Source organism: Chelonoidis abingdonii, chromosome 8 (genome assembly GCF_003597395.2).
Source record: "Chelonoidis abingdonii isolate Lonesome George chromosome 8, CheloAbing_2.0, whole genome shotgun sequence".
Taxonomy (NCBI): Eukaryota; Metazoa; Chordata; order Testudines; family Testudinidae; genus Chelonoidis; species Chelonoidis abingdonii.
Genome location: NC_133776.1, coordinates 26,107,128 through 26,170,346, shown reverse-complemented (window position 1 = coordinate 26,170,346; position 63,219 = coordinate 26,107,128). Strand labels below are relative to the sequence as shown.

At 42.2% G+C, this 63,219-nt stretch overlaps 1 protein-coding gene across 1 annotated transcript; it reads right to left on the bottom strand.

Annotated features, from left to right (window-relative positions):
- Window positions 1-5,780: 5,780 nt before the first annotated feature.
- On the bottom strand, window positions 5,781-42,378 carry GPR149 (G protein-coupled receptor 149). The gene is made up of 4 exons (XM_032787370.2): window positions 41,413-42,378; window positions 40,166-40,358; window positions 35,896-36,368; window positions 5,781-6,410 (listed from the first exon to the last, which is right to left on the bottom strand). Exons 1-4 carry the CDS (start codon window positions 42,376-42,378, stop codon window positions 5,838-5,840), a joined length of 2,205 nt encoding a protein of 734 aa, XP_032643261.1. The 3' UTR covers window positions 5,781-5,837.
- Window positions 42,379-63,219: the final 20,841 nt, after the last annotated feature.

Below are 63,219 nucleotides of genomic sequence, written 5' to 3'. Positions count from 1 at the left end.
GTTTTGGATGGCCTCCAACTTGTTCACTTGGGGTTTTAGCAGACCTTTTCCCACAATGTAGCCAAGATATTTGGCCTCTGTAAACTCTACAGCACACTTGGCAGGGTTTGCTGTAAGACCAGCTCGCCTGAAGGTATCAAGGACTGCCTCCACCTTCTCTAGGTGAGTTTCCCAGTCTGGGGTATGAATGACCACATCGTCCAAGTAGGCAGCAGCATAACTGTTATGCGGGCATAATAGCTTGTCCATGAGACGCTGGAAAGTAGCTGGGGCTCCATATAGTCCAAAAGGGAGAACAGTATATTGAAAAAGACCATTTGGTGTAGAGAATGTAGTCTTTTCCGTTGCGTCTTCCGCAAGGGGAATCTGCCAGTACCCCTTTGTCAAGTCTAGAGTAGTCAAGTACCGTGCATTACCCAGACGGTCCACTAGCTCATCTATGCAAGGTATGGGGTACGCGTCGAACTGGGATACTTCGTTAAGTTGCTGGAAGTCATTGCAAAACCTTGTGGTGCCATCAGGTTTGGGCACCAGCACGATTGGGCTGGACCACTGACTGTGAGATTCTTCAATAATCCCCAAGTCCAGCATTTTTTTTACTTCTGCTTTTATTTCCTCCCTTTTGACTGCTGGCACCCGATAGGGCCTCATTGTTATTCTGGCCCCAGGGTTCGTGACGATGTGGTGATGTATCTCGATTATTAGACCCGGTTTTGTCGAGCACACAGCTTGGTTCCGGAAGATCATCTCAGACACCTCATTCTTCTGATCTGGTGTTAAATCAGGAGACACTCTCACCTGTTAGGAGGGCTTGTTTTCCTGGGTTAGGTCTTTTTGGACAGTTATGCATGCTTCTTGTGCATGCCAGGGTTTCAGAAGGTTGATGTAATAAATCTGTTCTTGTTTTCGGCGTCCTGGCTGCCGCACCTTGTAGGTTCAACCACCTCATAGGGCCCCTGCCATTGGGCCAGAAGCTTGCTTTCTGCCGTGAGTACCAACACCATCACCCGATCCCCTGGTTGGAACTGTAGGACTTTTGCCTGGCTATTGTAATAGGTTCTCTGGGCCTCCTGTGCCTTTTCCAAATGTTCCCGTACAACAGGGGTGACACGGGCTATCCGGTCTCGCATCTGTACTACATGTTCTATTATATTTCTCCCCTCACTGGGTTCCTCTTCCCAGATCTCTTTGGCGAAGTCTAGTATGCCATGGGGGTGACGCCCGTGTAATAACTCGAAGGGGGAAAACCCAGTTGAGGCTTGAGGTACCTCCCGGATAGCGAACATAAGGTAGGGTAGTAGGATATCCCAATCCTTCCCGTCCCAACTTACCACCTTCCTTATCACAGCCTTGAGGGTTCGGTTAAACCTTTCTACCAACCCATCAGTCTGTGGATGGTAGACTGAAGTTCTCAGGGTATGTATATGGAGCAGCGTACAGAGGTCCTTCATTAGCTTTGACATAAATGGGGTTCCTTGGTCTGTTAATATCTCCTTTGGTAGGCTCACTCGGGCAAAGATCCCCACCAGCTTTTGGCTATTGTTTTAGAGGCTGTGTCCCGCAGGAGACAGCTTCTGGGTAGCGAGTAGCATAGTCCAAAACAACAAGTATATATTGGTGGCCCGAGCCGTCTTCTCCAGGGGTCCCACTAGGTCCATGGCTATTCGCTCAAAGGGGACCTTTATGATGGGAAGGGGTACTAAAGGTGCCTTCAGGTGGGGACGGGGACTGTGCAGCTGACACTCCGGCAGGATGCACAGTACCTTCGCACTTCTTCATGTTCTCCGGGCCAGAAGAACCGTTGTAGGACTCATGCCAGGGTCTTCTCTACCCCCAAGTGCCCCCCAAAAAGATGACTATGCAAGACTTAATACAGCGTTCTGGTTTTTTGAGGTACTAAGATCTGCTGTACCTTCTGCCCCTGTACTAATGCAACTCGGTATATAAGAGATTCTTTTCATTATGAAGTAGGGTCCTGGTCCCTGTGTTCTCCCTTCCATGGGGACCCCATCTATTTCAGTCACCTCCTTTCTAATGTTGTTCCTTGGGTCTTCAGCCTGGTCCTGTCCAAAATTTCCTCTTCCGGGGCGTTATGGCCCCGACCCTGAACCTTAGCATCCAAAAGATGGGGTACCAGCATGAATTCTCTAAACTCATTACCAGCTTTCTAGAACCTGTAGCGCTGCCACCAACCAGGATTCCAGTGCCTGGTACACTCTGGTCCCCCCCAAACCTTGCCCGGGGCCCCCAAGACCCAGACCCTCTGGATCTTACACAAGGGAAAGTAAACCCTTTCCCCACCGTTGCCTCTCCCAGGCTTCCCTCCCTGGGTTACCCTGGAAGATCACTGTGATTCAAACTCCTTGAATCTTAAACAGAGAGGAAAATGCACCTTCCCCCTCCTTCTCTCTCCCCTCTCCCAGACTCTCCCTGAGAGAGAACAGTAATCCTAACACAGAGAGAAATTAGCCTTTCTTCTCCCTCTTTCCTCCTTTCTCCCCACCAATTCCCTGGTGAATCCAGACCCCGTCCCCTGGGGTCTCACACCAGAATAAAAAAACAATCAGGTTCTTAAACAAGAAACTTTTAATTAAAGAGAGAAAAACAGTAAAAATTATCTTTGTAAATTTAAGATGAATATGTACAGGGTTTTTCAGCTATAGACACTGGAATACCCTCCCAGCCTAAGTATTCAAGTACAAATTAAAATCCTTTCAGCAAAAATACAAATTTGAACTCCTTCCAAATACAAATTACACATTTGCAAATTTGCAAAGAAAACAAACATAAGCCTAACTCGCCTTATCTACCTAGTACTTACTATTTTGAATCTATAAGAGCCTGTATCAGGGAGATTGGAGAGAAACCTGGTTGCACGTCTGGTCACCTCTCAGAACCCAGAGAGAACAACACCAAAAACTAACAGCACACACAAAGCCTTGCCCTCCCTCAAGATTTGAAAGTATCCTGTCCCTGAATGGTCCTCTGGTCAGGTGACAGCCAGGCTCACTGATTCGTTAACCTTTACAGTCAAAAGAGATATGAAGTACTTCTGTTTCTGTTAACTCTTACTTATCTGTTTTATGACACGGGGCTAATCTGCCCAAGATCTAGGAGCCCAGTCTCTGTTGCCTCCACTGGTTCAGAAGCATTAAGGGTGGGGGTCAGACTCAGGAGCTTCTCCTCCTGGGTGGCCTCCTTTTCAGCTGCTTGCTGTCGCCTACCTACGAGAGCGACCCTCTGGCTTTGGGCCAGTATTCAAGTTCCCAAGGCCTTAGCTGCCTTTCCCTTTTCGACTTTCTACCGTGTCTGGGAATGGAATGGAAAATCTGGGGATATTTCAGAGAAAGACTGGGGGTTGACAGTCTACTGTGGATGCCTCACTAACTTCAGGATTCCCCTCTTTCTCCAATCCTCCTACTGGGATAAAGTCTCCAAACCGTGGGAAATCCCTCCCTATGAGCACGGGTATGGGAGTTTAGGAACTACACCTGCTGCTACCTCAGTAGTGTTCCCCTGAATCTCAATTTTTACTGGATGGTGGGGTAATAACCAACTGTCCCATGGACGCATGTTATCCCCGTATGCTTAGCCTGCAGCAGCTAACTACACTTCACAAGCTTCCCCCGAGACAAGCATGATACACTCCCCAAATCAACCAGTGCTGTGGTCTCTACCTCATTTAGCTTTACTGGTCTGGTGTACATATGTGGGGTTAGTGAGACCCCCACAAGGTGGATTAGGAGCATGGTCTGCCCAGTTCCCCAGGTTACACTGCATAGGTCCTCAGCATTGGGACACTGTGCAGCTATATGTCCCCACTCCCCGTTAGGCATAAACATTTGTATGGGCCTTAGGCATTCCCCGGTCTCTTGGTTTGGGCAGTCTAACATCAAATCCTCTTCTCTCTCAGTGCTCTGACTCTTTGTGGCTTCTGTGAGCCTTCAGCCCCTCTCTTTTTCCACCTGGGCTCTCCTGGTGGCCCGTCACTCAAGCTCTAGGGCTTGGTGCTGCTAGTTTAACCCGGGGTGCCTCTTTCTTAACGGTCGGGTCAGCTCCCTCGCTGTCCTTCGCCTTTCTACCAGTGCAACAACCTCATCATAGGTGGAGGGTTCGTTCTGGCTTACCCAAGCACGAAGTTCTGGCGGTAGTCCCCTCCTGTATCGGTCGTGATGACCAGAACCTCTAGTATCTCTTCTGGACTCCGGGACTCCGTTTCGCAACCACTTTCGTGCGAGATGGATGATGAGGTCATACAATTGGGACCGTGGGTTTTTATTTTCCTCATGGTACCTCCACTCGTGATACCGCTGGGCCCGCACTGCAGTCGTTACCCCAGATCTGGCCAGGATCTCTGCTTTCAACGGGGGGTAGTCTGCTGCAGCCTCTTCAGGCAGATCATAGTAAGCCTTCTGGGCCTCCCCACACAGGAATGGGGCAAGGATGCCAGACCACTGATTTCGAGGCCAGGCCTCCCGTAGGGCTGTCCTCTCAAAGGCCAGAAGGTATGCCTCTACATCATCCTCCCGTCATTTTCTGCAGCCAATGGCTGGCCCGTATGATCTGCGTCCTCATCATGGCCGCGGTTCAGCTCTGTAAGGGTCTTTACCTGGTTCACCAGTTCTCCGCAACATAGCTTGGTCTTGAGAAGCCTGGTCCATCAGCAGGCAATTAGTCTCTTGCTGCAGCCGCACTGCCTCCTGTTGGGCAGCTGCCTGGACACGGTAGCCTCCTGCTGGGCTGCTGTAGCTTGTATCAATGCCTGTACTAAGTCATCCATTGTGGTGGCAAAAAAAAAAAACCCTCTACTTTTTTTTTTCACCCTCCTTCTTCTGCCGCGCTGTGCACACCAGATCCCACTCCTGACACCAGTTGTGACAAAGTTCCTCCTCTACCTTGGTGGGTCCTGCGCTTATTGGCAGATTTGCTCACCTCAGTGATCTTCCCACAGTCTGGATCAACTCCTCCTGTGTCTGATCAGGAGTTGGGAGGTTTGGGGGGAACCCGGGCCCGCCCTCTACTCCGGGTTCCAGCCCAGGGCCCTGTGGATTTCAGCTGTCTATAGTCCTCTTGTAACAGCTGCATGACAGCTACAACTCCCTGGGCTACTTCCCCATGGCCTCCTCCAAACACCTTCTTTATCCTCACCACAGGACCTTCCTCCTGGTGTCTGATAACGTTTGTACTCCTTAGTTCTCCAGCAGCACAGCCTCTCACTCTCAGCTCCTTGTGCCTCCTTGTGCCTCCCAGCTCCTCACACGCACTTCCTCTCCTCTGGCTCCCCTCGCCTGACTGGAGTGAGCTCCTTTTTAAATCCAGGTGCCCTGATTATCCTGCCTTGATTGGCTGCAGGTGTTCTGATTACTCTAGTGCAGCCCCTGCTCTGGTCACTCAAGGAACAGAAAACTACTCATCCCGTGACTGGTATATTTGCCCTCTACCAGACTCCTGTACCCCACTGGTTTGGGTCTGTCACACAATATTATAAAAAACTATTAACTATTTGATGTTTTCCTATCCATACATTTTTAAAAAAACTACTTATTGGTATAGTCCAGTGGTTCTCAACCTTTTAGCTATTATGGGCCATGCATGCAGCTCCTTGTTATGTGGGACAAAACCACACAATGTACCTTTATGGCCCTGAGGATGTCACATGTGCCGCAGCTGTGTGTTGATAGAGCTGCAAGTGGCCCATGGTCGCATGTTGAGAACCATTGATATAGCCAAACAAAACAAAATTACTTGTTACAGAAGAGAAAAGCCATGTGTTTGATAGATCAACTGAAGCAGAAGAGGAGTGTCAGTCAAATCAGATTTACTACTCTAAGTGTCTTTTAATTGCTTTTGCCATCTTCTTCCCTTTTTCTGTATGCTTTATTTAACAATTGTATTTCTTCCTGATAACCATCTCTCTCCATATGCTGCTTTTTACTATTTCGCCTATGAGCTTCAACAGTATCTGGAATTGATATGTTAATATCGCTGTCAGGATTGTTTGATGGTATAAAGAGAGAGTAGGAAGCAGTTTCTCCTAAATCGCATGAAACAAACCTGTTTTCTTTCCGTGAATAACGCAAAGATGGGGATCTGACCTGGGTAGACGACTGGCTGATATTACTGATGATTGATACAGTATCCATGGCCTCTTCATTGTCGCAAATTTCAAGAACTTCTAAATGAATTTTAACATTTGTGTCTGCAAATGTAGTAGGAGAATCCTCAGGGTTTGGCTCATGACCAACACTCTTTGATCGATATACTTCAATTTTCTTTGATGTGGGTGTTATTTTTTGACCTTCAGTGCTTACCTCGTAGGTAGATAAAGAGAGAGTTTTTCCCGTGGGTGCATGGAGAGATACAGTCCCTTGAAATGCACATAAAGGAATAGCTAAGGCCCCACCTGAGCGCTGGAAAGAAACAGAATTGCCATTATTTAATGTTCATTTCTGAAGTCAGAATCCATTATAAACAAGCCAATTATGCCTAGTTTATGAGCGTGCTTTCACTACTGTACATTTTCTCTAGGAACATTAGAAGCCCGGTATTTAAATCAACAGTATGATTTTTTAAAAGGGTTTAAAGCACCTATTGTTTTCAGTGAGCAAGGCTCTTTATGATGCATTTTAATATAAAACGCAAGGTTATTACCACAAGAGTGACTATGACTCAGTTATATGCATGGACACAAAGTGACTTCATTATAAGAATTCACAGGATTTAAATGTAATAAAAGCCTGGTCCACATGGGGATCAGGACTGTGCTAGCTATGAACATATTTAACCACAGTTGGTAATGGGAGATTCTGTCAGTTTCCCAAGCCAGTATGGGACAGGGGGTGGGATGGGAAGAAGAGGGAATGGTGAAAAGGGTGCTAGATAAACTATGCCAACTGGCACTCTATAGGACAGATTTATCACAGAACTAACTTGGTTACACAGAAATGGTGTTAGAACCCTGCTAGCAACTACCATGCTTCAACGTGGTTGTACGGTAGCAAGCACTGTTCTGCTCCCAGAGCAAGTCAGGATTTTAAAGGGTTGCAGTCCCCCCTGCAACAGAGGAACAGTACTATGTTAAAACCATTGGAGAGTGAACTCCATTGCAGTCCTGAACTACCTTGTGTAATGCTGCAGCCGGGAATTCTTAGCATTCGCATTTGAGTTTATAAAGAGAAAAGTTTTTCCAAAAGTTACATTCCTCCCCAAAAACCTGTTGGTAAAGGTACAGACATTACAAAGAGAGTCATTAAAAGGATCTGCGTGAGAAGCACTAGAAGAAATTGAACACTTCTATATGGACTGCAGTAGCATAACCCCCTGGGGTTAGTCTGTATATTTTGTGTCTCCCCTCGGTGCCTGATCCACAGAGGAGGATTATCGATTACAGCCCCTTGCTACAGAGCTTGGGTCTCTAGCTCAAACTGTGAAGACTCAGTCTTTGAACTCTAGAGGTCTCCAGTTCAATCGCTGGCATTGGCTATGCTGGCAGCTGTTACAATAGTAACTGCAGTCCTTGCAAAACTACAAATGGCTGAGCTACCTGGCACACAGGGATTGGAGAGTTGCCCCTGCAGGGCTTCTCTAGCTCCTGCTCCCCAGCAGATCTGCTACAGTTTGGGCCTTGAGTGTCCCCAGAGGGGCACTGGTCAGCATCTCTAATTAGCCTTATTCCAAGGCAGGAGGAGCCTTGTCTAAGGCAGACGAATACTTGCCACCTTTGCAGTGGGCCACCCTGGGAGGAGGTGCCAGAATAGTTAAGAGGAGGGATGCAGGGCAGAGGAGAAAATCACTGTGACTCTGGAAAGCTGCAGAGCCCAAATCCACACCCCTAGACACCTAGTACACCTACACTGGAGCTGGAAGATATAATTTCAAGCCCAAGCAGATGTACCTGCATCAGCTTTGATGGAGCAAGCACCCTAAAAATAGAAGTATAACCCTGGTGCCGTGAGCAGTGGGAGGAACTGAATATGTACCTAGGGTCCAGGATGGGATCGTACTTGGGGTGGCTAGTCCCTCTCGCTACAATGGCTACCCCTTCTATTTTTAGCATGCTAGCTCAGTCAGAACCAGTACAGGTATTTTACACCTTCCAGTTGCAGTGCAGACAGACCTTAAGTTTCTGCCACCTCTGCAGGCAAGGCCTCAGGTAGCAATTTGAGAGTGACCCAGATTTCCTCCCTGCTCATGTTATGGATCCAACATAGCTGGCTACGGGAGCAGCTGCTGTTAAGGTACCAGATAGCAAGTGTGAAAACTTGGGACAGTGGGTTGGTGGTAATAGAAGTCTATATAAGAAGAAGCCCCAAATATTGGGACTGTCCCTATAAAATCAGGACATCTGGTCACCCTAGCTGCTATATACAGGGCTGAAGGTTCAGGAAGCAACCCCCAGCCCCAGTTACTCTTCTCTGGACCCCTCCCCCATCTGCTGCTCCAACACAGTAGTCTTAGCTTTCTGGTAAACTGGGGAATGAAGTAACCAGAAGAGGAAGGGAGAGGAGAAGAATCAGCCAAAAGAGGGCTGGGAATAAATAGAAAGAAAAAGGATGACAAGGAGAGAAAAACCCACAGAAAATCAGGATTGGAGAGAAAAAATGGACAGAAAAAAATAGACAGAAAAAGAGAGACATCAGCAAATTTGTAAAGACACGGTATAAGTTTGTAAGGCCAGCAGAGTGGGAGCAGCACCTATTTGCCCTCTAACCCTTCCTAAGGGAGGGCTTTAAAAAGGGGCAGGATAGTAAGTATCTAAGGTCAGCAAAATTTCCCCGATTTGTGATACAATTGTGATGAAGCCACATACAGCTGACAGACATGAATATTGGATAAATCCTACACTGCGGAGAGCTCAGAGTAGAACCTTAGGTCCTCAGTTCCAAAAACTACAGGCCTTCACTGCTTGAGTCAAAGGGACACTCTCTCAGCTAATGCTAGCAGAGGGGCCATATTCTCTCCAATGGCTAACTACTAGAAGGGAACCAGGTAAAATAACTGGAAGCAGGGATGTGTATTGGGATTACTTGGGAACTGAAAGATGGTTCCTCCATTTTGACTGGCCCTGATTTTCATCTCCTTTCACAGTCAAGCTGAGCAAATCTTTAGTATCAAAGCAGTTTAGCCCACTGACGTGAAAGGTAAATTTGCTCTTTAGAGGGCAAGGAAGCCAATTATTTGAGGATTATTAAGGAAAAGATCTTGTGATAGAACCTGGTAGAATAAGTCAGGAGTTTTACAGGGTTGCCATGCTGCTAATCAAGTTGTATGAATCCTTAACACAGATACTTGCAAAGAAAAATGGGATCTTATTGTGCAAGAGAATCTTATTAGACTCAGGCCTATTCAAGCTTGGACAAAGCAACTAGCCTGAAAAGAAGTTGATTAGCCCTGCCAGAAATTGGCCTGTTTTGCTGGAAGGAAATAAAAACAAAATCTGCCTTCTTTATAGATTTGTCAGAGAAAGAATTTGTCAAGAATTCCCCCAGTTTACATTAAGTAACAGAGGCAGCTGATGTTCTGTGTCTGGATCCAACTTTTAGTTCTGTCTATAAGAGTGTGAAAGCCCGATTTAATTCACAGTGTAGCACTGAATTCATACGGAGGGCAGGAATGGTGTGGCTTGCAGCAGTGGAGGATAGTGGGCCAGAGAGTGAAGTAGTTCAGAAATTCATTTCCAGGTAAGTGATAAGACCTAGGACTCAATTCTCAGCCCTGGCTCTAGCTGCTTTCTTTGTGCTGTGCAGGCTCCTAGTCTACACTGTTTGAAGTTCTCTGTTCAAGGGTCCATTAGTGTCCGCATTTTTGGCAGCTAATCTGGTTCAGAGTCTGGAGTACTTTCTAAAAAACACACGTAGGATCTGAAGGACATCTGGAATGTATGAAAAAACAAGATCAATATGGACTGAACATACTAGCACCTATTAAGCGCAAGGTTAGATTCTTGTTTAAGATATTACAGATTTGTAAAATTGGATGTCTAAAAGACAGAGTGTATCCGAGGCCATCAGAGTGAATTCTTTCTTGAACAGTAATTGCCACTGCCATAAGTAATTGCCACTGCCATAGTTCTCACTGCTCTTTCTGCATAGTTTATTTTTGAGTAAGAGATCAACATCCATCTTAAGGAGCCAAATGTTCATGCCAAATTTATACTTTTTCCAGTGTTCAGTGAACTATATAATTTCAATAGTTACATTATAATTTAGCTGTGTATTAATGGAAAATAAATATTATTTATCTTCATAGCCATTATAGCTGTAGCAGACACAGAATTTAAAGCATACACTCACAAATTGCCACTTAAATGTCCAGTAATTTATCCCCTACATGCCTTACAGAGCAAATGTTAATTAAACAAACATGTTAAACAATGCAAAATATTATGACAAAAATCCAAATCAATCTAATACTAAATAAAGATAATGGGCCTTATATTGTTCCACGGTGTTTACTAATAGAGCTGGGGAGAAAATGATTCTCTCGTCCCAGGAACATTTTTGAGATTTCAAACTTTTTTCCCTTTCCCAAATTGGGAAGAAATATTGAAATCTCAAAAATTTTGTAAAGTGAAAAAACTTTAAAATAAATTGGGTTTTGTTCAGTTGAAAATATTTCATTTTGATAATTTTGAAACATTTAATTTTGATGTTGACTTTAATTCACTCTATAATTCACTCAAATTTCAAAGTGAAAAGCCATTGTGAACCAAAATCCAGAATTTATTTTGAAATGTTGAAGTGGGATGTTTTGACAGTTTCAAAACTTTTTTCACAATTTTTTCAAAACCGACTCTTTCTCATGAAGTTTCAGTTTTGACAAATAGTCATTTTTTTCCAACAGAACGTAGAAAAATTCTCAATCAGCTCTGGTTACTAACTGCATCCCAAAGCATTCTGGGCTCTCTCTCCCCCTCTATAATAACACCTGTTACTGCACTAGGAGATGAAGCAAGAGCCAGGACAGAGATTTGAGTATTGATATTTCATGTTCATACTGGCTGACCACATTAAAGAGTCGTGCTTCTGCACTCTACACTAGTGAAACTCGGTCAGCAAGTGTAGCTCTAATCAGAATATATTACTATAGTCTTGCCTGGAAGGTACAGGGCCATGAAGGAGAACTGAGTGGTCCCCTGGAGTGGTTGATGCCTCCTCCTGACTAGCCAGAGATGATGAAAGCTCTCTAAGCAGTTGACCTTCTTTGAACACTTGCAGAATCTAGTACCGTTTTAACCTACTGAGTTAGCACAAGGGTGGAGAAAAATCAATGATTTAATTTTTTTTTTAAGATTGGATTTTTTTAATTTAAATTAGACTTTGATAAAATGCTTTTTGAGGAAAAAAACCTATCTAAAGACAGTTTTAATTAAGATACATTATAGCTCAAAGATATCTCATCATGGAATAAGGATTCTAATTCTATAGTATGAGACAATATATTCATGTAATGGTTAAGAAAAGTTTTCTAAATGAGTTCAGTAGTTCATGGATTAGGGACCTGATCTTATGGGGTTCCAGGGGTTTCTGTATTGATTATTTAGGTTAATCTTTCTATCTACCCAATGAGACTCAGTGCTCAGTGTAGAAGATACCATCAGAGATGCTTAGTTTTGTGGTTCTCAAACTGTGGATTTGTGTCTCCAGAGATAACATGCTTGTTAACAGCAAAAATGTTTTTCAAATAAATAATAGAGATAGAGAAAATAACAGACCTCAATCCTATTGTCCATCTGCAAATTTGTGTACACAGAGTCAATCCCTTACCTCTTCTCTAAAAGTGCAAAGTTTCAAAAGTAATGAATAGAAGATTGTTGGGGGCAAGAATAGATCTGGACAAGGAGAAGAAGTCTGGAGATAAATGTGAGAAAGGAGAGGACAGGCAGTAGAAACAAAAGTGAAACTGTATCTGAAGTATTCACAACTGTATTCACAGACTGCCAAAAGTGAAACTTGAGCAGTTCCAGAAGATCTTCTGAGTGTAGCGTTCATTGATTTGAGATCTACCATACCATTCTCTCACTAGAAACAAAACCATAATGGCAGGCTATAAAAGAGATCCAGTTTGGGAATATTTTAATTAAAGTTCCTCTACTCTGGGTAAGACAGGAATGCGTGCAAATGCAAACAGTGCAACCAAAGAAATGCAAGGCCTGGTTGCCCGAATGAAACAACATCATGAGAAGTGTTCCTTCTCAGGAGGAAGCTGCTTGAAGATGATGAAAGGAACATGTCTGAACATGCAGGATCTTCAGGTTGGTAAACTTTTTTAATTCATACTACTTCTTAGGGACTGCCTGTCTTCCTTCTGGACTATTCTTGAATTCTCAGTTTGAGCAAAATATATAGTTGTTACTCTATGGGGCACTATCATTAGATGCAGTTGTGATAAAAAATAAATAGCTGAAATAGGTAGATTTTCCTTTTACAATTTCACCTTGAAAGTAGTACTGAGTGTCAGTGAATGCAATGAGTAATACTAAATGAGCAGTATGGTAATAATAGTTAAATAACTGCATTGACTTATTTTGTTTAGGAGAATCCATCTTCAACATACAGGATTCTGAAGATTATCCACCTTCAAAATCACCATCATTTTCTATAGTTTCAGAGTTATCTGCCAATGATAGTGTTTCAGTCACATCATGTATGTCACACAGTCACAGTATATCTATCACCTCTTGCAAAAAGAAAAAAAAATCTCCACCATCCAGAAACAACCATTGTTAAGTTTTTGATAAGAACTAGCAGATTACAAAAGAGGTAATTAATGAAAAAAATTGCCCAGTTTGTTTATGCAACAAGCTCTCCTTTCCATATGATTGAGAACCCACACTTTATTAACATGGTTCAATTATTAAGACCAGGATACAGTCCACTCAACAGAGCAGATATCACAGGCAATTTGCTGGATAAAGTGTATGAAAAAGAAATTAAGCAGTGTGCAAAAGATCTAGAGGGTGAAATTGTTAACCTGAGTCTTGATGGGTGGAGCAGTGTCCACAATGATCCTGTTGCATGTGCTTGTGTGACAACAGAAGAAGGGAATGTCTTCCTTTCAGAAACAATTGATACATAAGGAAATGCACACATAGCAGAATACTTACAAGAAGTAGCAGTAAAAGCTATAACAAACTGGGAAAAAAATTTCAAATGTCTACTATGCAGCTTGGTCACACTGCAAATATATCCAGGATGAGAAGAAATTTAGGAGAGAGTGAAGAGCATCCCAAGCTAATAACATACGGTTGCAGTGCTCATTTGATGCACCTCCTAGCCAAAGACTTCAGTGTTCCAGAAATAAAGGCTAATGTTGTTGAAATTGCAAAATACTTCTGTAACAACCACTTTGCAGCAGCTGCTCTGAAAAAAGTGGGAGGAACCAAGCTAACTCTCACACAAGATGTGCGATGGAACTCAGCAGTGGACTGTTTTGAGCACTATATCAAGAACTGACGAAATTTGATGACAGTTGGTGAGCAAAATCATGAAAAAATAGATGGCACTGTCACAGCCAAAGTTCTCAACATTGGACTTAAGAGAAATGTTGGACACATGCTGAGTACCCTGAAGCCTATGTCTGTAGCCTTGAACAAAATGCAGAGAAATAGCTGTTTTATTGCTGACGCTGTTGAAATTTGGAAGGAACTGAGTGAGATCTTAAAAAGAGAAATATACAATGAGAGTTAAATTACAAGCATTAAAAAAATGAATGGGAGAAGCACCATTTCCAGCTCATTTTCTTGCAAATATTTTCAATACTCGGTACCACGGTCAAACTTTAACGCCTGAAGAAGAGGCGCTGACTATGACATGGACATCTAAAATCATAGAATATTAGGGTTGGAAGGGACCTCAGGAGGTCATCTAGTCCAACCCCCTGTTCAAACCAGGACCAATCCCTAACTAAATCATCCCAGCCAGGGCTTTGTCAAGCTTGACCTTAAAAACCTCCAACGAAGGAGATTCCACCACCTCCCTAGGTAACCTATTCCAGTGCTTCACCACCCTCCTAGTAAAAAAGTTTTTCCTAATATCCAACCTAAACCTCCCCCACTGCAACTTGAGACTATTACTTCTTGTTCTGTCATCTGCTACCACTGAGGACAGTGGCAGCAGATCTAGCAATCATCTCTCCATAATGCCAACTATAATAAACTTCAGAGCTAAGGGTGAACTATTCAAGAAATATATGTTTGCTGATGATGTTTTAAAGAAAGTCACACCAGTTAACTGGGCTGACAGTCAATTAATTAATTTTTTTTAAATATTTCATTTAACTATTTTAGTTAAAAACAATTTTACACAAAAACAAACCTGATTTTAAAAAACTTGAATGTTTAACTAAATTCAAAAATTCATATGCTTGTTTTTGTTAAAAATATTATGTTTGCTGTTGAAGAAAAAAAAATCCAGAATACATAATTAATTGTTGTTTTAGTTAAATAAAACAATTTAATAAATGTCTGTCTAGTGATGTTCTCCTCCTAATACAAAATGGCAAGAAAATCCTCCAAGTATAAATGATTAACCTATTGCATTAGAGATAGTTCACCTCCCAGTGACTTCATAAATATCTGCTTCAATTACCTTTGGTAAATGAAATAACCAAACAATCATTCATCTTCTGATATAGCTGTAAAACTAATCTGAAAAGTTTTCATAATAAATCACTTAAAAAATGTATAGTGTGTACTTTCTAAAAATGAAACCTACATCTATCTTTGAGTTGTGAAGAACATGTATTAAGGTTATACCAAACAACAAGAATGCACTTTTATGTATAAATCCATGATTAATTTGAGTCTTTCTGACTAGTGATTTAAATCAAATCCTCCATGATTAGTCCTCAATTTAGGTAATGGAATAAGATCTGACACTCATTCATGTAGACTTGTTAGTAACTGAAAATGAACAGAACAATGTGAGCCAAAGGTTAAAGTCTATTGTGGATTCACATCTCTTACCTAGGCTGGTTTGCTTGTGTTGCAAATCTCATGCATGAATGAAATAGCTTAAGTAGGAACTGTATCTCATATATCATATTTAATATAAGGGAGAATAGATTTGGAACAGGAAGAACTTGGTTAATTCTGCAAGAGAGAAGACTGGATACAGGTCTTGTCTACACCCATGTAAACTTGGAGTAACTCCACTGACTTCTGTAGAGTTACTTTGGATGTAAACTGGTATGAATAAGAGCAAAGTGTGACCTTAGAGTCTATTAAGCTTGATTATCTTTATAAAATAAGGTATTGTTTGCCTACAAGTATGTAACATTAAATAGTGTGTCTCGTCATTGTATGTCTACAAGGTGGTGGTGTTTCAGAGCTGGCTGTTCATTTTATTTATTTAAAGATGTCCATTATGGGTCTACTATTTCTACTTCAGCACCTCTAACTAATCCAATATTAAGTACCGCATTTGGAGTACGACTTCTGTCCCAAAACATTCTGTGAGGCAGAATTTTGCCTTCTATTTCTTTGTAAACCTAATTTTATGTTTTGATTATAAATCTTTTAATGCAATTTTAATTTAAGAACATTAAAAACAGGAAGCTGTCTGAGTAATTCAGTGATGGACTCCCATTTATTTTAGTCAGGTTCATTTACCACTCTCATTGTGTTCTCTAAGTGAAACAATGGTATCTGCAATTGTAGCAGGGATATGATTCTTTTTTAATACAATTAAATTAGAAAGCGATCCACTGTTCTCTTTTTGAATAACCTACAATGGCACTCTTCACAAGCCCAAACTGTTTTTGGAGGAAGACTCCATCTCTTTGTCTCTTTCAACATTTCTTCCCTCCTGCCCCTTACGTTACAATAGTACACTTAAAAATATGATTTCTAAAATAAATTTAAAATTCAGACTCCTCCCACACAGTATATACTACATCTCCTCTTTTAAAAGCATAATTATAAAGGTTCTTTAACTAAGGAACAGGAAGCCTACTGATAGTCTGATTCTCTAGATCATCTTCAGAGAGTCAGAATTTTGAAGATGTCTTGAATTAATGCATCATCCATTTGAATGCAGCAGGGAATTATGCATTTGCATAGGGGCGAACAGCTATTAGAAATAAAAAAAAGCTCCCTCTTTCGAGTGAAAATGCTTTTTAGTATCCATGATATACAGGCAGTCCAGCTACATATTAGATTCACATATTAAAGAGCATAATCTGCTAGAGTAAGATTTAGAATATTGCTTACAAATTCTTTAAGTCTAACATTGTGTTGGTTCTACCATGAGTTGTTATAGTTTCAAGGAGGCAGGCCACAGAAGTCTGATCTGCATGTGTTATTAACAAAATGCTGCCACTACCAGTCTTTTTTTATTGTAACTCTTCAGGCCAAATGGACACTTGAATTCACTTTAGAAAACCTAGTCCTGTGTGATAACGAGTAGCTCTTTCAAGAGCTTCTCATCACCTTCAGCTCCCACTGTAACTGATGGGAGCAAAGGATGCTCAGGCCTTTGAGGATCAGACACGTACAGCGTAGCGTCTCATGAGAGCTGTAGAATGGGGCCTAGGATCTGGTCCTTGCTTCACAAAGAAGAATTTAACTAGCAGTATGTACAGTGCACCTTACATAGGTCAATTTTGTTTTCCACTAAAATGTAAGTGCTTCAATCTGAAAAAAATAAAAAATTGTTAATATTTTAAAAGCTGTTTAAATGTATTATTTCTGGATCTGTGATGCCATGCCAGAAAAATGCAATTTAGTAAAAAGTAAAGATTCGGGGCCCAATTCCATGTGCACAAGTTGCACTAACTTCCCTAAGAGTTCCTTGCACACAGTGTGTATGCAGAATCAAGCCCTTTATTTTCTATTTTTTACTGTGTGAACAGTGTGCATTTCCATCATGTCTCACCACAGAGCTTTTCATCTGCATGAATTCCTGTCTGGATAGCTGTAGGTAATCCTGTCTGTTGGAATCTAGGACATCGTTTTCACTGGAGGACTACATATATCAGTACATTCATTTTTTAACAAGGAGAAACGAAAAGGTACAGTGGAATAAATAACACATGTATTCATACCTCACATACATCATTCATACCTCAGTGGCAGTCATTCTGAGCAAAGGAATCTCTGCAGAATCACTGCAGCAAATCCTTTTTTGTTACTGTAAGTCTCACACTGTAGCCTATCATGTTTGTGGAGAATTGAAAATATTTCTCCCTGTATGAGGCAACTATGACCCTCCCCCCACTCGTACATACAGAGTGAGCTAGATTCTCCCTCCTCTTCTGGCTACTTTGTGCTGCTTAGGCAGAATCTGAGCCAAGCTCACCAGCTGAGAATTCCCCCATGTTGTGGAGCTCTCAGCTGGTGCAGAGAGGCATAGCCAGCTCCTATGCCCACCTGGCCAAGGACCCATGGCAGAGGGAGTGAAAACGGGGGGCAGCTGTGGTCTATCAATATAGTCAACTGGTACATGGCCAAGCTGTTGGTGTAAGTTAGAGCTGTTGTAACACCAACAGTCCAGGACTGCTTCAGATTCACAGTGAGAAACACAGAGGCATAGCTCACTCTCTGATGGCTTCCTCTTGCTCCTGTGCTGAGCAGATCACAGTGCAGGAAAGAGTCCAGGGCCATGTCTTATCCAAGGGAGGCCAAGATAGAAAGAATCCTGGTTGTGTGCAGCATATAGCTTGTTTACAGTGAAACTAAATTAAATGGGAAGTTCTGCTGCCAGACACATAAGTAACTTCACTGAAATCAATGGCACTACTCACAAGAGAAAGGGCTGCAATATAAACCCCAGAGTCTCAGATTGTTTGAATGCATCCGGATGCATAAACTGCAATTCTTGTTATAATCAAGCTCTATTTATGGAGCCTACTCTGGTAGTCTCTCTGCAGTCCGAACTCACTAGAAATGTTGTCTGAGTAGAAACTGATGGATCTGTGGGGGAAAAAAAAAGTTTTAGAATCTTCTTCTGTATTTCCCTTTGTAAACTGGCAAAAACTTCTTGATCCAGTTTTGCAAGAAATGTTGGTTATGCACCCATGAAAGAGTAATAAAGTGATTGTAACTTGCAAGTACATAGTTAAGGGAAGTCATAACATCACCACCTGCTGAAATACAGCTTGCTCCTGCAAAGTGTCAGGCACCAGCTAAAAAGGTACCGTATGCCTTTAACTCCCATTGATTTCAATAGATGTTGCTGAGCACCCTCATAGTGAAGCAATTAATGTGCTCCTCAGTTAGATCTCACTATAATCAATTATGTATTCTGCTTCTTGTGTGAATTATATTGCAGGTGCAAAATATTTTTGTTTAGAAGTGTGGGTTGGGAGGAGATGAAGTATTTATTTCGCTAGCGGGAGCCTAGAAAATGAGGCAAAAAGTGTTGTTTGAGAATGATTTATTAGTATACCTCAATTTCACCAGGGAAATTTTCTATGCATATTTGACATTTTGTACGGAACACAACTGACCTCATTCTGTTCACACATGAGGAACATGAACTCAGTGAATATGAGTCTCCAATGCCTTGCACCCTGTGCAGTCATTTAAGCACATGCTTAACTCCTACTAAGAAGCGTTTAAGGAAAGATTTGTTAGCAGGAACCACATAGTGGCAAAGGAAGAAATCCAGCTCCAATCCCTGTATGTCCTTATTGATTATTAATAAGGCTGGCGCAAGGAAGTTTCGCGTCCTAGGCGAAACTTCCACCTTGCACCCCCCCACAGCTAACCCCGCCTCCCCCACAGCAGCTAACTCAGCCCCCACGTGGGGAGCCCCCCCCGCAGCATCTATCCCCTCCACCACGACAGCTAACCCCTCTCCCCCCCATTCCCCCATGGCAACTAACCCTGCCTGGGGAGACTTCCCACGCCCCCGGCAGCTAACCCTGCCTGGGGAGACTTCCCTCCCCCTCGGCAGCTAACCCTGCCTCGGGAGACTTCCCCTCTTCCCCCGGCAGCTAACCCTGCCTGGGGAGACCTCCTGTGGAAGCTAACCCTGCCCCAGCTCACCTCACTCCGCCTCCTCCCCTGAGCACACTGGCGCTGCTCTAATTCTCCTCCCCGCCCAGGCTTGTGGCGCTGATTGGAGGAGACTTAGAGCTGGGCTGTGTGCCCAGCGGAGGAGGCAGAGCGGAGGTGAGCTGGGGCAGCGAGCGGTTCCCCTGTGCGCCCCCCCCGTTATTGCGGGCAACCCTCTCCGCGCGTCCCCCCACTCAGCTCACCTCCACCTCCTCGCCTGAGGGGGCTTTTAGGCGCCCCCAACCACTAGGTGCCCTAGGCGGCCGCCTAGTTTGCCTAAATGGTTGCACCGGCCCTGATTATTAATATACTCTATCCAGAGAAGAAAGTCAAATCTGCTTCGAGAGTATGTCTTCAGCCTGATAATACTTGTGTTAGCATCTGCCTTGTGCTAAAAGCAGAGAAAAAGTGCTCTGCAACAAAACAGAGGTTGAACGATAGTTCAAGTAATTTCCAACACAGTGAAATAGTGAGACAAAAATGACTGCAGCTATATTGCCAGCCCCAAGCATTCAAAAAATTATGAATTATTCTCTCTCTCCAGTCATGGTGTTTGCATAAGAATCTGAGATTAAGAAAATTACTTTCTGGATTCTTCTTATTTTTCTTCTGGTTTGGGAACCTTTAGGTTCATGTTTTCAAGCTTTTTCTCTACAACCTTGAGGGCTAGAAACTGCAATTTGTTTAGAAACAGAAGAAGACATTAAAATATTAAAGGCAAAAATTATTCAGCATTAAGAATGAAATTGTTTTATCCTCATTATGTACTGTGCATCTATGGTCTGCATTTATCATCCTCATTCTGAGGACCTTTGCATATCTACGCACAATAGGAGGGGAGAAGGCCTGGCTACCATAAATATTTATTCACACAACTGTAAACATTGGGGAACCAGGGACATTGCTTCACACTGGATCAGAGATCACATCACGGTTTGTCAGTCCAGTGTTTGATTTCTGCAGAAAGCAGGAACACTGCAAGTATGAGGATTCTCAATCCGGAGAGGTGGGAGTGCTCTGTACCATACTTATCAGCATGGGTTTGAATAACTGTTTCTGACTGGAGAATCATGCAATGAGACTGGAAGATACTAAACAGGGACTCTTTAGAAGTGGCTTCATGTAGAACTGGACTAAGATCTCAGTTACACAAATGTAAATCTACAGTAACTCCACCGACTTCAGCTAAATTAGAATGGTTTCTCATCAATACTTTATCACATTACAAACCAACATTCTCCTCTGGAGAAGGCCACATATCAGACATTTCTTGTGATCTACCCTGTTCTTTGACATCGTAGTCTCATATCTAAATAGCCCCTGGGATTTGTTTCCTACAAGATCACTTCTTCTCTCTCTTCAAAGCCACATGAACAGAGTAAAGTTTGTAGCTAGCCTGCAGACAGCCACAGTCAAAATAATGTAGGAAGATTTTCACCTATGACCAGCATTAAGTAACTTGGGAATAGCAAGATGCTAGAAAACAACCTGGTAAAGATTCTTTATTCCTCAAAACAAAAAATAAAGCCAGACTTGGAAGCACACTTGTTAGGAACACTTCTTTGGTGTTCCTTCTCCTCCTTCAAGAAAAGATCTGAGGCATGCTACAAGAAACTCAAAATCTTTTAACTGTGGAAGTAAATTAGGCTTAATTGAATTTAATGCCACTTTAATTCTGAATAAGAACAACCACACAGACACTTAATGCAATTTAAGTAATCCACTTTAAATTTGCACCCTTAATTTATTCGGATTAATTTTCTGAGTAACCCTGTGTAGACAAGTCCATAGAAGCAGTAACCTTGTGAGAAATAGAGCTCGGCTTGGCCTGTCATCCCAAATTGCTTCCTCACTTTCAACAGCTGTTGTTGACTTGTACCTCCTTGTATACAGTTGTTTCCTAGCTCTGCTGGTTAACCCTTGCTTTGCTGGTCTGGAGCTCCAGGGCTTTCTGACCCTGTCACCTTTGCCCCTCTTGGGACCTAGACAGGTACTATACCCTGACAGAGGGCTAAAAAGAGGTTTTCAACAAAAAGCTAGTTATAAACTTAAACACAGAGGGTGAAATCCTTGCCCCATTGAAGTCCATAGCAAAACCCAAAGAGTCTACTCCTTAATAATAAAAGCTCTGTAGTGCTTTTCCTTCCTAGATGTCAGAATACTTTATAAAGGAGATCACTCTTATCCCCATTTTACAATGGGAAAACTGAGGCACACAAAGGTGAAGTGACACACCCAATGTCACCCAGCAGCAAAGCCAGGAATAGAACCCTGATCTCCTAGGCCAGTGCCCTGTCTGCTTCCCCTAGTGGCAAAATAACAGTAAAATTGAGTAAACCTCTAAGACAGGGGCAGGCAAACTTTTTGGCCTGAGAGCCACATCAGGTTTCCGAAAGTGTATGGAGGGCCCGTTAGGGGAGGCTGTGCCTTCCCAAACAGCCATGCGTGGCCCGGCCCCCGCCCCCTATCTGCCCCCCCCTGCTTCTCGCCCCCAACGGCCCCCTTGGGACTCCTGCCCCATCCAACTCCCCTGTTCCTTGATGACCGTCCTGGGACCCCTACCCCATCCACTCCCATTCCCTGTCCCCTGACGGCCCCAGAACCCTACCCCCATTCAACCCCTCTGTTCCCTGCCCTGACCCCTATCCACACCCCACCCCTGACCATCACCCCTGAACTCCCCTGCCCTCTATCCACCCCGCCTCTTTCCTGCACTGCCTGGAGCACCGATGGCTGGAGCCACAGCCACGCCGCCTGGCTGGAGCCAGCTATGCCACCGCACAGCACAGAGCACCGTATCAGGCTGGGCTCTGCAGCTGCGGTGCCGCAGGAGCTTGCAGCCCTGCTGCCCAGAGCATTGCGCTGGCAGCAGGGCGAGCTGAGGCTGCGGAGAAGGAGGAACAGTGGGGGATGGGCTGGGGGCGAGCCTCCCGGGTCAGGAGCTCAGGGGTTGGGCACGAGGGTCCTGCAGGCCGGCTGGCCTGTGGGTCTTGGTTTTGCCCATCTCTACTCTAAGGGGTTTGCGCGCCTAATAACTTTAAAGGAATGCAGACTATAGCTGAACTATATTTTTAGAATGTTTCCACTGATGCCTTCATTGTTGCTTTTCATGCACAATGTTTTTTCTGTTTACTTTAAAATAGACAGTCTTCAGATCCCCTAAAATAAAAATTAACTGCAGTAACATTTATTACTGAAGTAATTTGGCCTTTGGAAGGCTGACTGCAGTAAATTTAGAGGCTGATAGTTAAAGGAAGAGATGAGGTCACCCCAAGTGACTTGGAAACCAGCAATTGGGTAGGACAATGGCAATCTGTCCAGATCTGTACTTGGAGCAAATTCATATAAAAAGGAGCAACAGACACTGTTCAAAAGAAGTGCCTTGCATGGTGACAGGTTTCAGAGTGGTAGTCGTGTTAGTCTGTATCTGCAAAAATGACGAGCAATCCTTGTGGCATCTTAGAGATTAACAAATGTATTTGGGCATAAGCTTTTGTGGGCTAGAACCCACTTCATCAGATGCATGGAGTGAAAAATACAGGAGCAGGTATAAATACATGAAAGGATGGGGGTGATTTACCAATTGTGAGGTCAGTCTAACAAGATAAATCAATTAACAGCAGGATACCCAGGGAGGAAAAATAACTATTGAAGTGGTAAGACAATGGCCCATTACAGACAGTTAACAAGAAGGTGTGAGTAACAGTAGGGAGAAATCAGTATTGGGGAAATTAGGTTTAGGTTTTGTAATGACCCAACCACTCTCAGTCTTTATTCAGGCCTAATCTGATGGTATCCAGTTTGCAAATTAATTCCAGTTCTGCAGCTTCAAGTTGGAGTCTGTTTTTGAAGATTTTTTGTTGAAGAATTGCCACTTTTAGGTCTGTTATTGAGTGATCAGAGACAGGGCCGGCTCCAGGGTTTTTGCCACCCCAAGCGGCGAAAAAAAAAAAGCAAAAACATAAATGCCGCAATCGCGATCAGTGGCAGCTCCACCACACTGTTTTCTTCTTCAACGGTAATTCGGCGGCAGGTCCCTCCCTCTGAGAGGGACCAAGGGACCTGTCCCCGAAGATCCTGACGTGCCGCCCCTTCCCCTTGGCCGTCCCAAGCACCTGCTTGCTGAGCTGGTGCCTGGAGCAGGACCTGACCAGAGAAACTGAAGTGTTCTCCTACTGGTTTTTGAATGTTATGATTCCTGATGTCAGATTTGTGTCCATTTATTCTTTTGCTTAGATACTGTTCCATTTGGCCAATGTACATGGCTGAGGGGCATTGTTGGCACACGATGGCATATATCACATTGTTAGATGTGCAGGTGAACAAGCCCCTGATGGTGTGGCTGATATGGTTAGGTCCTACGATGGTGTCCCTTGAATAGATATGTGAACAAAGTTGGCACCAGGGTTTGTAGCAGGGCTTGGTTACTGGGTTGGTGTTTTTGTTGTGTAGTTGCTGCTGAGTATTTGCTTCAGGTTAGGGAGCTGTCTGTAAGCAAGGACTGGTCTGTCTCCCAAGGTCTGTGAGAGTGAGGGATCGTCCTTCAGGATAGGTTGTAGAACCTTGATGATGCACTGGAGAGATTTTAGTTGGGGGCTAGTGGTAACGGCTAGTGGCATTCTGTTATTTTCTTTGTTGAGCCTGTCTTGTAGTAGGTGACTTCTGGGAATCCTTCTGTCTCTGTCAATCTGTTTCTTCACTTCAGCAGGTGGGTATTGTAGTTTTAAGAATGCTTGATAGAGATCCTGTAGGTGTTTGTCTCTGTCTGAGGGATCAGAACAAATGTGGTTGTATCTTAGAGTTTGGCTGTAGACTAGGGGTAGGCAACCTATAGCACGCATGATTCTATGCAGAGATCACTATCTAATTCTGTATTTATCACCATGAGCAGGGCCGGCTCCAGGCACCAGCAAAGGAAGCAGGTGCTTGGGGCGGCCAATGGATAGGGGCGGCATGTCTGGGTCTTCGGCAGAAATTCGGTGGCGGGTGGCGCCCTCAGCCCCTTGGGGAGGCAAAAAAGATGGAGCTGGCCCTGACTATGAGTCAGTGTGAAACATCTTCAACTGCAAACAGGTGAGCTGATATAACATTCAGTCCAGCTAAGGAAAATAAACTACAAATCCTTTCATTCCTTCTATTTGCAGTGCACATAAATAAGACCTATATATGTAAGAGCCTCTTGAAAGAGTTTGCTTCAGGCAGCCAGTACATGAGATATCAAGTCAGGAGAAAAATCAGTAAAGCCTATAAAGTAATATATTAGATTCTCAGGGTTCTGACAGATTTCTGCTGCCTAAAGGCACCTAGCTGGAGGGAAAAGTGATACATTATCACATAGGCACCCACTGTTCAACCCACTATGTTTTCTAAGAGAGAAAAAAACCCACAAGGTTTCATAAAATGTTAAAGATATTTCTTTTAACTGCAGCTGAAGAGTTAGCAAGTGACAAATATAATTTTTCTAAGCCTTTTTTGTTTTGAACACTTCTCTTTTCCAATACCCATTCACAGGAGCTAGTGTGTGGATATATAAGACAGAGGGCCTCATTACCCTATGACACCAGTTTTATAGTGGAGTAACTCAGGGCTGCCCAGAGGATTCAGGGGACCTGGGGCAAAGCAATTTTAGGGGCCCCTTCCATTAAAAAAAGTTCCAATACTATAGAATACTATATTCCCATGGGGGCCCCTGTGGGGCCCGGGGCATGGGGCAAATTGCCCCACTTGCCCCCCCACCAGGCAGCCCTGGAGTAACTCATTGACATCAGTGGAGTTATTTTTGATTTATTACTTTTAAAAAGTGAGAAGACAATCAGGCAACAGACTCCTACATATCCAAGGCTCCAACATACTGTCTAGAGGTCCAACATACAGTCTCTTGGAACCTATTTCTTGAAAACATTAAATGAAAATGATTGGTGCCCTTTAAATTTTTCTTTAAGGGTCTTAAAATAACAAAAAAAGGACAATGCTGCTTTCTAAGATACAAATTAAAATGGGCACCCTTACATGTGCATCGCTGGATAATGAAGAGTGAGTCAGCAAGCAAGGTGAGGAGGCAGTTGTAAGAGAGGATTATTTATGCCTTTCCTATTTTCTTGAATCATTTCAGGTAAGTGAGCATTACACACAGTCTGAGACCCTACCCCACTCCTCTTCAGGAATGATCTACCTTGGGGAACAGTAGAGTACCCTGAAGAATGTTCAGTCTCTTTACAAGTTATGTCCACGTGAAGCAGTAGTAGAATTTTTCCCAAACTCTGACCAAGAATAAAGTAAGCAATGACTGTTCTAACTGTGAAAGCTTTGGGATGAATCCTTTACTGAGACAAAATTACTGCTAGGTAACATGCAAGGCAAGCTCTAGCCATTTCGCCGCCCCAAGCATGGCGGCATGCCGTGGGGGACGCTCTGCCACTCGCTGGTCCCGCGGCTCCGATGGACCTCCTGCAGGCACACCTGTGGGAGGTCCACCGGAGCTGCCTGCCGCCCTCCCGGCAACCAGCAGAGCGCCCCCCGTGGCATGCCGCCCCAAGCATGCGCTTGGCGCGCTGGGGCCTGGAGCTGGCCCTGGTAACATGGGAGTTTTGCCTGGCCAAGAACTGCAAAATTTGGACCTTAGTTGTTTTTTGGCAGACAGTCATTATTCACCAGCTTCAGTAAAATAATTTTTCTAATTTTGAAAAAGTTTGCATTGTTCAGAGCTGCCTAAGCAGATCAGAAATCTCCACAGGTGCTGGAACTAGGGGTGCTGCCGCACCCCCACCTTGAAGTGTTGTCAATCATATACAGGGTTTACAGTTTGGTTCAATGGCTCTCAGCACCCTGACTATACAAATTTTTCCAACATCCCTGGAAATCTCTGACCTTCAAACCCCCACCACTACCCCAAACTACTTATCCTCAGCTACTGGATTATTGCATTTGTTCCCTTGAGCCAGTTTTACTTTTAAGCACTATTTATTTTTAAGTTTTGCTTCCCCTCTCTTCTTTCCCCTGGTGTTTTCAGAACAAGGTCAGACAGTCTAACTCTCAACCTTCAAACCTGTATGACACAAAATGTGACAAAAGGACTGAAATGCCCTTAACATCTGTACCATACGCAATGATAGATAATGGCATGCAACTATCAAAAGGATGCTGTCTCACTGTGTGAATTAGCTTTTTAAAAAAACTAGAAAGCCCAATTCCATCATGTGCAGAAATAAGAATTCCCTCACAGGGGTTATCAGCTGAGTTTGAACTCCATATTCTGAGATCTCCAGCACACATATTTACTAGCTAAGCTAAAGGAGCAATTGTTATCCCCTAAGTGGACCACTCTGTAGAGGGGGACTCAACACAAACTTGACTAGTGGATTACAAAACTATTTGCTAGACAATAGTAGTCTACTGGAGACCCGGAATCCCGGGTTTTACGTCCGTCTTTGGGAAGGAGTGTGTCTAATGGGTAGCACAATGACTACAGACAGGATAACCATAGATTTTGCACATTCATTCTGACATGCAATGTAGCTGAATGGATAAAACTTGATTCTGTCATGTCAGAGACCCAGATGCTATTCTCAGCTGTGCCTGAAGTGACACCGAGGTGAAATCAGAACTCCTGGCTCCCATCTCAGTGCACTTTCCCTACAGCGTTTTTAGATAGAAAATCTGGCAGTACAGAAGAACACCTTTCTCAACATCTGTAAGTTTGATGATGAGGGAAAGGTACACTGTGTCTCATAAAATGAATTATTTTCCTGTCAAAAAGGAAGATTTTAGAATGTATGAGACTGGAGTTACCTAGTGACTAAGCGAATACTGCATATAACCACCAGCATGAGCTCTGAACACACATTGTGTTGGAACAGACCTGGAAGAAAATGTACTAGACAGTTTTAGAAGTACCGTGTGTCGATTTAGCCTCTTAACTTCTATTAACATTAATGGGAGAAGCAAAATATCCCTCGATAGCTTTGATTCACCTACACTGTGATTTAGTACAAAACACTGCATCTGTTAATTCTGCCTCTACCCACATCTTTTCAGCAGAGACCTTGCTTGCTCTGCAGAAAAAAAAAATACAGAAGCTTTATTTTTGTGTTAATATTTTACCATAGTTAAAACAGAGGCAGAAACATAGCTTTTGGGGCAAAAAGATAGTCAAGCAAATCTACTAGATGGGGACAGAGGAGCAAGGAAGGAACTTGAGGAGGAAGGGAGAAAAGGATAGAGAGGTGTCGGAGTATATAAATAGATGAGAAGTGACAAATAGGAGCACATGCCAATCTAAATATAGATAAAATATGAACTAGTGTTACAAGATATGCATGTTCTCATTAATCAGTTTGGCATTTAGTTTACCATGCTGATAACTTCCACTCATTTCTTAACCACAGTGAACCACATTCTGACCCCCCCACTCATTCTGTATAGTTCCTTGCTCCACAAGCAGTTCCACTGAGGTCAATGGGCCACTCAGAGTAGGGTGTTTCCAGAAATGGAGCTCTGTATAAATATGGCATTTAAAGAAACCAGAAGAATGGCCAAGGAAATTGTTCTATTTCTCTCTATTGTGACTGAATAGAAAATTAATTTTTAAAAATTAAATCTGTGGTTAAATTTCCCGACGGAAATCTGTGAGTAGAACTGCCCACAGGTCTCTGAGCCTGAGCCAGCAGTAGATTTAATTTTGAGTCCTCCTCTGCTTGCCTCTCAGGGGACTAGTTATGCCACCTGGTGCTGATTTGACCAAAAAGGAGCAAGTGAATATTGTATTACTGTTATTTATATGGCACCAACAAACAGGGTGCTGGATCTTTTACAAACAGATGAGACTATCCTGTTGCAGATGCCCACATGCTAAACAGACACAATACAGAAAAAGGAGAGGAGCAGCTGCTATCTATAGCTTCTAAAAGATTGCATTCCTGCAGGATTTAGGTGTTCCACAACAGAAGTTTGCTGCCCTAAGTCTATTTGAAAATATGAAGATATTTTAAGATTATTTTGATGATGTGCATCTTAGGGACAAATTCTGCTTCTCCTCCTCCATAGCTCCAAAAGTGATTCAGTTCTGATATGCAAGTCAGGGGCAAAGAAATGCAGTAGGCTCACATCTCCTGTGCAGTATGGAACTGAGAACCAGGGTGACTCCCTATTTGCCAGCATGCAGCATATGGGTCAGACTGGGATTATGGCAACTCAGAGACTCCAAAGTATCTGCCACTACACAGCTCCTCTCAGCCTCCCTTTGCAGAAAGGGCACATAATAGCCACTCCAGCTTCTGTAATCCGCACGCCTCCAGGCTGAGACTAAAGCTCTTCTCCCTTCCCATCACAGCTACTTGGATCTGGATCTCCAACTCTAAGTGTTTATGTCCTATATCTTACATTTTTGTAAAGCTGGAGATCCTTAACTTTCCAACACCTGTATTTTGCCTGGCAGAAGCATAATTGACTACTTCATTCTCAGCCTATAGCTATCAAGGCTGCCACACTAAGTGGGGAAGTCTTCTTGTTAATAGCTCCATTTACACTAGCTAAGGAGCTGACCTCGTGTTTACCAGACCTTGTATTCTACCTCCCAACGACTCTGACATTCCAGGGTTTCACAAACTTTATCAAGCAGTTACTAAACAAAGTAGCAAGTAAACAGGAACTGCTTCCTACCTTAATTTCCCAATTTTATTTTTAAAGTAACCATTGTGATTTATTGCATTTATGAGTTCCAATACAGAGCTACACCTGGTCTGCTTCTTAGTCATAACTAAGTTATTGACAATATAGGCTCTTTTACTATGATACTATTTCTGCTCCGTGATTGGTCAAGGGGAACTTTCAAAGCCAGAAAATAATGAGTGATGAGTACCCAGTAGTGAACAGCCTTGTTCAGATATGCATCCAAGTATTTGGAGGGAAAACAGCCATTCCCCGAACGTTTGTACAAACAAACATGGACATGATCAAAATAAACACTATGGGGAACATTTGTAAATATTATTTTTAAAGAACCATCTATCAGAGAAAACACAATTCCACTGAGATTTTCAAAGCTGCCAACGGATTTAGGTGGGCAACTCCCATCTGTTTCAATAGGAACCGTGCATCTACATCCCATAGATAGCTTTGAAATCTCAGCCTTCATGATTAAATTTAAAGTAACAAAAATTCACAATAATTCAGGCAGCCTGCAAATCTAATTCCCAATATACCTGAACTAAACCCTATAAAAAGGAAGAGTGGCTTTGACTGGAAATGGGAGCATATTATACTTTTCATAAAAAAGCAATGATGAGTTTAGTTCTAGCTGACACTGTCTGTCCTGGAAGGCTTAGAAATGGAAGAAGCAGCTTTTCATGTTCTGTCAGACATTTTCATTCCCTGCTCTCTCAGACTTGCTTCCTTGCACCCAGCAAGTAGTGTTAAGCTAAGTAAGGGGCCCAAACCTGCAGTCTTACATGAATACTAACAGTGACTGCTTGACTTCACGAGGACTATTTGTGCCATGACTGCTCATAAAAAATATCACAGGGTAGGTCCCAAAGAGCTGATAGCCTACACATGCAGTAAAGAGAATTGTTGAAGCTCAACCCATAGTTCTAGCAGCATTATGTTGATTCTATAATTCTGTGAATGTTGCTCAAAGAACAATGATCCTCACACAAAATGGCATAGAAAATGCATGCAGCAAACATAGCTGTGACAAAGAGAAATAAGTGACGTTACAGCAATATAAAGCTGTTGCAATGCACTGGTGAAATGCACCCATCAGAGTAAACTCTGAGGTAACTGCACTGAAGAGAAAATGAGTTACACCAGAGAGGAGTTTGGTCTAACATCTGGACTAGGCTCTGACTAGAATACTATATATTAGACCAGGGGACGGCAAACTATGGCCTGCAGGCCAGATCCGGCCCATCAGGGCTTTTGATCTGGCCTGTGGGATTGGCAGCCCTGGGGCGCAGCAGGGCTACGGGAGGCTCCTTGCCTACCCTGGCCCCACGCTGCTTTCAGAAGCGGCCGGCCCCATGTCCCTCTGGCCCCAGGAGGGGAGGTTAGAGAGGGCTCCATGCGCTGCCCTCACCTGCAGGTACTGCCCCACAGCTCCCATTGGCTGGAAACGGGGAACCTCAACCAGTGGGAACTTCAAGGTGGCACTCGCAGGTGAGGGCAGTGCATGGGGGAGCTGCCTGCCCCACCCCACCCCCAGGAGCTACTGCCGGACATGCTAGCCACTTCCGGAAGTGGTGCAGGGTCAGGGCAAGCAGGGAGCCGCTGCCACCCTGGAGCCACTCGAAGTAAGCGATGCCGGGCCAGAGCAAACACACTGAACCCCTTCTGCATCTCTCATTCCAACCCCCTGCCCTGATCCCCCAACCCCTGCCTTGAGCCCCCTGCTGCACCCCTCCTGCACCCCAATGCCCTGCCCTGAGCCCCTTCCTGCACACCACACCCCCTCCCACACCTCGCATTCCAACCCCCGCCCCCGCCCTACATTCATGGCCCTGCATACAATTTCTCCATCCAGATGTGGTCCTCGGGCCAAAAAGTTTGCTCACTCCTGTATTAGACCCCAAACTGGTACAGTAGCATGTGGGCCAACTCTCAAAGACAGAGCGAGACAACAGTCTGTGAAGGGACCCAGTGAAATCTACTCCATGTTCATTTTGATGGGAGCCCATATAAAATGTACTGCAATACATAATCAGCAGGGCTAGCCCAAAACATTAGAGGTTACGATAGAGCGACCACAGGGTTTTGAACCTGGGTGTGAAAACAAAACACTTCATACCCTGCTCCTTTGTAGTAATCATTTATTTCTGTGCTGTTAAAGAGCAGTTATGTAATCACTAGAACTGGCTGACTGCAATTAGTTGGGTGAAGGAGAATGAGGGTGGGAGATTAATTAATGGTCTCCCTAAAAGGTAGACTGGAAAAAGGAGGTAAGTTGGGTTAGAGAAGTGCATTCTTGATTTCTATGCTGCATTTAAACAGTGCTTTTTTAACTGGCTCCTCAGAATTACCATTTAACAAAGTGGACTTACAACTATTTTGCTCTAAGTAACATGGGTATGTGAGCGTACTCCCCTTTCCCTCTCTCCCCCGTGTTGCTTTTCTCTCATCTTGTATCCAGACCTTGAAACTGGTGCACAGCATCGATCGGTCATAAGGAAAACAATATGACAGAACTGATAGCATTCTTGTCTGATAACATGCACTTAAATGGTGGAAATGTGATGCCTTCCACTCTCAGACAGGAAGCAATATGGCAAAACATGCTCCTTCCTAGCAAGAAGGCATCACCTTCCCTGGAAATGTGTTCCAGGAGCTTACAGAGTCTTCCACTTTCTCCTATCACTTGTATAAGCTACTGATTGTTTTATATGTGTGACCACTGGAGGGCAGTGGACCTATAATAATTCACACAGCCCAGTAGTGTCCTATAATGTCACTGATGCAATTACACAGCTTTTTTAATTTTAACCATCTTTCTTGAGCATTCTAGTCTTCCATTTTATGTGTAATATTTTCCTTGTTCATTTAAGGAGAGAGATTCTTGTTTTTCTTCAGTGTTATAATCCTGTATAAAAGCCAGTAGGAGACTACCATATTGACGAAATGGCATTTTTCCTATGGCCAATGAATTAATTAAACACTCCTTAGTGTCAAATGCAATCAGAATCAAGGTCAGAAATTTTATTTACAAAACAAGTGACCTGATTCCTGAGGTTTCAATCAAATAAAATGAAGGATCAAATTGACCAGTAATTCAATAATCGAGAAAGCTCTGTATTAGTGTTTGCATTACATTCTTTTGCCTGTGTGCCCCTGTTTGTTCTTGGACATCTCATTTTCAGATCACATCCTTCAGAATTTAACCGAAGGAGCCTGGTGACATCTGAAAGTGCGTAGGCAAAACTGATATTTAAAAGCATCTCAGAACCAATTTACAGCAGTGATTAGACTATCAGACACAGAACAAGGTAGGTAATGCTCCCCTCAAATAGTCTCCATGGGGTTTATCTTGAAAATGGGGACACATTCATGTTTATTAAAATAGCATTATTGGCATTATTTAAGGCAGGCCAAAAATCGTGTGCAGAAGCATGAACACTCTGAGCTAGAGAAGGCATATGCAAGCTATGGGCAGATCATAGGGCTGTGCAATAACAACACATGCATTACCCTTTATCACTCCTAAAACCAGTCCTGGAATGTTTTCCACAGCTCAACACGTAAAGAGTCTCTGGACTGTAAACTCAACAGTAATGGGAGAGACAGGATTGAGGCGTGACACTTGCTCACTATAGGTTCCATTCTAGTTATAGCTGTTGAGGGTTGTATGTATCCTGAAGCCAGTATTTGGCCTTTAGTTCATAATCATTAACTTTTAGGAGGCAGAAAATCCAAGTGCTCATTGACTGCATTACCAACAATCTTTGCATTCAATACAGATAAGCTCAGCTAACAATATTTTCTCCCTTCTGTTAGGCACAACGTGATTTTCCTCAGCATCACTTCTTGTTAGGCCTTTCCACCCCCCTAAAACAAACACATTAATTATGGAAAATCAAATAGTCGTACCCATTTCTGTTTGAGGTTTGCTGTGTCCTTGATACAGTACACAAGACATTAATGTGGCGTAGGTTTGTTCTATACCCATGCTTATTTTTTTGGATCCCATTTCAAATTATCAGTGCCATTGTTACAAATCACCAGTAACAGTAATTCTTTTAGGTACTGAACTCAATTATAGTCAGAAATCAATGCAAAAACTCCCATGTCCCCAACACCCAAGAATGTGCAGTGGCATTAGGAATGGAGCTCTCAGAGCAAAACGTCACCAGGTTAAGGAGATTAGTATTCATTTTATGTCACAACAGTTCTTGATAGGTCATCAGCATGGTACAGAGTACACGAATGAGTGCTGGGGCGTGTGGAAGAGAGAGCATGTAGGCCCCAATCATGCAAACTGATCCCCATGGGCAGATCCCAGTCACCATGCAGAAACTAGAATGACTTCAGTGAGACTCTCTGCAGTCATATGAGTCAGTCCAGATTGCAGGATCAGGACCAGCCCAGTTTTACATGACATACATCCTATGCCCTTGACGCCCCTGTTACTCAGGTCTAAGCCATAATTAACTACATTAAAGTCAATGAAATTAAACCACTGTAAATTGAGTGTGAGAGCAGAATCAGTCCGATAGGACAATAAGAGACCAGTTTAAGGACATATATAAGGAGTTTATCTTGAACTAGTTATTCCACAGTGCTCTGGAAGACTAACCAGTTCCTGAGCACTGCTTATTGTTAGTAACCAAACAAGTTATAAAGCAAACAAAGGGATAATCATACTAAGACTTGCAATGTTTTGGGTCAAAAAGAACGGTAATCTTGATACCCATATTGAAATCCACAGTCAACTGCATTTCACTCAGTTGTATGAATGTCATCCAAAGGATGTCAAATTTCATTTGGGTTTTCTGCTAAAACACCTACTATGAGAGAGATTCCCATCTGACAGTCTGCACTGAGTAAAAACAACTCATGTCAGAGTCACAGTTCAGTCCCTTTCCTCTCTTTCTCCATGGGGAAAGTAAAGTGCCAGATCTTTTCCTGGGACAACTTACTTCCCCCTCTGTGCCAGCTCAGATGCACTGGCTGGCATGTTGAGGGGGGGAATCCAAGGCTCCATGTACTCTCTGCCCATCTGAGTGGGAGGAAACTGATGGTAGCTGTTCTCCTCAATATGGGTAGCAAGCAGGACCGGCTCCAGGCACCAGCAAACAAAGCAGGTACTTCGGGCAGCCAATGGGAAGGGGCGGAATGTCCGGGTCTTCGGTGACAAGTCCCTCTGGCCCTCTTGGACCAAAGGACCCGCCGCCGAATTGCTGCTGAGGAATGAAGCAGCGCGGTTGAGCTGCTGCCGAAGTGTCGCCGATCATGGCTTTTTCTTTTTTTCCTTTGCCGCTTGGGGCGGCAAAAAAGCCTGAGCCGGCCCTGGTAGCAAGGGCAGGAGAAAAAGAAGGTTCTTTATGTCCTTTATTTTCCTGTACAAGCATACAGCAAGGGCCATAATCTTGCTCTGTGTGGTTAATGCATCCATTTTTATGCACAGAAGAGTCTCATAGGAAAAGCTACACATGCAAAAGCTCAAAACATTAAAGCATCTATATATTGTTTAATTATGAAATGCAGAATGTATTAATGCTTATTTTAGAGATTTCAGATATGTTTGATTTTGTTTTCCTTTTTAGAGAACTAACACATCAGAGGTGAATCAGCTAAGATCACTGTTATATATTATAGCTACAGTAACTCCTCACTTAACTTTGTAGTTATGTTCCTGAAAAATGGGACTTTAAGCGAAACAATGTTAAGCAAATCCAATTTCTCCATAAGAATTAATGTAAATGAGGAGGTTAGGTTCCACGAAAAATTTTTTCACCAGATAAAAGACTATAATATATATTATATATTAATATAGTCTTTTGTCTCGAAAAAAAAATTCCCTGGAACCTAACCCCCCAACATACACACACAATATAAGTTTTAAACCAACAATTTAATACTGGTGCACAGTGATGATGATTGTGAAGCTTGGTTGAGGTAGAGGAGTCAGAGGGTGGGATATTTCTCAGGGAATGCCTTACAGCTAAATAAACAAGCAATTGGCTGAGCCCACAAGGGTTAACTCTCACACTCTATAAGGTAGCAGGAATGGAAGGAGGAGAGACAGCATCGCAGACAGAGACAGAGACACACACCGTGTGTGTGTGAGAGAGAGAGGCGCATTTCCCCTTTAATTACGCTGACTCTACTCTTAAGTACACTGCTTTGTTAATTAGATCAGCTTGCTGAGGCTGCAGCTGCTGCCAGCAAGCTCCCTTCGTCCTGAGCCCTATCGTGTGTCCCCTCTGCTCTATGGAAGATGGGGTAAGCGGAGTGCAAGAGCAAGGGGGAGGGGAACACCCTGACATTAGCTCCCTTCTTCCTCCCTTCTCCCCCACAGCAAGCAGCAGTCTCAGGGAGCAGCTCCAAGGCAGAAGGCAGGAGCACCACATGGCAGTGGGGAGAAGGACAGCTGAACTGCCAACAATTGATAGCCTGCTGGGCAGCTACTGCACAGGGAACTTAGGGGAGTGGGGAGCTGATAGGGAGACTGATAGTGGGGCAGCGGGTCCATCCTGGTTCTAAGCCCCACCAGCTAGCTGCAACGGGCTGATCTTCCTGCAAGCAGTGGACAAAGCAGGCGGCTGCCAAACTACGTTAGAAGGGAGCATTGCTCAACTTTAAATGAGCATGTTCCCTAATTGATCAGCAACGTAATGATATTAACTGGGATGACTTTAAGTGAGGAGTTACTGTATTCTGAACTTCTACAGTTAGGCACACCCATTTCTGCACACATGTTCTTCACTCCTGTATTTCTACATATTCATTTTTTCATGCTTACACATTTTTGCCCATCCAAAATTTAGGCATGAAAAAGTGTTGGCACACATTTAAACTGCTTTTGAAACTGTGATATTTTGTTTAATAGGAGTATTGTGTCACAATGTAAACTTAAAATCATTTAAAACCCTTCACACTGAACTTTTTATTATAGTGAACTACCTCGACACATGTAGCACTTTACATAAGGAAAATCCATGACTACTGGTTCAAATGGGACACAATTCCAAGAGCAGAATTAGAAAATAGATGGGAAATGAGTAGAGGTTGCCAAAATATACGGCTTTATATGTCTGGAATTAGAACCTGTTTAGCATTTTTATTACAAATAATTGAGCTGGAGGGAATTTTTCAACAAAATCAGAAATGTATTTTAAGATGATTTTATACAAGAACTCTTTAAAACTCTTCAAAAGAAGAAAAAAGAAATGAAGAACAAAACCATGCTCTACCTGACGAGGAGTCCTTTCAGATTTGCTCCTGCACCACTCCCAATCTGAGAGTTCTGGCTTACGGCTCTCCTCGTGAGAAAGCCTTCTTTCCTGCGCTTCAAAAAATGTTGATTTGTCAAAGTTTCTGACCTCCTCTCTTTTAAAGGCTCCTAGTTTGTCTGAAAGAAGACAGTCCATGCTTTTGTCCTTGCCAAGTTCTTGTTTAGTCTCCATATTTTTGCCCTTGTTGAAATCTTTAAACATGGAGCTATCCTCTGTGGGTATGGTGCTGAACTCAATTTTGGCAGATTTAAGAATTTTGTTGGTATCTTTCTGAGATTCTTGTGTGTTTTCACAGTCATAGTTCATCAGGTTATGATATGATATAGAGTTATCATCACCATTATCTTCATGGTGGTGGTTTTCATGGGATATCTTGTAGATTCCAGAACCTTGTTGGAATGACAGATTGAATTCAAAACCCCTCCTTTTTGCTAAACAGAAAGAGAAAAGCTTCTATAATTAAACTATTAAAAAATTACATACAAGAAACACAATTAGAAAATATATTTTTAAAAAGGCCTAATTTTATCTGTAAATTTAAAACTAAAATACAAGTTGGTTACTTTTAATAACAGACTTTTTGGTATCTATAAGGTATGAATTATTATGGAAAATTAAATATTAACCATAGCATTCTATACACACAGATAATTAGCTTATTTATTCCTTTGTCAAAACATGCTGGAATTTCTATGTTTTGAAGGTCGTTGTTTGCCAGAAAATAGGAATAGTTTCACCCATCATTTTTAAAGAACAGGATTTGCAAAGCCTTATAAAAGTTACACGAGAAGTAAATAACTAAATTATGGTTCATTTTGCAGTATATCAGCTAATGAGAAATTCCCCAAACCCAAAAAAGATAACATAACATGCTTTCAGAAAAATACGCTTAGAATAATAGAAATGTAGGACTGGAAGGGACCTCAACAGGTTATCTAGTTTGGTCCTCTGCACTGAGGCAGGACTAAGTATTATCTAGACAATCCCTGACAGGTGTTTGTCTAACCTGTTCTTAAAAACCTCCAGTGATTACACAGCCTCCCTATGTTCTACTTCTGAGAATCAATCAGAACTGTCCTTCAGTGCAAAGAGGCAAATAAGAAAAATACATTTCTATGTTAGAAGACAATCATGTAGGTGAACTAATTCCATAATCATCTTACTTTCATACAGAGACGATATATACACTCCACACATAAAATTATATCCCAACATCAGTACTCTGGCTAATTATTTTAGATGATATAGTAGTTCAGGAATTAAGGTAAGAGTGCTCTACTGCCACATATTCCCTTAATTACTTCTTTCCTCTACCATAAACTCCCTCCATTCCCATTTTCATATTACTAGATACAGTAATTAAAGGTATGTCTCTTATCAAATCATGAAGGCATCTTCCTATCAAATCTACCTAAGAACATTTTAAGACACAAAGTACAGAGAACCATTTATAAAATAGTGTCTTTATTCAGCATACAGATTCTGTTTCTCAAAAGATAGCATTAAGTGTGAAATTACAAACTCAACAATTATTCTATTAAAAATTCAGAATAGCCTTTAGTATGAACATCTTAAAAACAAAGCATTTCTATTTACTAGGATTGTCAATTAATCACAGTTAACTCACATGATTAATTAAAAAAACGAATCTAAATTAATCACACTGTTAAACAATAGAATACCAACTGAAATTTATTAAATATTTTGGATGTTCTTCTACATTTTCATATACATTGTATTCTGTGTTGTAATTGAAATAAAAGTGTAAATTATTTTTATTACAAATATTTGCACTGTAAAAATGATAAACAAAAGAAATATTCTTCAGTTCACCTCATATAAGTACTGTAGTGTAATCTCTTTGTCGTGAAAGTGCAATTTACAAATGTAGATTTTTTTTTAGATAACTGCACTCAAAACCAAAACAATATAAAACTTCAGAGCCTACAGGTCCACTCAGTCCTACTTCCTGTTCAGCTAATCGCTAAAACTAACAAGTTCGTTTACATTTACAGGAGATAATGCTCCCTCTTCTTATTTACAGTGTCACCAGAAAGTAAGAACAAGCATTTGCATGGCACTTTTGTAGCTGGCATTGCAAGGTATTTACATGCCAGATATGCTAAACATTTGTATGCCCCTTCATTCTTCGGCCACCATTTCAGAAGACATTCTTCCGTGCTGATGACACTCATTAAAAAATGTACATTAATTAAATTTGTGACTGAACTTCTTGGGGGAGAATTATATGTCCCCAGCTCTGTTTTACCTGCAGTCTGCCATATATTTCATGTTAAATCAGTCTCGGATGATGACCCAGCACATGTTGTTCATTTTAAGAACACTTTCACTGCAGATTTGACAAAACACAAAGAAGGTACCAATGTGAGACTTAGGTTTAAGTATCTGAAGTGCCTTCCAAAATCTGAGAGGGATGAGGTGTGGAGCATGCTTTCAGAAGTCTTAAAAGAGCAACGCTCCGATGCAGAAACTACAGAACCTGAACCATCAAAAAAGAAAATCAACCTTCTGCTGGTGGCATCTGACTCAGATAATGAAAATGAACATGCGTTGGTCTGCACTGCTTTGATTTATTATCAAGCAGAACCCGTCATCAGCATGGATGCATGTCCCTTGGAATGGTGGTTGAAGCATGAAGGGACATATGAATCTTTAGTGCATCTGGCATGTAAATATCCCATGACACCAGCTACAACAGTACCATGCGAGTGCCTGTTCTCACTTTCAGGTGCCATTGTAAACAAGAAGCAGGCAGCATTATCTCCTGCAAATATAAATAAAATTGTTTGTCTGAGTGATTGGCTGAATAAGAAGTAGACTGAATGGATATGCAAGCTCTAAAATTTTACATTGTTTTATTTTTAAATGCAGTTTTTTTGTAATAATTCTATATTTGTAAGTTCAACTTTCATGATAAAGTGATTGTACTACAGTACTTGTATTAGATGAACTGAAAAATACTATTTCTTTCAGATTTTTTACAGTGCAAATACTTGTAATTTAAAATAAATAAAAAGTGATCACTGTAAGTTTGTATTCTGTGTTGTAATTAAAATCAATATATTTGAAAATACAGAAAACATCCAAAATATTTAAATAAATGGTATTCTATTATTGCTTACCAGTGCAATTAATCATGATTAATTTTTTTCATTGCTTGACAGCCCTACTATTTACATTATCATACAATTGTTTCTTTACCATCATCACAAGTTTACCTCTGTAAGTATTAGACTAGATTCAGAGCAAAGCTGTATCTGGAATGAATAGTTTTCTTGACAAACTGCAGTCACTCTCCTTGGGATAGTGGTTAAAAGTTCATGGTCTGGATTTGAAAGACGAATCAAATTCAGAGAGAACAAATGACTTGAGCCAAAAGGTGCTTTTCTGAAGAACATGTACCTTGTTCTCCTCTCGTTTACTCCCATGAGTATCAGGAGTAAACCCACTGAAGTCAATGGAGTTACACTAGTATAACTAGGGAACAAGAGTTTAATCCAAAACCAATTGATGTCAATGAGAATTTTTCTACTGATTTAAATTTTCTGTGGGTCACTGCTGAATGGCTAATATAGAAAACTGTTATAATTATTATACGTGAAAGTAATTGCAACACATTGCTGGGGCTGTGAGGTCCTGTCGACACCGAAGGCCTCTCAGTGGATGGATGTGTGAGCAGTAGGATGCGAAGGCCTTTTCTCTCATTGACAAAATTCCTGTAATTCAAGGGCATAGTCACTCAGAATTCAGAGGTGTTTTTGCCTGTCTTTAAAATGTGTTTAGCACAGTCAATGTATTTTCTTAATGCATGTCATTGTGGCAGATGTGCTTTTCTAGGGAGGGAGTATTGTCCAGAGGCTAGAAGAGGAGTGAGTTTGAACCCATAGTTTCTGTTAAAAGGTTTGACAATGATTCGCTGTGTGGTCTTGGGCAAGTCACTTAACTTCTCTGTGCCTCAATTTCCCTGACAGTAAAATGGGATAATAATCCTCTCTAGTCATCTTATAGGTATGTTGTTAGGCTTATTTAATTAATGTCCATGAAAACCTTTCAGATCCTCATATGAAATATGCTACAGGAGTGCAGAGTATTATTACTGTTGCAGACAACTTTCTATGCAATCTACTATAAAATTTACTTTAACAGTCTGTTGCCATATGGAACATCACTTGAGACAATATCCCATCCTTTAACCTCCTGCACTTACTCTTCCTTTCTTCTGAAGAAATGGCATATGCATTCCTCCTGCAGTTAATGATGCAGCCACAGGGCAGGTGGATCCAGCGTTCTGACAAAACAAACACAGGGGTGACCGTGGCAGCTAGTAAAGTCAGCAGAAAACTGAATGTCTCAAAGGAAAGGCTTTGAAAACCAACTATGTGCTGGACAGCCATCTGTATCTGAAAAGCAGAACATTAAGAAATTAAATCACTTCAGTCACATACTGAATTTCCAGGAATAACAAAAGCATCACATTGTTAATGTGACAAAAATAGAGGTCACAAATTTTCATTGATTTCCCGCTAGGCTTTGTGACTTTGACAGATGCTAGAAGACAAATGTCCTTATACAGTCCTTCTCCCTCTCTCTCTATTTCTCAGAATGCCTTATCCTTCAAATGAAATGATAAATATTGATGCCTGAGGTATGCCAAAGAAGCAGCTCAGATTCCAAGAAATTCTTAGGGATTACTGAGCCAATCCGGTGAGGCGCTGAGCATCCTCCACTCCCAAAGTCAATGGGGTTTGAGGGCACTCAGTGCCAGGCAGGATTGGGCTTCATGCACATTATAATTCTTATTCTTTATGAAAAGAAGTGAGAGGCTGACTCCATACACATCCATAGGACAAGGATGACACTGAACAATTCCCAACACGTTCACATGCCCAGCAAAGGACTCACTTGTAAGTATCCTTTGTTATATTTATCCTTCCCATACATTGCATCAAAATGTAGTAATGCTTCAACAATTACAAAGATACAAACATTCTTCATCACTTCTCAGACAAGCTTCAGTTTCTTACCCAGAGATGACTGGCAAAGGGCGTGACTCAGAACTGTGAGGATGGAGGGGAAAAAAAATCTGCCTTAGTAAAACTCACAGATCTCAGAGTCAACCTAATGCCTGCCAGACTGCTTGAAACACAAAACCTGATTCAGCCCTACCATTAGCCTAGCTCTCTGCTGGGTTCAGTGGAGTTACACTGATGTAAAACTGGAAAAACAATGATGAATCTGGCTTTTCATTTTTAAAATACACTGATTATGTATGAATGTATCAATCCTGAAGAAAGCCAGATAAATACGTACACAAACACAGTTCTGTTGAAATGAATTCTATGGATATGATTTATGCTGCTCATAATTGCTGGATGAATGTTTTAATTAATATCACAAACTCGGTCCCTGTGTAAATCAATCATTACAAATATGCAAAGAAGTCTGACTTTTTACCATTGTTGGAAGCCAGAGAATGACTTTTGTCAACGCAAGAATCAGCGAGAATCGTTTCTGAGCAAACTCCACAGTGTAGCTCCTGCTCTGCACACTGTTTGTGCAACGGGAGTCCAGCCCACAGCTCTCAGCTGGGCTTTGCCTGAATACCATCTCCGAGCTGGGGTAGGCGTTTCGGAAATGCTTCAGGGTTTTATCCACGGGGTCCTCTGGAGAAGGGGATAGGGCGGTGCTACAGACTGGGGGCGTCCCAGGGGTGAAATAGCTTCGGGTGATTTCCTGGTAATCGACATAATGATGCTGTTGCTCATCTGAGCACAACAGTTGGTAAGTTAGAGGGACAGAAAGCACACTGAGGAGGCAGAAACACAGCGAGTAAACAATGAATAAAAACAGGACGTAGGAACTGGTGTAGTCTGTGAGGCAACCCCAAGAGGTGGGGACATAGGTGCCCCAACCACAGAGAGGCAAAATGCACACCAGCAAGCTGACAATCCAGATAGTGAGAATGGCCCATATCATGCTCACTGGCTGTTTGGAGGTCCGCTGACTCCACATCACAGTTTTGTTGATCGTGTAGAAGTTGTAAGAAACTATAAGAGTACCTTTCAGATTGCTAGAAATGCCCTGAAATAAATAAAGCAGCGCTGATGTGGTGCACAGAGGCTGGGGGAGCGCCTCGCTTGACCACTGCATGAGCATAAAGATAGTCACTGGCACCACGCTTATCAAATCATCCACAGACAAGGAAGTCACAATCATTGAAAGTGTGGTTTTGTTTTGAATTTTCAGTAAGGAAACTAGTGAATAAATGCTGCCCAGCAGGGTAGCGAGCGTAATTATAAACGTCAAGCAAAAAAGAAAGATATTCAAAGTTCTTTGTCCATCAGTTATATCCATAATGCCATGATTTTCAGTAAAGAGGCTCGTCCCATTCAGTGGGAAATGACTAGGTGTTACCGACATGGTTGTTAGGGATTTTATTTTGCCTTCTCACCGACTCTGCAAGTTTTTGTCAGATGAATCGGAACTGCTCGACATGAGAAGTTTCTTCTTTGTTTTCATAGATTCTCCTTTTTGATACTTGATCAGGATACATTCAGCTGTGTGTGTCCTCTATGCCCAGGATAACTCACACACAAAAAGCAAACTCCATCAAAGGAAACATTTACACATGTACCAAAAAGCGCAAAATGCAGATAAAAAAGCAATTCCTCCTTAAAACAGACTTTGGGGTTTGAGCTGGTTCTTTATAATCCTTCCAAGTACAAGAGGATGATTAAATTGGGCTCTTGTGGGAATAAAATACCATTCACTTTTGACAGATAGCAGACAATGTGCCTTACTCGAGAGTTCAGTTGAAATGAAGGCAGAATGTCAGGTATGCTCAAGCCCTACTGGTTCAGGGAGAAATATAGTAGAGAATGAGAGGCTCTTTGATTCAGCCTGTGCTGTTCAGCGCTGCAGAAGGGAGGAGTCAGATCCAAGCAGGATAGCAGAAAGGGGGGAAATTAGTATCTTCCCAGGCAGAGCTGCCTCTTAGCTAGATCAGAAACACAAAACAGAGTCCTTGGTAAGCCCCACCTCCAATGCTGACACTAAAATCCAATGCAAATACTCAGACCTGATGTCAGCCATAAATGTCATCCCTGAAAGCCCAGGGCTGCTCCACAGCTGTGCATCACAAGCTGGAGAGCTGCTTTTATTCTTACTATATTGTCCGTACTCTGAGCATGGAGATGGGGAAAGCTGCAAAAGCCTTTTATAACAGATGAAACAGACGGTGCATCCTGTTTTCCCTTTTTATTTTTACTCCAACTGTATGTGTGTGTGTAACTATAATATATATATATATATATTTCTACATTGACAACAGTGACAAAAGGTTGCTACAGACAGAGAGCAATCAGCAGCACAAATTGGCAAGTTGTGTGCTAACTTTGTGATGGATTAGCATCGGTCTGGGGGGGGGGGCACATAAACTTTTATTCCACAGAAGAACGTTCAAATACAAAGAGCATCAAGTACTGAATGAATACTGTCTTTTGACTAAACACAGGCAAACCAGCACATAGCGTGCCTTTGGATATGTACATGTTCTCTGCACCTTGAAGTCTTTAAACCACAAGTTGAGGACTTCAGTAGCTCAGACATAGGTCAGGGGCTTGTTGCAGGAGTGGGTGGGTGTGATTCCGTGGCCTGCGATGTGCAGGAGCTCAGAATAGATGATCATAATGGTCACTTCTGACCTTAAAGTCTATGAGTCTATTAGATATTTAACATTTAGTAAATGTGATGCTGGTCAAACTGATAAATTGACAGTATTGGCAAGAGCCTGGCATTATGCAGGCAGGGAGGTGGAATGCAACCTTTTTGCAGAGCTCTGCCTCTCCACTCTGATCAGGAACAGCGCTGCTATTCAAATACTGGCTTTAGGTGTATCCATAGCATGACAGACAGTCTCTGTTTAATTGTATTATTGTTTAAGGTTAAGACTGCTGTAGACTGGCTCTAAAATGTGATTGACACCTCCACATTCATTTCACTTGTGATGTATGCCAGCAAAGACCTGATCTTGGCCCCTATTCTAGAGGTTTTGTATTGCTCTAGCAGTGCAAAACAGATGAAAAGACAACTTGACTGGCCAGTTGATCTGCTCATCATAGGAGGGCATGGCTGGGAGAAAGGGGTATTGCTGCTGTCCAGGGATTCCCCAGATACTGAACAGCCCCTTGAGGGCTACAACAACTCAGAATAACCTTGAGACTACTCTAAGGGCTTGTCCACACTAGCAGTGGCATGTAGGTTACATGTAGCTATACACTGCAGTGAAGAGCGGGACAAAAATAGGTGGAAGGCACTGCTTGGGCATGTAAAGAGACATGTAGTGGACATACTCTAAGGTTCTGGCATGGCTTTACTTGCCTAAATCGTGCCTCTCCATCTACACTGCTATTAATACCCATGCCAGGGGGCAAGTGCAGTGAATGTACTTGACACGTCACCATAAGGAATGTAGATAGACCCTAAGCTGCTCCTCAGGACTGAACTGGCACTCTAAGGATCAGAAAGCTGCAAAAAGTGGCTAAAAGACACCTCACTTTACAATCTCCAAGTTGTGTCAGGCACAGCTCTAGATCTACCCCACACACCCTGCTTTTGTCATAGTACAGGATTGCAACTTATCTGTCCTACTTGGGCTGCTCCTAGTAAAAGTTAGGGCTCATTTCCTTAAAGTGTATTTAAAAATCACAGTTGCCTCTACCCTGAATCTACTTTAAGTCAACCACAGTTCTCTAAACCTTGAGATTAACAGGCCAAGCCTGTCTGGGATTACTGTCAAGAGACAGGAGGAGAAATAGGCACGACCCACCCTTGTATGGGCCATCATTTTTATTTCAGCTTATACACTCTCAATATCCTTCATTCTTTTGTAACCTGTGTAGAGGGCAGGTAAGTCAATTCACTTATGAATTCTGTGCTACAGGACTTCTCTAGCTGACAAAGTCTTTGCATAGAACATGATTCCTAACCTTGCAAGAGACTACAGCTGGGATCCACAGCTGGATTTTCTATAGAAAGCCTCCAAATACTAAAAATGGAAATTATAACAGAATTCACTTTCATTCTCTCCTTAGGAATCCAGTACCAGTCTTTATCATGAATAAGGCTGCAAGTCTTTCACAGAGGTCATGGATTCCATGACTTTCTGGTACCTCCGTGACTTCTGCAATGGCCTGTGTGGCTGACCTAGGGCTGACCCAGGGCCAGCTGAGCAGCTGGGCACCGGCCACTGCTCAGGTCGTCCCAGGCAGCTGGTCCCAGGCTTCCCCAGAGCAGAAGTCTGGGAGCAGCGCTGGTGGGGCCCCAGGTCACCCTCCCCGCCTGGAGCAGCAGGAGGAGCAGCAGCAGAGGTGGTGGAGGAGCAGCAGCGACAACGGTGGGGCAAGAGTAGCAGCAGGAGCAGCGGGGCAGGGAAAGTGGCAGGGGTGGCAGTAGCAGTGGTGGTTGGGGCAGTGGCAGCAGCAAGGCAGCAGCAGCCATGTCCCAGTGTGCTGTCCGCCTGCCCAGAGCAGCAGCAGGGCCCCAGGGTGCCACCCCCACCACCCAAAGCTGCAGCAGCAGCAGTGCTCTAGGGCTCTCTACCCGGAGCCACAGCAGCAGGGACCAAGGGTGCTGCCCCCCTGCACAGAGCAGCAGCAGTGGTGGGGCTCTGGAGTCCTCCCCAGGAGCAGCATCATAAAAGGGAGCATCCCCAAGTCCCTAAGATTTAGTTAGGGGTATTTTCAGTAAAAGTCATGGACAGCTCAGTGGCTGAGACTTCTTTATTTATTGCTCCTGACCTGTCCAAGACTTTTACTAAAAATACCCATCACTAAATCATAGCCTTAATCACAAGACAGTTGATAATTTCAAATTCCCTTTTATGAATAACACTAAAAAATACACCCCAGTTACAATGTACCCTAACTAGAAATGTATTTTCCTTTAAAATGAAGAATATAGCACCAGGACTAGACACTGAATAAATACAGGGTTTTCTGACAAAGGGGGATCTTCTGCTTTAACGTGGGCTCACCCAGGGTATTACACTGACAATTAAATAAAACATTTGATTGTACTATATAGCCAGTTGTTTCAGCATCCCCAATGTTGGGCACAAACAACACTTCAAATAAGAAAGAAAGAAAAATTGACAATGACTGTAGCTGTTAGGTTCACACACAGTCTTTGGTTTAATGATGTAGTGCAGCTGCTGAAGACATTTGGCATCAGGTCTGCGATCGCTCCTTTATGGTTCAGTCCCAGTCTCAATCCCACTGACTTCTTTAAAATTACAGGCAGCTGCATTAAGATCCAACCCAGAGATTCAGTCTGGGTTACCCCTAGCAGCTCTAGCTTCTCCCTGCAGGGCTGGGCTGGATCTGACCAGTGCTCACCAAGGTTGTCAGTTTTGTGCCCCTGACATAACTCACTACTGATTGGACAGGAGCTTCCAGCTTCTCTCTCGGAGTACGCATGTGTCATAGCTTCTTACTCAGATCTGAACCTTAGAGTTCAGAAAATAAGTTGCTAGCATGAAACCTCCAAGCTTATTTACCAGCTTAGATCTGATAGCGCGAGCCACCCAGAACAGGAACTCAGTGCCTGCCTCACTCTGCTCTCCCCAACATTCCTGGGGACCCCAAGACTCAGATGCCTGAGTCTCACAAAAAGGGAATAACCCACTTCCCTTCCCCTCTTTACTCCCCCAGATTTCCGCCCTGGGTACACTAGAGATTTCCTGCTTCAATTCTTGAAACACAAACCCAGAGAGATTAAGTGTCTCCCCCTCACCCAGAGGCTATGCAAATTCAAGCTTTAGTCAATCTACACAAAGGGTTCCCCCCCGCCCCGCTTCGTTCCTTAGCCTTACAGAAAAAACTCAAGCAGGTCTTAAAAAGGAAAGCTTTATAAAAAAAAAAGAAGGAAAAGACATAAAATGGTCTCTGTATCAAGATGACAATATACAGGGTCAATTGCCTAAAAGAAAAATGATAAACAGCCTTATCCAAAAGAAATACAATTTAACACTTCAGCAATAACACAGTAAAACAAAAAAAAAACACAATATAAGCCTATTGTTTTTCTACCTTTGTACTCACAACTTGGAACTGAAGATTAGAAACATGGAATAGAAAGATCACTCTCTTCAAGCTGAGAGAGCACAGAGACACAGACAAAGGACACCCCCCAAATTCCATCCCTGAGCTTGAAAAATCCGGTTTCTTGATTGGTCCTCTGGTCAGGTGTTTGGTTCCCTTTGTTAACCCTTTACAGGTAAAAGAAACATTAACCCTTAGCTATCTGTTTATGACAGCATGTACATACAGGAAAGTCTGCCCTTAATGAAGCTTCTACACCAGCTTCAAAATAACTAGTGAGGATGGTTAACAATTTCCCGCACTCCCTGTAGCAATTACTTCTTTGCAGCCATTCAAGGCTCTTTACTGTCAGCTTGTTTGAGAGCAAGTAGAAACAGCAGCTGTAATTACAGCAGTAAGTGTTTTTGGCTGATCACCATGAAATAATAAAAAGAAATGGAGGTTACACTTACATTCTCTGCACATGCTCCCGCTGGCTGGGTGGACTTCATCTGCACTGTTCTCTCTTGTCACATTTCTGCTAAGGGACCTCAGTGTTCTTAAGAGGCTTTCTTGATGGCACTTTCCTTTTTTCTCCTGGGAAATTTTTCTTTGCTACTTCTTGCATCATGCTTCTACTATGTGCATTTACAGTAGGTGTGATAGCTGTTCCAGAGCTAGCTCAGCTATCAACTTCAATTTTTTGGAGTTCCTTGTTTAAAATCTCACCTACCAAACAATCTCATATGTGGATTTCTTTACTGAATGCAAAGTCACATGGTTTTGTTTGTTCAAAGGGGGCCTTCACACTATCTCCGGCCATCTGGACCCTTTGGTAAAATCACTCCCACTCATGTATTCCATTCCTGTTTGGAATGAAACGCTCATTAGACTCATTAAGAACAATATCAAGGTATTTTTTAATCCCCTTCCTCAGCAAAGACAAACAATTTATACGTATTTTCAGCCTCACTCACCTCTCAGTAAATTAAATGAGCTGATATGTACTTCGCCATTCTGGGGTAAACTTTATTGCAATTTGAAATATGGTGAAGCACTTCTTCCACTCAGGTCATTCCATGGTTTTATAAAACAAAGTCATATGGAAGGATGAACATCAGCATTTTCTTTTCCTCTTATTTATGTTAGTTCAAAATGAGTCAACCTTTGACACTATGTCAAAGTGGAACAATGGTACAATGGTAAAGAAGAGTCGCTTTTTTGTAATACTGAAGAAGGAACTTTGTTGGAACAAGAAAAACAGTATTATTCCTAAAACTGCACTCTTACTCTCTCAGCTTCATTGTAGAGCTTGTGCTGCACCTCCTGGCTTCCTTCTATGGTTTTAAACAAACAGTACACATCTTCACACCACACACATCTCTTTCTTAACTTCTAAGTGGCATCTGCGTGTATCAGACTGCAGGTCCCTTGGGAGATGCATCATATGCTTAGAGAGCTCCTAGTAGTGTGAAGCAGGCTCAATGAGGTGGTTCTTTGGCATCCATTTTAGGACAAGCTTCTGAATGGTAGACACCAAAAGAAAAAGCTGGACTGAGAAGTCACACTGTGGGTGCACTGGCACAACCAGTCCTCATTCACCTCTGAAGGGACTGCTGACATTCTGTTCCACAGTATAGCAAAGAGAAGCCCTAGCTGAAGATCTTCCTGTGCTGCAAAAACACAGTAGCAAGAAGGCAAATTCACCTGCCGCTAAGCCATCACTGGATGTGCTGTGGATTCAGACTACTTTCAGGCAAGGGCTGCTTCTGTAGGTTGCTTAATACGTTTACTATTTAATTTATGGCATGCATTACTTAACCTCCCAAATTGCAAGTTCTTTATCACTTTCCCTATACACATGCCACCTTTTGGAATATTACTTGGTAGTTTTCAGAGTGGTAGCCATGTTAGTCTGTATCAGCAAAAACAATGAGGCATACTTGTGGCACTTACTAACAAATTTACTTGGGCATAAGCTTTCGTGGGCTAATACCCACTTCATCAGATGCATGGAGTGGAACACACACTAGGGAGGTATAAATACACAGCATATGAAAAGATGGGAGTTGCCTTACCAAGTGGGCGGTCAGTGCTTACGAGCTAATTCAATGTACATTGGAAGTTCTTGTCAACTGTTGAGAATTGCCTACTTCCAACTTACATTGAATTGTCTCCTTAGCACTGACTCCCCACTTGGTAAGGCAACTCCCATCTTTTCATATGCAGTGTTAGGGTGACCAGACCGCAAGTGTGAAAGATCGGGACAGGGAGCGTGGGAGATAATAGGAGCCTTATAAGAAAAAGACTCAAAAATCGGGAGTATCCCTAAAAAATCAGGACATCTGGTCACCCTATGCTGTGTATTTATACCCCCCTACTGTATGTTCCACTCCATGCATCTGATGAAGTGGGTGTTAGTCCATGAAAGCTTATGCCCACATACATTTGTTAGTCTCTAAAGTGCCACAAGGACTCCTCGTTGTTTTTAGTTGGTAGTTTATAAATTCCAGTCTGCCTATTAAGTGTTACTTATGTTGCAGCTGCCCTGGGTTGGATAGATGTTGGTTATTGGAGGAAGCACCAGGTGCTGGTTTGGAATGAACAAAAGGATCATTTGTACCAAGGCCACAAATCCTGGAGCATGATGATTTGTGTGTGAGGGTCATTCTACTTTCCAGCACTGGATGCTCACTACTGTAATAAAATCAGAGCTGCATCAGGAATCAAGTCCTCTGCACTCACTGGTAACAGATACTGCAGTATTGTGCAGTCCTATAAAGTACCAGATATATGCAGTATCCATGACTAGACTGCAGAATATCAGCAGGCCAGTTTAAAATTGTTTTCTCATGGTTGCTGAACCACTGAATTACACAAATATAAAGAAAGATAGAAAGACAGAATAACAGATAACACAGCGTGCATCTGTCTTTCAGTCTTTCAGCCTTATTGTGCTTAATCCAATTATAAAACGTGCAATAACTCATATTTATAAACATGTACCTGGAATATAAAAGCATTACATCTTCACTCAGAATATGAACGATAATGCCTAGTTTAGCACGTACAAGACCTCCAAGGTTAGGGAGTCTGTGCTCTCTGCATTATTTATACACACTCTTTTTTAATGGTGTAAACTCTTGTTGTTAACAAATGGTCTCAGAGAGGCAATATATTAAACATGGAAATCTCATTTATGGCCTGATTTCAAATAGTGCTGCAAAGCAATGCCTCTATTCAAAGAAAGAGTCAGCAGCACTTGACACTCCATAGGATTTCTACCAGGCACAGAGCATCTAGCAATTTCAAGAACATATGTAAAGAAAATCAAATGTTCACCAATCATTCATAAAACACAGTCAACAAATAAGTTATTAAAAATGCATCACTTTTTAGGGTGAGTTACACATCTTCTTTTCAGTCATTACAGTGGTCTTGTCACTGACTTATGGTTTTGTTTCTCTTTGTCACTCAAGACGAATAGGGTTATTATGCTATGAAAATTGAAAGCATTTCACTTTAAGAGGTGATATATTCTCTATGGCTATAGTTACATGTTATGTATAAACACAGAATCATTGACTCTCAGAGTTGGAAGGGACCTCAGGAGGTCATCTAGTCCAACCCCCTGCTCAAAGCAGGACCAGTCCCCATCTTTGCAATCTATTCTGCAAACTAATATGCGATAGACAATTTCTTACCAGTCCTAGCTATTGGTTTAATAGGTTTAAAAAGTGTACATATTTAAGCTTTCTTTAAAAATATGTGTCATACTTGGTCTGTTGGGAACAGACATCCACATAGAATATATAAAATGTTTAGAAGCTGCAGCTTCTGTTTAATCCAATTACTTGCCCCTGAAGATTTAAATCGAGGGTGACTTCTAATACAAAGACAGGTTCTAATAAATTTAATTATTTTCCCTCTGTGGTTTACATGGTATTATTGCCTAAGAAAGAGGTGACTGCTAGATAAAGGGAGGCTACTGATCAAGAGTAATTAGAGCAGTATAAATCAGGAGTAAATGTTTAAATTAAAGAATTGAGCTTAATTCAGGAACCCTTTATTCCCTTTGGGTTAGATTGCAGGATCTTTAATTTACGTTGAATAGCAGCTAACTTCACACATGGTCCTATTGAAGTCAATGGGGCCATTTGTGGAGCAATGTTCTACTCACTGAGAGTAAAAGTGTCATAACCTCACCCATATATAGATACTTCTATTTGCAACTGACTTGAGGTCAGAACCAGGCCCATAATGTCCCTGGTTTGACAAATAGCCCACCTGTGTGTTGTGATTGTGAGGACAGTTGTGAAATAAATTTTCTTTTCCAGGCATCTTCACAAGTCAGCAAAGGAGAATGTCAGGAAAGGAAGTGCCAGCAACTTTTGTCAATTTGGCGTCAAACAAGATGGCTGTGAGGTGAGTATGATTCAATTTAGGCTAAGTAAGCACAGAGGTGAATATTGTTCTTCCTCAGGAAACATCAGCAGTAGCAGGATAAACAGAAGGGATGACAGGCAGAGGCAGCAGACACGTGGTTGATTCTGGGGGCGGCCATTGCGAAAGGGGAGGAGAGGGAATTGAATCTGGGTGGGCAGTAGGGGGAGAAAAAGTCATTTGGGTTTAGGGAGGTGTGTCTTCCAATAAGTGACATGAAACGGATTAGAGCAGAGCTGGTGGCTCAGGGCAGGGGATTAGTCTGAATGCTAGGCAGTAGGGAGGGATCGCAGGTTCTAGAGGTTGCTGGGGAGGAATGGCTGAGCAGTCAGGGCAGCGCTGCTGAGAAGCTCACAACACCACTTAGAAAGCTGACAAGGGAGGCTCGGGCATCCTTTGGAGAGGCCCTGCCTCCACGCACCTCCTCACGGTCAGGAGCGGCTCCAGGCACCAGCGCTCTAAGCGTGTGCCTGGGGCGGCCAGCCGTGGGGGGGGGCGCTCTGCCGGTCGCCGCCAGGGCGGCAGGCAGGGTGCCTTCGACAGCTTGTCTGCAGAGGGTCCACTGGAAGCCACGGGACCAGCAGACCCTCCATGCTTGGGGGAGCAAAATGTCTAGAGCCGCCCCTGCTCACAGTGACAGTTTCTAAAGAAAGTTGGTTGCAGCTGTAACTATGGAGAAGCAATCAGCCCTTATCATTCTACCCTGGGCACGGCACGCACACCATCACATGCATTCCTCCCCTTGCTGCTGCTCCTTGGGCATCACACAGGGAAGACATGGAGATAACAGAAATTAAGAAAAAGATGTGGCAGTAGCAGTCTTGCATACATGGTGCTGCTACAGCAAATGCTCTGCCTTCCTGGTAGCTGGGGCCTTTGCCCTGACACATCACACTCAGATGAAATCGTTTCTCCTCCATTATATTAGTTACGTTCCTAAACTGTGTCCTACAATGTAGTATCCACCTCCCCATTATAACTACTTCACGGTCATTAACTCCTCAGTACCTTTCTGATCCTCCTTCTTATTACTACTCCTGGGTCCTGGGGGATGCAGCATACTCATCTATTTCCCAAGAATTGACACAAGGAACAAATCTTGCTCTCAAAATGTGGCATCATCAATATGGCCTCTGTGAACAGCCTACGCCTCTGCCTTATCCCCCATTTCTTGGTTCTCGAGGCTAAGGTTTAATAAATTAGAAATGTGGTGTGTTGGGAGGGAAACACTGGGAAAACTGCACTGAGACAAGGAACTTTATTCTGATATCCATAATAGCAGTGTAAATTAAATTAACTGCACGGGCTTCACTCCCATCTACACTGGTATTACTTGGATCAGAGCCTGGACTCTTTTCAAAAAAATGTATTTTTATAGTTCACAGAGAGCAATTTAACTAAAACCTTTGCTTCAAAGAGACAGAGCCCAAATGGCTTCTGCAGGCCCTCCTAGCCACATTACCTACTCTTTAAAAAAATATCCCTCCAACTCAAGGAGCAGCATCTCATGAACGTTTTAAATTTTGCTGCACACATTTCATACAGCTCTATTAGTAGGATCATATCTAAGCACAGGCCAGAGCTATTTTGGTCTATGGCGTTGTCTCATTGTTTCCTTGACCTCTTTTGTCTGTTTGCATCCAACTTTGTTTCTTGTCTTATAATTACATTGTAAGATCTCTGGGGCAGGGACCATTTTTATCCTGTGTTTGTTCAGCATCTAGCACAATAGGATCCTTTAGGATTCCTAGGTGCTTTGCTAATACAAATAATAATATAAAAGTAGGTAGAGTATTAGATTTTTTAAAATGTGCAGTGTACAGGACAAAAATCATGTCAGTTGCTGAGCAATCTAGGCAGCTTGTCTGGACCATCAGCACTTCACAGGTACCGTGCTGCATTCTGACAGAGCACGGAAAATGAAGTGGAATGCAGCAGTGAGAGGGTAACTGAATGATCCAAACAGTTTGAAAGGAACAATCACTTCTTTTGTGAGGAAACAAAACGGAAAAAGTCATCTGCCTTGGAATGACCTAGCCGTGACCCCGTCTGAAAACAGCAGGAAAACCAACTTTAAGGCAGCACTGGTTTTGCTAGTAATAAAATTAGAAGTAACTATGTATATAACTCTCTTTGCTCATTTCACTGACTGTCATATAGCCCTGCCATGTCCTCTGCCTTTTTTGGCACTTCATTTCTCTTTTACTTTCTTCCCCTCACATTCTTTTCTCCTGTTAACTATTAAGGAAGGCTGAATCAGTACAGATGGGAATTAAACACTAGGATTTACAACAGCTACAATGAGTGGGCTTTAAAATCAAGGGACACTTTGAAAGATGTAAAACTCTAGGAACCAAATTCTGTGTATACAGAGTTTGGAATATGTGTATCTTTGCTGTGATAGGTGAGCTCTTCACTCTCATGTCAGTCTCATATGAGGTCACTTCTATTTTAGAGTATCTTCCCTCTAAGTATGACTTACTTCCTGAGGGAAAACTGGTATTCACTATAAATACATTTGCAGCAAAGCCTGGGGAGGGGTACTTTGTGGTCTAAGTACCATATTTGGAATACTTACTTTCCAGAGACCATAAAATTAAATCCCTTCGGGGTGATTTGGCCTCTCATGGTGGATAAAGTGTATGTCATAAGGCTTACTGCACATGGCATTTACAATAAGATCTTAAAAAATGAGGTCCTGCCTGTTCTACTTGTACAAAAGATCACTTAATATATCATTCATAAAAGTGGGGGATTACCTTGGTGTTCAAAGCCAAAATTTCACCTATATGTGAGCAGAGAATAGCACAAACCTGCAGATCTGGTCCAAAATTCATGGAGCGGAGAAGATGACAGCCAGCTCTGCAGCAACTTGTCTTTTCCCTGCAAACATATGGCAGGCCCTCTGGATATGGGCTCAGTGGACGTGGAGGGCACCAAGTGGGATGGAGGCACAGAGAGTTTCCATACCATCGTTCTCTCCCAACCTGTGGAACAGGCAAGCAGATTAATTCTAAGTGAGAGTTCCTGGGGCAGGGGCTTGGTGGTGGAATCCCTAGCAGCATGGCTCCATCACTGTGACTCCTAATGAAAGACAATCTTTCTCAGGGAAAGAAGGAGCATCAGGGCCTGAGCAGGGGTGAGGGGTATAACATTTTATTGGCACCTCTTTGGGACAACTTGTATAAATTACTCTTGGCTTTGCTGTGACAATGTATTGGAGAGTTCACCCAGTGAACACCTTTACCCTTCTGATTCTGCACACAACACTTGCTGGATTCACTGATATTTTAAAAACTAAACTCAGTTTGTACTGTTTAAAAGAATCAATCCTTAGTAGAGGTCACTGAAAAAAAAAGGGGGGGGGGGCAAATCAAAATTGTGTGTTGAAATTCCCCCTGGAAATTTACTGACTCCGATAAGCTCAGTTTTAGTTTTAAAATAAAATTAAAGAGAGCCAAAAACAAAAGGTAAAAATGGAAACAAAGTAAACCCAGAAAATAAAATAGGAGACGTGGAAAGTTAGGTTGATTTTATTTTACAGATTCTGTAATGGACAATCTAAAGTTAAAAGAAAACCCAATGAATTTCTTTTAGCTCTGTTTTTGCTTCTCTAACCTAAGTTAGTTTGACAGGGTGTTAAAAATTATTTGCGGCTGAAAAAGTGTATGCCAGCTGGTAATCTTTATTTCTGCGTACTAAATCCCTAAAAACTATGCATCCTAACATAACAGAATCTTTCAACATCTTCCTGAAAGAACCTTTGTGCAAGCCTTAGAAAAGTATTTTTCAGAGTCCCTGGATCATACTTGATAAGGAAAGGACTACTAATTAATTTTGATTGACAGGAAAAGGGTCTATTAACTCTGCTGATGTAAAGCATGCCTACGCTGGAACTAGAAAGGATGAGAAAGGCAGCAAAAGAGTAGCTGAGAGTAAATGAAATTTTTCCACTTGCAGAATAAGAACAAAAAAAGAGCAATGAGTCTAAAGATTTAATTAAAAGTATGTGTTTCATCAAAAGGAAAGTGTATTCATGAAATCTGAAGCACTGGAAGGAAGTGGCACTGAAAACTGGCAAAAAGCCAGGAGTACTTTCCTATTATCCCTCACTAGGCGGCGTATGCATGTGCGTGAGAGAACACTCTCTTTTCACAGTATGGTACCTTTCAGTTGTAAATTTTTCTAAGTGGCTCTCACTTGCTCAAGGTTTGCAATACATTTTTTTTACAATATTTGCAAACATCCATCTTCAAGGCATCGAGTACACCCATCAAAGCGCAGAGCATCCTGAATTCCATTGATTCCAGTGGGAACTCTTGGTCCTTAGCATCTCTTGGAACCAGGCCCTTACTACTCAAGTCTTTTCCTGCAGTAGGCCCTTCTGTTGTATTCAAACTGAAATGAATGCGAGGCTCCATTCTACAGTTATGGTTGGGTGCAAAACAAACAGTTGAGATAGTGGGAGCTGGTGGCCACCCCAATATTTAGAATGCTTAATGCTTTCCATTATAAAAGTCTTCAAACTTTTTCTTTTAGAAGCTCTCATGTTAGCCTTTGTTTGCAACAGGTCTTTGCTATTCAGCAGAGGGAATATCCTCAGACTACAGAACTGTCTTTTCTTTGCCCCATGAAATTCCATCCAGTTTTTTCAGGGATATAAACTGTTAAAACCACCCTCTCTCCTTAGCTGAACGTGACCGTTCTAAGGCTGAGCTGATGCTACCCCAAGGCATCAGCAGTAACACACTGTATTGGGAACACCGGAGAGATGCCAAGCAGCTGTAGGGGTGGGGTGGGAGAAGACAGCTAGGCTGAGGTCCCCAACAACCCTGAACCCAGCATACAGTTCCAGTGGCCCATGCCTTGCTTTGGGGGCATCACATTGGGCAGAACACCCCTTTCCACATCTCCTGCTGGGTGCAAGGGAGACAGTCAGACTGAGCTCCCCAACATAAATCCCCTTCACCCCTCGGGGCACCACATCCAGTTGGAGATCCCCAATTCCCAGAGAATAAGGACAGAGCGAGGAGGCTGGCTGGGCTCAGGTCTCCCTACCCCAACCAATCCCTAGTGGTCCATTCCCCATCTGGGAAACAGCCTTTTTCTATTACCAGTTAATGCTGTTAGTTCTGTAGCTGAAGTGGTAACAAGCTGGGCTGCAGGCTCAGGGTCCCACTCCTGCTGCTGATACACAGTGAGTGCCTTGATACACTTGCAAGGAGCAACATTTTTTACACCTTTTTCCTTTATTAAAAATCCTACAAAATTACATAAAAAAATAAACATTTAAAAGTTAAGCACTCAAAAGATAGAAAACATGAGGTCTATGGTTTAATTCTGTCCTTTTGTGTGTTTGTATTATGACACAGTCCCTAATTACATGATCACATATTCTTTCCACAGGACTCCTGCCACATTCAGTGCACAGCTCGGACACAAACAAGGGTAGAATTAAGGCTGCATTAGAAACCATACATCTGATATTTCCTAACTTACAAGTGCTTGACTTTGCCACCTAAATAACATTCTTTTAATGTAGTTTATTTTTGATGTAATAATATCTACTCTGGATTATTTGTGGCTTTTTATTTCATTTTTTGAAATAAACACAGTATGCTGATATAGAGCAGGACATGAAAGGCAGCTATTTCATCTCAGTATATACAATGATTGGAATGAGATTGGAATACTAAAGTGACTACTGACGCACAGGCAAATCGGTGAGATTATTGTGGCCCTTTCTGTAATGTGAAAGCAGCAAAGAATCCTGTGGCACCTTATAGACTAACAGACGTTTTGGAGCATGAGCTTTCGTGGGTGAATACCCATTTTGTCGGATGCATGTCTGTAATGTGGTAACCAATGAGAGAGGACTGAGACTTCTGGAGTTTGCCAGCTATAACAAACTGGTTCCTGCAAACACATTAGGAGCACTTTAAGCAGCCAGACAATCAACATTAAATACACCTAATGGTCTACATCATAGCCAGATCGACAACATCATGGTGCAAAACCAATTTCATTCTGGGATTAACAGAGCTAAAACAGGAGCTTCCCTGGTTTTGATATTGGAAGTGATCATGACCTTGTGATGCTAAATTTTTGGCTGCGGCTACGGAAAATCATCAGGCCAAAGTTCACCAGAACCAAGTTTGACTTAGAAAGACTCAGAGACTGAAACATTGAAGACTCATTCAAAGCAATGATTGGTGGAAAATTTGTCCCACTGCTTGCTCTAGAGGAAGATATAGAACCAATGACCAACAATTGTGATGCTGTAATGAATGAGTCAGCAATGGACATCCTTGGGAAACATCATAAGAGACAAAAACATGGGTCACAAATTAAATACCAAAAATGTGTGACATTAGCAGAGAACTTCAGAGAGACAAGAACAGCACTGAGTGAGCTGATAAATACAGAGCGATTGGCAGAAAGATCAAGAAAGGAATGAAGGTGGCCAAGGAGATATGGACTGAAAAACAATGCTCTAAAATTGAAGAGTGTATCAATAATAAAAATAGCAAATGAGCCTTCCAGGTTGTAAAAGATCTGATGACGGAAAGATGGACCAAAGCTAATGCAATCCAAGACAAAGAAGGGAACAGTCTTGCAGAAGAAAGGACATCATCAATAGGTGGAAAAACTACTGCTCTAATCTATACAACCACCAGACAAATGGAGATCCTAGTGTCTTAGACAGCCCAGATTCAACAGAGGAGGATGACTTTCCAATACTACATGAAGAAGTGGAGACAGCTGGAAATCACTCTGATGACCTTCGGAGGAGAAATAGTAATAGATGTACTCACCAAGATCTGGCAGACCGGTGAGTGGCCCTCCACGTGAACACAGTCACTAATCATCACTCTGCCAAAGGAAGGCAACCTGCAATTGTGTCAAAATTACTGGACCATACGTTTAATTAGCCATCCCAGCAAAGTAATGTTGAAAGTCATATTGAACAGATTGAAACCACAAGCGGAGAATATCATTGCTGAAGAAGAGGCTGGCTTTCATGCAGGAAGAAGTGTCACAGAACAGATTTTCAACCTTCGTGTTCTATGTGAGAAGTACTTACAACACCAGCAGGACATCTACTACGTCTTTATTGACTTCAAGAAGGCGTTTGACAGAGCATGGCACGAAGCTCTCTGGGCAACCATGAAAAAGTACAATGTTGGTCGTAAACTTATTCTTACCATTAATCAACTGTATGCCAAGCCCAGTAGTGCAGTTCTTGTCAATGGCACAATAGGAGAGTGGTTTCGCACCACTGTTGGAGTCTGACAAGGCTGTCTTCCTTTGCCTACATTGTTCAACATCTACTTGGCGCACATAATGACTGATGCCCTAGAAAATCAATATGCACAGTCAGCACGGGGGGGGATGAACATCTCAATCTTTAGTTTGCTGACGACATGGACAGCCTGGCAGCACGCAAAGTTGACTTGCCAACTTGTAAATGATTGGATGAAACCTCGCAAATATGGCGTTGAAACCAGTGCAGAGAAAACCAAGCTGATGGACAAAACGTGATGAGCTCAGCTGCCGTATCACTGTCAGCGGACAAGATCTGGAGACAGTGAACAGTTCAAGTATTTGGGGGGTTCAAGGTTCCTTCCCCACTCTGAAACTTTAGGGTACAGATGTGAGGACCTGCATGGACACTTCTAAGCTTAATTTACTTAGTGATCTGGTTCACTGCCACCATCCGAATTCAGTGGTTGGAGCACTCTCTGTCCCCGAAAACATTCCCCTCCTGGGTTGCCTTGAGGGACTTCAACATTCCCTGGTGACACAGAACAACCCTTGGATCTTAACACAAGGAGAATACCATCCCCCTTCTCTCCCCCACCAATCCCTGGTGAGTCCGGATCAATCCCTTGGATCTTAAACAGCGGAAAATCAATCAGGTTCTTAAAAAAGCTTTAATTAAAGAAAGAAAGTAAATCATCTCTGTAAAAGTCAGGTGGAAAAATACTTTACAGGGTAATCAGATTCATATAGCCCAGAGGAAACCCCTCTAGCCTTGGTCAAGTTACAGCAACAGAGGTAAATCCTCTCAGCAAAAAAGAACATTTACAAGTTGAGAAAAAAAAATAAGGACTAACACGCCTTGCCTGGCTATTGCTTACAGTTTAATATGAGAGGACTGATCAGAAAGATTTGGAGAGCCTGGATGGACGTCGTCCCTCTTAGTCCAAGAGTGAACAACCCCCCAAACAAAGAGCACAAACAAGACTTCCCCCACCAAGATCTGAAAGTATCTTTCCCCTATTGGTCTCTGTAGGTTTGTAGCAGGTTACTGCTTTTTAACCTTTACAGATAAAAGAGACATTAACCTTACTATCTGTTTATGACAGGGGCACAACCGTTGTGATTGAAGGTCCAAGGCAGAAATTCAGGCAAGAACTGTGCAGACAGCAGCAGTGGCAAAGCTAAAGCAAATGTGGAGGAATAAGAACATCTCCCTGGAATCCAAACTGAAACTGCTGTACGCATTGGTCACCTCCATTTTTCTGTATGTGTGTGAGATATGGACCCTTATGGCAGAACTTGAATGGAAAATACAGGTAGTAGAGATGAGATACTTCCGTAAAATCCTGAGCATCTCCTACTTTGACCATGTCACTAATGAAGGGGTCCGTAACATCATCACCCAATGTGCTGGGTCACATGGAGACCTCCTGACGACCGTGAAGAAGCGCAAGCTGAAGTGGTACGGCCATATAACAAGATCATCTGGCCTATCCAAAATCATCGTCCAAGGGACTGTACGGGGAAGAGAAGAAGAGGTAGACAGAAAAAGAGATGGACTGACAACAATAAAGAGTGGACAGGAATGGATTTCGTGGAGACACAAGCACTGACACACAATTGTCAGGGATGGAGACAACTGGTTGATTGCTCATCAGTGATGGTGCCCCAACGGCCAATGCAATTATGAGAGTACTGATGATGATATACAACGAGAGCAGCACTGGGAGGCGTGGATTCAGCAGTTCATCTTTATTCAATAAAGGACTTAATTGACTTGAATGGGACTTAAGCACCTGTCTAAAATTAAGCTCATCCTTAAGTCCCTTGAGTGCTTTGCTGAATTGACACCTTAAAGAGAACAGAGATGATTAGGGACTATATTTTTGGTTCTGTTTATACAGTCCCTAGCACAGTGGGATCCTGGCCCATGACTAGTGCTCCTAAGTGGTATGGTAATACAATAATAGTAACACTAAATAGTAATAATAATATGTCATCTAAGTCAGTACCCGGTAGCATCAACTAGAGCTGGGCAACTAACAAAAAAATCTCCATAAACATTTGCTCAAATAAAAAATGGAATTCCCATTGCTAAATAGCAACTGTAGTCACCTCCTGTGAATATTCTAATTCACAAGTTTATTAGCAGTGTTGATTTCAGTGGTAGCAGTTGGATACCCTGCAATTTTCAAAATCAAGCCACTTCTTTTGGTTCCTAAATATGATCCAGGAACCTCACTTCAGGCATCCACTATTTAAAATCTTAGCTTTCACTGTCACATAGATAAAACTTGATTTTCCCGGAATGGTTTTATATCTTGAGTTTCCTGTATATTCTTCCAAACACGTAGAAGAGAAAGAATACATTTCTGTTTCCATCAAGAATAACAATGTCAGAAGTACAAAGGACAATTTTACATCAACCTGCACCCACCACCCTTGATTCAAATCAGACTGATCAATAGCTTGGACAAGAAACGTAATAAAGGACAAAGAACAGGAAATATTGGATGTACCTTGAAAGTAACCCTTTCCAAAATAAAACAATTGGAAAAATCAACATAAAATGTGTACTACTTTCTAACACAGAATGGAAATTAACAAAACAATGTAGGCTTTCTAAAACAAAGAGAAAACTAGTCAGCAATTCAATATAAATATAGAAAAATATGATGGCTTTGTACTTCTTTAGAAAAGCAGCATACCTCCTATGATGTTTTGGTATAATTCCATGTATTTGTTTATTTGCACAAGCTGTAGGCAGTAACGCCACACTTAAGAAATTATTTCAGTCAAAGAGATTCAGGGACACAGCTATAATGGTTGTAAATGTCATTTAAGAACCTAGTAAAGTGGGATGGACACACACAACACACTGTTACTGGTGACATATGCAGCTTCTAAAGCAAATGCCCTACAACTAACAATAAGCATTTTCCCAAGAACTAACTTCCTTTACGGTCAGTTAAATAGACGTTGTAAGCCTATCTGTAATAGAATCATCTGGTAACTCCCAATAAAGTTACATCTTTCAAAAATAAAAAGTTCTGAATGCAGAGTTTAATTATAAGAAAACTATTATGTTTCAGATCAGGAAAAGTAATCCCCCATAAATCTGAGTAGAACAGTTTTATGAAATGATACGAATACAAGTGATAGATCTGAATAAACACAGGGCAACCATAATACTTTGTTCAATCATAGCAGATTTTGAGATCTCAGACAAGACAGAAAGCTGTTTGTTCAGGCAATGAGGACAGAATTCAGAGACATTTAATCTTAACGCAAAATGGAAAAAAAAGTCATTTAACAACAACATATTTTTCCTGACACTTGTTCCCAGCCAACCTTGGTTTATGAGTTTTATTACAGTCACTATTACAGCCAGATTTAATAAGAGCTATAGTTTGTTTAATGTGAGAAGAAAGAATTCCTCTTTCTTATTAAAAAGATTCATGGTCTTAATTGGAAAAGTAGTTATTCTCTGTAGGCACATTATGTGAGCCAAAACATGACCTCATTCTTCAAGACTATATAGCTATATACCAGCAAAGAATTGTCCTTCACACTGAAAATTAAAAAGAATTGTGAAAATTTTCAGTACTGTAATCTATTAACTCTTCAGCCAGAAAATATAACAAAGCAAGCACAAAAAGGGATCAAGGTACTGTTGTACAGACTGTTTGCCTACAGATTTCCTCAAGCACATCTAGCTAAAACAACACCTTTCTAAGGTATTTCCAAAGCATGGTATAAAATGTACTAGAGCACAAAGATTTGAGGTAGTTGAGACTGGGAGATTCCCCTATTTTATTCTCTCAGACAACACTACAGTTTATTATGAAATGCATTAACGATTGGTGGATGCAGGAATTACTTGGTGAAATTCTAGGGCCTGTTTTATTCTCTTCCGGCCATAAAATCTATGAATCTTTTGTGTTTTCTTAATGCACATTTATTTGGTGACACAGTATGCAGTTTCTAGATGAGTTTTCTAACCAAGAGATCAGTTCTAGTTGTAGGTCCAGATTCTCATTTAGTAAGTTCTGATCAAATATATATCACGGCTGAAAGTTACTTCCTTGCAAAGTCTATAATGATTTGCAGCCTTTGACTGCTTAGAGTCCCAGTAACTATAGGAAAAAATGGATGGGAAAGGACCAGATATCTAATTTGAAGATATAGTTCCAAATCATGAGACACTTAGGCAAATTCCCATTCGCCTTCAAAAGGAGTCTGCTTGAATGAGGATTAAGTTAAATCCTAGTACAGTCCTGCAGACTTGACTCATTGAATGCAATGATTGGTGAACCTCAAACTTTTTCAGAGAATTGGGACACCCAGTCAGCCAGTAGCTCAGGTGCTTATATAAAGCTTAAGTAAACTTTACTTATATACCGAGGCTGAAAAATTATGGTAGAATTATGAAAACAGGATTTGTTTTGAGATGTCAGGTTGGGAGCAACATATGAAT

Coding starts and splice junctions, on each gene's coding strand:
- GPR149 (XM_032787370.2), bottom strand. CDS start 42,378: ATGTCGGTAACACCTAGTCATTTCCCACTGAATGGGACGAGCCTCTTT. Junction 36,369..40,165: donor TTCTTCAGAAGAAAGGAAGA/GTAAGTGCAGGA, acceptor CTTTCTGTTTAG/CAAAAAGGAGGGGTTTTGAA. Junction 6,411..35,895: donor CTGAAAGGACTCCTCGTCAG/GTAGAGCATGGT, acceptor GTTTCTTTCCAG/CGCTCAGGTGGGGCCTTAGC.